Raw genomic sequence first — 72,089 nt, 5'->3', positions numbered from 1 at the left:
TACCGTCAAGTGGGACAGAACATGGTGAAATAAGCTGAAGGTCTGACAACATTTGCTACACGCCGTCACTTCTCTGGTAAGCTGTCGAAGAACATCGTTAGAGTGAGGCAGAACAGGTTAAGAAGGCGTGACTTTTGATGACATATCTGAGACGTTGTCAGAAGCCTGACGATCAACACCAATATGTCATCACCTAAATCTGAGCCCAGTTGTGATTTTGTTATTTTATTACCTTAATTAGGATTTAGTATAAATAGCAATTTTGAGGGTTTTAAAAAAAAAAGTTTTCACTACTCAGAACAAGAACTTTGGAGAGAGAAACACGTACATTGTTCTCTTTCGCCAATTATTCTTAGTTTTTTTTCTTATCAACTATTCTTGGGTTTCTAACTTGGGATTTAATTAAAGAAATTGCTTGTTGTTTTCCATCTATACGTAAGTTGATTATTATCATTATGAATTCAACTTGTGATTTCTTTCATCAAATCATGAGCGGCTAATTCCATTGGTCGGGGTTATGGGATCCAAGGATTAAGGTTTGATATGATACTAGGTGTTTAACGGATTCAAGGAGTAGTAGAACATCATGAAATTCTGTGGTTTTAACTGAAATATAGTGGTTGCAAACATTAGATTATGCCTTAGGTTTTATTTGCTTCTAAAGGAGAAATAGACTAGAGGACGGGAATTATCAACAGGGACTCGGAAGCTACCAACCTTCTGTTTAATGATTAATGTCATAACTGAATTAATCTACCTGAGATAACATCCGTTTGGATATAGATAAATTATCTAAGTTTGAGAGAATTAGATAGTAAATTGTCTGGTGAGGTCGAGCGATAAGTCAGATAGTATCATAGTCAGGGATATTCTATTGTTCTACTCATTCCGAGGGTCTCTACCATTACCTAGTATCTGTCCATACCCGAAACCTTTGGTTATCATAACTCTAGTTTCCCATTTATATTGATAACAACACTATAATTTAGAAAGTGAAGATTGATTCATTGTGAACTTTAAACCCCCATCTTTCGGAAATAATAAATTACTAGTAAATTATTTCGTAAACAAATTGACGTTCACACCCTATTCCCTGTGGGATTCGACCCTAACCTAGTTGAGTTTTATATTGATAACGGTCGCTTACACCCATTCAGGAGTGAAATTTGAGCGTTACCATGCACAACATTCATATAATAAAAGAAGATGCGGAAACATAATCTGCTACAGGAACATGGTCAACTCTGAATTCAACAGAAGTATGGAAACTGTAAATCAACTACCTCTAAATAACATCTGACTCAGTCTGTGAAATCTCTGCTAAATAAAAATCTTAATTGTCTGAAACTGGGACAAGGCCCCCAGTAGACCAAAATTGAAATAACTGACATAATGTGAAAAGACAGGCCTTCCGGAATAGAGAAGGCTCACCACTGCACAATCTGATCAGCTATCTGAATTATCTACTACTTATCTGGACCCCTAACTGAGTCTCAGAACCTAAGAGGTAGGGGAGGAAGGGTCAATACAGATGTACTGGTACGTAGAGCATATCCAAAATAATCATTTATTATTCAACATATATGAGAGCAATTTAAAACAGTTCATAAGTATATCATATAGTAAGAATTCACATGGGCATTTTAAAGACTCTGTAAAAATCATCTCAACTCTAAAAAATCTGTGTTACTTCTGCGCTAGGTGGTATACCCTACAACTCTGAAAAATTCCATGGGCTATTTGGAAACTGCCATTAAACCGGCAGCGAAGCCCCCAACCCAAGTGTGCCGCAAGGGTCGGAGTCTCTGAATCTACTACGCCACACGGCCGTCGCCAGCGTACAATAATAATCTACCTGTATCGGTGAATACGATTTCAGGATAAGAGTTGCTTGAACTCGCGCCTTCTTCGAGTAACCACCTAACCCTCTTTAAGCCCATTTTTAGGACTCTATCAAAACATACAGTCTTTGAAAACATGCTCTAAAAACATAATCTGTTATGGCGTAAATACATATGGTATCGTCATACCATAGACTTGCAAGTCACATCTCTGAGCCATTATTAGTCTATCGTAAATCTCTGTTTTCAAAACATAAGTTTTGGGACCACCATTTCAATAATTCAATTCAAAGAAACTCTTTCTCAAACCTCATGTAAACACATGCAAGGAACTTATCTTTGTCAAGCATTTCAGTAGTACAGTACAAAGTGGTCATGTCAAAGTTCTCAATTCACATGCAATTCTTTCTCTTAAACACAAGAACAAATTTATATCAAGAAATAGCCTCTCAACAATTTCAAATCATGCTCAAATGCTATAATATTGTGAAAACATCTTTCAAATCACAAAACCATAATCTTTAATTCAATACACGAGAGGGAGTTCATAATTTATGCTCTCAACGATCTTAAATCTCAAATTCCACACATATATATATATATGCATGTAAATCAATTTAAGGGATATGACCACAAGGTCAAAACAATAGTAACATTAAAACATTTGGAGTACATAATTTAGAACATAGATTCATAAATCCTTTTGAAATTCATGCATAAAAATCAAAAAATCATTCTCTAATGGTTTTAAACCCATGTAGTTTTTTTAGGATAAACCCCACGTACCTCTATCTAGAAATTTAAAGGATGCTTCTTGATGCCCACGGCTTGGGGATTCCAAATCGTCAATTTCTTTTGAAAACCCATGGTTGAATCTTATTTTATTTGGATTATCAATATGGAACCCTAGAGAGTGTTCTTGAATATTTATGGTCAATGTATGAGTAATATTCTCAATTGGGGTTGAAATCTCGTATTTGGACTGATAAGGGTGTGGGAAAATACCCAATATATCCTTAATGAGACCGGTTAAAATATAAATGGGATCCTGATTTCATGGGTCACCGCGATGCGCCATTATCGCGGTGGCTCACTAAAAATTGACGAATAGGAATTTGGCCCACTCTGTAACGCGCCACCATCGCGGAGTCCCACTAGAAATTGACCATTGTTATTTACACCCTCTATGCAACGCGCCAAGGATAGGAATGACGGTGTTTAACGACTAGGACTTAAATTAACCATAACTCCTTCACCGAGTGTCCATTTTGGACGCATCTTATGTGGACGGAAAACTTATTCAATCATCTACGAAATGAAAAATTAAAATCTAAGGGATTCTACCAGAAAAAAGTATAAATCATTCTAGAAGCCAATGCTTGATATTTTAGGAGCAAAATCTAGCTAAGAAAAACTTCGGGGCATCACAATATCTCCCCTTTGGAAACATTCGTCTCCGAATGTTGACGCGGGATACAGACAAGTATAATTTCAAGCATACTAAGGCATAGAATGAATAATTTAAGGATTGTACCTTCCATTTCATCATCGATTGGATCAAAAAGGTTTGGGTATCTAGCTCTCATGTCAACTTCTGATTCCCAAGTCGCTTCTTCAATTTTCTGGTTTCTCCACAACACTTTAACTGAGGCTATCTCTTTGTTCCTCAATATTTTAACTTGGCGATCCAAAATCTCTACAGGTTGTTCTTCATAGGATAAGGAGTCTGTCACTTTGATTTCTTCGACAGGAAATACTAAAAAATGGTCTCCAATACACTTCTTCAATATAGATATATGAAATACTGGATTAACCAAACCCAAACTAGCTGGCAATTCTAACTCATACGCAACTCCACATATCCTTCTCACAATCTGATATGGTACTATATAGCAAGGACTCAGTTTCTTCCTGAATCGCATGACTCTCTTCATGGGAGAAACCTTAAGAAATACCCAATCGCCAAACTCAAACTCTAGATCTCTTCTCCTAACATCGGCGTAGGACTTCTGATGACTCTGAACTGTCTTAAGTCGTTCTATAATGACCTTCACATCCTCTATTACCTAATGAATAAGATCAGGTCCAAATATCTGCATCTCACCTACTTCATACTATTGTATCGAGGACCTACATCTTCTCCCATACAATGCCTCAAAAGGTGTCTTCTTAATATTGGAATGGAAACTATTATTATATGTGAACTCTATCAATGGCAAATGCTCTACCCAACTACCTTTAAAATCAATCACGCAGGCCCTCAACATATCATCAAGGGTCTGGATAGTGCGCTCAGCTTGCCCATCTGTCTGAGGGTGGAAATCCGTGCTCAGATTCACTTAGGTACCAAACCCTTTTTAAACGATCTCTAAAACTATGAAGAAAACTGTGCACCTCTCTATCAGATATGATGGACACAGGTGCCCTATGCAAATGAACTATTTCTACAATGAACGGCTTGGCATAATTCTTTCCCCAATAATTTGTCCTGATAGGTAGAAAGTGAGCTGACTTGGTCAACCTATCTACAATCACCCAAATGGAATCATACTGGTTTCGGGACCTCGGAAGTCCGGTAATGAAGTCCATATTAATCATCTCCCACTTCCACAAAGGCAAATCTATCTCTTGAGAAGAACTACTTGGCCTCAAATGTTCCATTTTAAGTTATTGACAATTCAAACACTTGACAACATAGTTAGCCACATCACGCTTCATATTATTCCACTAATAAATGGTTTTCAAATCCTGATACATCTTAGTAGAGCCAGGGTGAACAACATACCTCGATGTGTGAGCTTCGTCAAGGATTCTCTTTCTTAGACCATCTATATTTAGCACACACAATCTACCCTAGTATCTCAAAACATCATCACCGCCAATTTTAAAAGACAATACATTTTGTTGACCCACATCGTTTTTTATCTGCATCAAGATGGGATCTTCAACCTGCTTCTCTTTAACTTCTGCACAAAGGGAAAATTTAGCTATCTCATGAACAACCACTCCTCCATCCTCAGAATCCAATAGTCGTATTCTAAGATTTGAAAGTTGGTGAATATCCTTCACCATCTCCCTCTTTTCTTTCCCCACATGAGAAAGACTGCCATAGATAACTTGCTAAGGGCATTGGCTACCACATTCACCTTGCCGAATAAGAGTGCAGGCTCATGTCATAATCTTTTAAAAGGTCTAACCACCGCCTCTGCCTGAGATTCAATTCTTTCTATGTGAAAACATACTGTAAACTCTTGTGGTCGGTAAATATATCAATGTGTACCCCATACAAATAGTACTGCCAGATCTTAAGTGCAAAAATCGCAGCTGCTAACTCCAAGTCATGAGTAGGGTAGTTCCGCTCATGCACCTTCAACTGCTTAGATGCACAAGCCACTACCTTATCGTGTTGCATAAGAACACACCCAAGTCCCACTCGAGATACATCACAGCATACAATAAAACCTTTTGTACTCTCCGAAAGAGTCAGAATAGGAGCAGTAGTCAACTTGTCTTTCAACTTCTCAAAACTTTTCTCACAAGAGTCAGACCATAAAAACTTCACCTTTTTCTGAGTCAACTTAGTAAGTGGTACAGCTATGGAAGAAAAACTCTCGATGAATCTTCTGTAATAACTCACCAAACCCAAGAAGCTTCAAATATTGGTTTGAGTCGTGGGTTTGGGCCATTTTCTCACTACCTCAATCTTTTGGGGATCAACCTTAATCCCCTCACTAGACACAATATGCCCCAAGAACGCAATAGCATTCAACCAAAATTCACACTTGAAAAATTTTGCATATAACCTATGATCTTTAAGGGTTTGAAGGATGATTCGAAGGTGATTGGCATGGTCCTCTTCGCTCTTAGAATATACCAAAATGTCATTAATGAATACAATGACAAACAGATCCAGAAACTAACGGAAAACCCAATTTATTAGATCCATGAAAGCTGCAGGGGCATTAGTCAACCCGAAGGACATGACTAAGAATTCATAATGGTCATATCGAGTTCAGAAAGTTGTTTCGGGAATATCAGACTCTCTAACTTTCAATTGTTGATATCCTGAACGAAGGTCTATCTTTGAAAAACATTTAGCACCCTGAAGTTGATCAAAAAGATCATCAATCCTAGGAAGGGTATATTTATTTTTAATTGTGACCTTATTCAACTGGCCGTAATCTATGCGCATATGAAGAAAACCATCTTTCTTTCACACGAAAAGTATAGGTGCACCCCAGGGAGACACACTGGGGCGGATAAAACCTTTATCTAAAAGATCTGCTAGCTGTTCTTTCAACTCTTTTAGATCTGCAAGAGCCATCCTATATGGTGGAATATGAATAGGACGGGTATTTGGCAATAAATCAATACCAAAATATATCTCCCTATCAGGTGGATTCCTGGGAGATCATCTGGAAAGACTTTTAGGAATTTGTTCATTATTAGGATAGACTGAAGAGGGAGACTTTTGGCACTAGAATCTTTAACCTAAATAAGATGATATGAGCAACCTTAGGAAATAAGTTTATGGGCCCTAAGATAAGATATGAAATGCCCTTTAGGTGCTAGAAAATGTCCCTCCCATTCTATCACAAACTTATTTGAAAAAGAAAAGATGACTCTTCGGGTTCTACAATTCAAGGTGGCATAGCAAGAATGGAGCCAGTGCATCCCTAAGATGGTATCAAAATCAACCATATCAAGTTCTATGAGATCTGCCTCAGTATCCCGATTGAAAATAGACACAACACAATTTCTATACACCTTCCTAGCCATAACAGAATCTCCCACCAGGGTGGAAACTAAAAAAGGTTCAGCAATCACATCGGGCTCAAACCTAAAACCAACAGCTATGTATAAGATCACATAAGACAAGGTAGACCCAGGATTAAGTAATACATACACATCATGAGAAAAGATTTGCAATATACCGGTGACTACATCTGGTGAGGCCTCTGCCTCTTGGTGGTTAGTCAAAGCATACAACTAGTTCCAACCGTTTTCGGCAGCTGAAGTGGCACCCTTCTGAGGTGGTGGTCCAGATGAATTCGCCTGTGACTTGGCTCCTCCAACATTACTCTTTGTTGCCAGACAGTCTCTCTAGATATAGTCTGGTTGGCCGCATGAATAACACACCAAAGCGCCAAATTGACATCTCCCTGGATGATTCCTCTCACATCTCCCACAGCGTGGATAGGACCAAGAGGTATGGGCTACACTTCCTTGCGACTGCGTACCCTGCATCCTCGACCCCTAACTAGACTAAAAATTTTGGGTGCGCTACTCAACTGTGGGTCTGGACACAAGAGCACTAGCCGCCGACTGTGCATTACCCCAATTCTTTTTCTTTTGCCATTTTCTGCCCCAATTACCGCTCTACTGTTGACTATGACTCTGGTCTGTCACTATGGCTCTCTTTGCCTGCCTGTCCTTTTCCCTAGATTTGGCTATCTTCTTCTTCTTCTCCTCAACTTGCTGTATATGGACGGACAGTCTAGCAAAGTCCATATCCCTGTTCAGCATAGCTCCCTGACACTCATGCACCAGATCATCTAAAAGGCCGAAAGCAAACTTCCTCATTTGGGCCCTCATACTACTCGTCATCTCAGAAGCATAACGGGCCAGCTGGTTAAACTTTACAGTATACTCCTGAACACACATCTTACCCAGCTTAAGGTTCATGAACTCCTCTACTTTAGCTTCCCTCGGCTCCAGATGAAAGAATCGGTCAAGAAAAGCTTCCACAAACTCATCCCAAACTGTGGGCTCAGCACTGTCACCCTTCGCATCTTCCCACTCGTTGTACCATTAGTTCGCTACATCCTTTAGCTAGTATGCTACTAGCTCAACACCCTCCACCTGATCAATATGTATTACTTTGAAATCTTCTCCATTTTGTCTACGAACTCCTGTGGGTCCTCTTCTACCTTAGACCAGAGAACTTGGGCGGGTTCATTCTCATGAACTAGCCCACTCTAGTAACTTCAGAAGTAACAGATACAGACCCAGTATCCTCCGACCTCTGAGTCTGTGTGGCTACCAGATGTACCATCATGTGAATAGACTATCTGAATTCAGAATTAGAAACCTCTCCTTCACGAGGCTGAGTACGATTGGACCCCGTTCGGGGAGCTCTGGGAGGACTGGTCGGTACAGAAGGTACTCCCGGAGTAAGAACAGGTTCTGGAGTATAAGCTCTATTACGGGTCTGCATCCCATTGGTGGGATAGACTTCATCATCCTGAGCATTAACGTTGGTGCGACGGGGAGGCATCGCTGGTTTTCTGAAAAGTAAGAGATCATTGATTAGGGTACAGATTAGACTCTGAAGCACTAACTAAATCACAAAGAAAAGAAACATTCTTAAATGTCTTGTAGCCTTCTTCTTATAAGTGTGGCGCGCTACACACCCATAAACAAGACTCTACCCAATGCAATTTTGCAGATACCCTGGGACCATGAGCCGTGCTCTGATACCAAATTTGTCACAACCCAAACGGGGGCCTGGTCGTGACGAACATCCCAAACCATAAAGGCCCAGAATACCCTTATGTATCTGGTAATTATGCATAACATTCATATAATAAAAGAAGATGAGGAAACATAATCTGCTACGGAAACATGGTTAATTCTGAATTCAACACAAGTATAGAAACTGTAAATCAACTATATCTAAATAACATCTGACTCAATCTGTGAAATCTCTACTACATAAAAATCTGATAACTGTCTAAAACTGGGACAAGACCCCCAGTAGACCAAAACTGAAATAAGTGACATAATCTGAAAAGACAGGCCTTCTGGAATAGAGAAGGCTCACCATTGTATAATCTGATCAGCTTTCTGAATTATCTACTACTTATTTGGACCCCTAGACTGAGTCTCAGAACTTGAGATGTAGGGGGAGAGGGGGTCAATATAGATGTACTGATATGCAGAGCATATCCAAAATAATCATTTATTATTCAACATATATGAGAGCAAATTAAAATAGTTCATAAGTATATCATATAGTAAGAATTCACATGGGCATTTTAAAGACTCTGTAAAAATCATCTCAACTCTGAGAAATCTGTGTTACTTCTGCGCTAGGTGGTATACCCTATAACTCTGAAAAATTCCATGGGCTATATGAAAACTACCATTAACTCGGCAGCGAAGCCCCCAACCCAAGTGTGCCACAAGGGTCAGAGTCTCTGAATCTACTAAACCACACGGCCATCTCCAGCGTACATTAATAATCTACCCGTATCGGTAAATACGGTTTCAGGCTAAAAGTTGCTTGAACTTGCGCCTTCTTCGGGTAACCACCTAACCCTTTTTAAGCCCCTTTTTAAAACTCTATCAAAACATACAGTCTTTGAAAACATGCTCTAAAAATATAATCTGTTATGGCATAAATACATATGGTATCGTCATACTATTGACTTGCAAGTCACATCTCTGAGTCATTATTAGTCTATCGTAAATCTCTGTTTTTAAAACACAAGTTTTGGGACAGCCATTTCAATAATTCAATTCAAAGAAACTCTTTCTCAAACCTCATGTAAATATATCCAAGGAACTCATCTTTGTCAAGCATTTCAGTAGTACTGTACAAAGTGGTCATGTCAAAGTTCTCAATTCACATGCAATTCTTTCTCTTAAATACAAGAACACATTTATATCAAGAAACACCCTCTCAATAATTTCAAATCATGCTCAAATGCTATAATATTGTAAAAACATCTTTCAAATCACAAAACCATAATCTTTAATTCAATACACGAGAGGGAGTTCATAATTTATGCTCTCAACGATCTTAAATCTCAAATTCCATACATATACATGTAAATCAATTTAGGGGATAGGACCACAAGGTCAAAACAATAGTCAATCGGAGTACGTAATTTAGAACATAGATTCTAAAACCCCTTTGAAATTCATGCATAAAATCTAAAAATCATGCTCTAATGGTTTTAAGCCTATGTAGGTTTTTAAGGATAAACCCCACGTACCTCTATCTAGAAATTTAAAGAATGTTTCTTAATTCCCACAGCTTGGGGATTCCAAATCTTTAATTTATTTTGAAAACCCACGATTGAATCTTGATTTATTTGGATTATCAATGTGGAACCCTAGAGAGTGTTCTTAAATATTTTTGGTGAATGTATGAGTAATATGCTCAATTAGGGTTGAAATCTCGTGTTTGCACTGATAAGGGTGTGGAAAAATACCCAATATACCCTTAATAAGACCGGTATAAAAATATAATTGGGATCCCGATTTCATGGGCCACCGCGATACACCACTATTGCGTTGGCTCACTGGAAATTAATGAATGGGAATTTGGACCACTTCGCGATGCGCCACCATCATGAAGTCTCACTGAAAATTAGCCATCGTTATTTACACCCTCTTAGTGATGCGCCAAGGACAGGAGTGACGGTATTTTACGACTAGGACTTAAATTAACCAATACTCCTTTACTGAGTGTCCGTTTTGGACACATCTTATGTTAACGAAAAACTTATTCAATCATCTATGAAATAAAAAGTTAAAATCTAAGGGATTCCACTGAAAAAAGTATAAATCATTCTAAAAGCCAATGTTTGATATTTTAGGGACAAAATTTAGCTAAGAAAAAGTTTGGGGCGTTACAACGACTCTCCTTACAAGTCGTAGCGGGTCTTATGGAACCAATCATAACCTGACCAGTGTATATAGATAAGTTATCTATCCTAAATACGAGTGGCTCCTAATAAGTTGTAAAGACTCAAAACGAGTCTCACGATGTCTTTCGTAGCCGAACTAGTGTGATGCCCAATTATTTTTGTTTTGACAATGACTGAACCATGTGAATCATAATGACTGAGTACGATTCGTATGGTACAACTTGTAGCTAAGCCAGTCTTAGTGATCTTGGACACTGTCTAGCCTACGACTAGATGATAAAAGTTGTGGGGTGTCCCTACGAGTCATAAGGGAACCCATAATGACTGGTAGTGATTTTTTAGTCTTTTTATTAAGGGCATTCTGGTCAATTTTCCTTTTTTCTACTTTGAACCCCACGACTATAAAGCACTCACAGGGGTTATTTCTCACTCATAACACAATCAAAACACACTTTCTTCTCTCTAAACTCTCCAAGGTCAAGCTACTAAAGGTATCCAAGAAGTTGGTCATGTAAGGGCTCAAGGGTTGATTTCTCTCTATAAATTTTGATATTTCAGGCATGTTACTCTTCCCCAACTTTTAATTTATAAAAATCATGTGTTCTACATGGCTTAAATTGTATTAATTTGAATATGGGTTTTGATATGGTTGAGGGTTTTGACATGATTGAATCCTAAATTATTTTTGCATGATTTATTATGCATTATTTATGCATTATTAATAGTTTTAAACTTGTGGGTGCATGGTTATGGTGAATAAACAAAAGGGCAATGGTTTTCCCCAAATTGGTGTTTTGAAATTGGAATTGGTTTTGAATAGTTGTGTTCCCTTAACCCACTTGTGTAATTGGATTTGAATTGTGAAATTGTCAATTGACTTGACTTACTCACCTATGTTATTGTATTGCAAAAATAATTAAACAATGAGTATAGATTTCGAAAGCCATGTTGGCTATGATTTGATTTAATGAATAAAAGGGGGTTGAGGTCCCCAAGTTAATGTGATTATTATGGCATAAAGATAAGCTTACAAGTGCAAGGATATGACTTAACGGTTGGTTCATTGGTTAATAAATGGGTTATGTGAAACTTGTTTTAAATTAGGTTTAATGGGAGTTATGTAGTGAATTCGTGAAGGTGTGGGTCTTGGATGACTTGCACTGGAAACTCGTGTTTGACGGCGTGAGGTTTGGTCTTGATGACATGTGTTCATGGTTCACACTATTGATATATTTGTATCTTGGACTGACGTGGGGTTGGGGCACTCCCTGGTCTTCCTTGATACCTCCAGTTCATGCGGCTAACACGCACTGGGGCCCTTTCAGCAAGAGGAGCTGAACCCAGAGGTGACCGTTTATGACAGTTGAGCTACATAGTCCAGGATAAAGTTTTACTTTATGCTAAGCCTTGCTCCTTTTTCTAGCATGACATACTTATATGTGTATATGATTATATGTATTGCCTTGAATGATGTTGAAAATGTGGATCATGGCATTATTTTATCTCCTACCCCTGAGTTACATGCTAGTGCTCAACCTACTAACCGTCTCCAAAATGTTCTATCCCCACGCAATGCAGGTAGCGGAGATACTTCTACTTTTTTTGTGTAGTGTTAAGTGGATCGACTCAGTTCGTCGGTCGTTGGTGGTGAAGTGGTGAGCTTCCCTTCTCTAGAAGACTTGGTCATTTCATCAATTTCCTTTCATAGACTAGAAATAAAGAGTTTACATTAGCATTGGCATTTTCTTTGTCAGAGTCGGGGGTATGTCCCAACACTTTATTGATTTCAGTTTGTTAAAAGGCTTTGTCGATTATTGTGGACTTGGGTGGTGGCGTTGGTTGGTTCTTTTTGGTAGGTGATCGGTTATAAATATATCTTAAATTCTTTAAGCTTATTTTATGCTATCTTGTTATATGTTCAAAATTCATCCGTTGTTAGGGGTATTGTGTTCTGTTTGGCTAGGTGCAGAGGGTGGTCTCCGATCCTTGTTGGATTTGAGATACCCGTCACGACCAAGCCCCAGTTCGAGTTGTGACAACTTAGTTGCTTAACATCTTTAGTATCATGACAAGACATGGATTAACTTGGGATCACTTATGACTCTAAGTACCATGTTACGACTAGAAGATAGTCTCGGATTGTGATATGGTCCCTCAAATGTAATATAAAAGAATACATTGTGTCTCAATTGTATCTCAAAACCTCTTAATCTTGACCTTGGGCCATCAGACAAGAATCATATGGTTTAACAAAAATATGCATATGACATCATATGAAATATAATAAAATGTCTCAGAGGCGGGAGAATAGATATCAGAATACCTAAATATATGAATGCATTACATGACATATGGAAATTATATGTCTTGCTATCAGGAGAATCATGTCATCAAACAACAAATAGCTTATTTATTTACCATGCTCCCAACATATATATTAGTCATAATCAATGAGACAATCAAAATAAATCATTCTTTTTTAACGAAGGAAGTAAATAGGAATATCTTGATTCAGTTTTTTGAACGAATTGCCCCTATTGCAGGATGATCTTTTTTCCTCCTTAAATTGGTGACCTTTAATTATTTCCCTACTCTTCATTTAATTAAATTTTTAGTAAAATTACCCTTAATGATGACCTAAATTTACAATGCAAAAAATAAGTTTAGAAAACTTTTGCCTTGTCCGATAAAAATTTTATAGAATTTTCTTTTTGCATTTGTGATTCTTGTTTTGTTTTCCTTTTTTCAATTACTTTGTTATTATTTAGATAGAAAAATTAGAAAAAGAAAATATTTATTGGGTTAAAATTCTTTAGCAAAAATAACTCAATTATCATTTTTACCAAATACAGCCATTTGACTTTTTTTTATTTCAAATGTAGCTTAATTGATCACATTTATTCTTCTTCTTCTTCTTCACGCTACCATACTTCTTCATCAAATTTTTATTGTTAGATGGCCTATAATTTTGTTTGTCAGACTTAGATTTTGGTACTCTCCACTTTCCTATACGAGTTGCATTTCTCCATGAAAAATTCTAAAAAATAATTTCAATGTGGAATTTGAGGTTGAGCTTGGATTGACAGAAACCATCATCATTGGGGCTAAAGATGGGTACATTTTGATTCAAACTGAAAAACTGATCGAACTAAAGTTTTTTAATTCGATTCTAGTTATTCGATTTTTTCGACCGATTTTCATTTTACTTTTCAAACTTTTGGCAATTCGATTAGGTTTTTATTTTTTTTAAATTACATTAATCAAAAAATTAAATTTTAATATACAATAATAAAATATACATTTATATTTAGTAATAATATACACCCAACCCACCAATTATCAAGTCCAATTGTATACACCCTTCCCATCAATTTTGTACCAAACCCAACAACCTTAGTCCCTAAATTTTCAAATTACGCAAATCGCAGTCTCACTCTGAAGCCTCATCACTCATCAGTTATGTCTCATCTCACACTTCTAAATAAGACGGTCAGTGCCATCATCACCAATGGGTGATTGTCAAAACCACAACTGAAAAAATCGAGTCAAAAAATATAGCGTCGCCACACAATTTGGTACTTTTTTCTTTTGTTGTTTAAATCAATGGGTTTGAGAATTTGAGATAATAAGACCATATGTATATGCACTTCAAATAGTTATCTCAATTCAAAATTCTGCTTTTGTTGTTAAAGTTTGATCATGCTGCTTAAATGTCGATCATCTATTTAGGATTTCTATAAAATGGTGGAGGAAATTGAAGGAGTGTGCATAATGAAATGTATTTATTGTGATTGAATTCATTATTGTCGGCTGAAGAAGAATGCAATTGAAAGTCTACAAAGACACTATTGAGAAGTGCCTTGATCAATGACAAATAAGGTCATTGATGTTACAACAAGGATTTTTCATAATTTTTACCTACTATTTTGAAGTTTAGATTAAAATTTAAAACACTTGGGTCTATATTATTGCATGCTGGATTGTTGCTAGTGTTTGTGTTAATGTTTTTTTCTTAAGTTATGTGAAATTTTTTGTTTTAGTGTTATAGACCCAGAACAAATGATATCTAGATCGAAAAAATTGAATCCAAAAAGTTGAATTTAAACTGAATTTATTCTAGTTCAGTTTCAACTACTATTTTTTCAAACTAAAATAGAAAAAATCGAATCAAATTTCTTAAATCAAATTGAATCGACCGAATGTCTAGCCTTAACTGGGGCTATCTTCTACTAGACAATTGATGGAACCAATATAATTGCAAAAGTTCTCTCTGATATGATAATTGTCCAATTTTCGTATAACATAAAAAGAAGAAAAATGAGTCTAGAATAGAGAAGACGCTAAGAGTTATTTTTGTCGAGCATGTGCAACATATAACTGGGGTGGGGGTTCAAATCTAACATTAAGAATCTTTCAAAGCTCAAATATAAATGTTCAACCTACTGCAAAAGTGAAATACTTAGAGTGAATAATGTATCAAAATATTCAAAACATGAAGAAGAATTCATATATAAAACTTGAAACTACTTAGAGTAGATTTTAGTTGATCGAAATTGAAAAAAAATCAGCTCGTTGAGAAAGATGAACTGCTAAAATATATACATATTGTATAAATAATATATGTGTATGTATATACATTTCTAATACACAATTATACATCATATGTACATAGTTGTATATTATTTATAGAATATACAACATAACTATTTATATAATATTGATACGTTATATATACGTGTGGCTCTTTTATTAAAAAGAATTATCACCTACCGAGTTATGTATGAAGCCTTTGAAATTACCGAAGAACAAAATTAAAGGGGAAATTTCAATTATATTCAAAAAAATAGATAATTTACAACAAAAATAGTCAAGTTTTTGTTTACAACAAAAATAGCTCTTAGGCCATTGTTTTCTTTTTCCTTTTCTTTTTGCAGCAGTTGTTTTTTTTTTTTAAATAAACTTCTTTTGTTGTTTTTTTGCTGGGTTTTATTTATTAAAAAAACTTTATTATTTTTTTCTTTCAAATTTTTCTTGTGCAACTTTTTCTCGTGTATCAATATTATATAAATGGTGTATAAACATGCTTATGTGATGTAGAAGTGGTTATGTAGTGTATATTTAATGTATCAATATTGTATAAATAGTTATATAATGTATATGTAATGTATCAATATTGTATAAATATATATAAACATGTATCGATATTATATAAAAAGTGTATAAACATGTATATATGATATACAAATAGTTATGTAGTGTATATGTAATGTATCAATATTGTATAAATATATATATAAATATGTATAGATATTGTATAAATAGCTATGTAATGTATCTGCATTGTATAAATGGTGTACAAGCGTATATCAATGTTGTATAAATAGTATATAGACGTGTATCGATATTGTATAAAAATAAATAGGTATGTAATGTATTGACATTGTATGAATAATGTATAATCATGTGTCAATATTATATAAAAAAATTGTGTAATCTATCGATATCGATATTTATTTGACTATCATGTGTTCCCACCTTAATAAATAAAAGTACAAATAAAAAATAATAAAATAATATAAATATTCATTTTTCCACAAAAAAGTGAAACAATTAGAAAAAAAAAAAGGGGTTTTAAAAAAGTGTAACAAAAAAGCAATTAAACAATGATTCTTTTTAAATTAGCAAAACAAAATTAAAAAAATAAAAATAAAAAGTTTTTTTCTAAAAAAAAATATTGGAAAGAAAATGGGCTAAATGGCCAAATGACGTAACAACGATGCAACAGTGAAGGAAACAATAAGGAATGCAACCTGCCATTTTTTATGTAAATTCTCTATATCCCAATGGCTACTTTTGGTAAGAAATAATAGCCGAAAGGCTACTATTGGTTAAAAAAAAAATATACAAAAATACAAATAATGTTTTCAATATTACAAAAATCTCAACTCCCTAAACATATTACAAAATTCTCAACATATACACAGAATGTCATGTATATATCGACTATGTTATTTATATTAATAAGGAGAGAGAGTAAAGTAATTAAAAAAGTGGGAGAGGGTGTAATTACTTTCAAAAGGATTGGTATTTATGTTATTTATACAAAAAAAAATTGTGTAAAAGTTTAGCCCAATAGACATTTTGCATTATTTCCCCAAAATTAAAACTACAAATTTAAGAGTCACAAATTAAAGACCTAAAATGAAGGCCCAGAAAAAGCATTGGGCTAGAAATTATCAACCCAAAGTAAAGGCAGCAAAACATACCTTTTACTGTTGGTCTCTTGCTCTACTTTTCACTCAGCTTCAGAAAGCTAGAAATTACATGTCATAGACTCAAATATGAATGGTTTTAGATGTTTGACCCCAAATATGGGTGGCTATAGATGTTTGACCCCAAATATGGGTGGCTTTGAATAATAGCCTTCCTTACTTTTTAATGTATTAAAAGTACTATTTTGTCCCTCTACACCTCAAATATATATTTTTAAACTTTCCATACTCATTTATCTCTCAAATTTTTTTTTTTTATTTTTTTTATTTTTTTAATTTTTCCTCTACTTTTATTATTTTACTGTTTTCACTTTTTATTTTTTCCTTTAAATTTATTATTCTATTTTTTATTATTTTCAGTTCTTATTTTTTCCTTTAACTTTATTTTCACGTTTTATTTATTTTCATATTCAGGTTGGCATTGTAGCATCAACTGTCATCGACTCTACTTCGTTCTGCATTTTCACTGTCGACAGCATACTTCTCCGTATTGAATTATTCAGAAAAGCTCCTTCTCCGGCACCAGGACCAGCTCCGGAGACATCTCCAGCACCCGCACCTGATGCATCTGCACCTACTGCGGATGTTAGATCCCCTACTCCAATGATGTCTCCTTCTACTCCACCGACTTCATCTCCGGCTGGTGATCCGGAGGACAGACCATCAGTTGATTCAGAGAACAGTACAGCGGGTAAGAAGAAGAACGTCGGTACCATATATGGAAAATTTTGATTTGGATGTTTCGCAATCCATTTTTTATCAGAAGTATCCTTTCATCTGTGATATTGAAGCATTTGATAATCTTTCGAGCTTGAACATTGATTTTTGGGCGTTTATCGAGTGTGGATTGAATAAGTCGCAATGGTAGGTTTACTATCTTTAAGCTTTTCATTTTGTCATGTTTGTACTTATGGTAACGCATATATTCTAATTGTATTCATTTTTCATGTATTTTAAGTGCCAAAAATATATACGTTAAAGAAAAAAATGTGTTGCCCGAATGTTTAGTGTTTGGCTCTTATGCTGTGGATTCGAAGGAGTGGTTTTATTCACTTGCAACTTGTGGCCGACCTTTGAATGACACGGTATTATCACTTGTTATCCTAATTTATCTTTATAATGTGCTTTTGACTTGCCTTTTGTTTTGTTCCTTCCTTTCTTCTAGTAGGTCAAGCATGCTGACAGTGTTTCTTGTTTGGTTGTTTGTAATGGTTATATTTATTCTGGTTCTTGGGATACAAACTTAAAAAATTGTTTTTATGTGTATGTTTTAGACGATGAACGTCTTGGTAAAGATCCAGCTTCTGCTGATGTTGATCAGTAGTTTTGTTTGGGTTTATTATGAAGTGCTAAAGTTTGTTGGTTTGGGTTCTTATTGTTTGTTTGCTTGTTTTTCATGGAAGTTTGATGTCTTATCCTTTATTCTTGCCATTTACTTCATTAGTAGAGGTAGGGGGCAGAGTTAACTAGAGGTTGTGCATTAATGAAAATTCATATATCATATTATAAGGTCAAAAACTGTTTTTATGTATATATTGTAGATGATGAACACCCTTGATAAAAATCTAACTTCCACTAATACTGGTCAGTAGTTTCGATTGGCTAATATCTACCTGCTATCTTTGTAACTTTGATATAAAGTTGTAACTTTTCTATTCACTAGTAGAGTCTGGTGTATAGTTAGAGAGGTGAAAGGGGGTCATTCGATTTTTAGTTTAATATTGATTTGTCTACTTGTTTTAACTTTATTTTCATTTCATTGTAGAAACAAAGCCAATGTTGTTAACAAGATCCCTCTTGTTCCGATTCATCGTCCGATCACAAGGTTTGGCTCATTTCTTGGTTGCATGATACTAAGTAGGCGTTTGGCCGTAGAATTTATAAAGTTGGAGTTAAAGATAAAGTAATGTTTAATTTGTATGTGGGGTTACTGATATTTCAGAAAGTTAGCTGCACAAATCGCGAACAAACAACAGAAACTAACAGTTGAGGTACAGTATCTATTCTCTCCTGGTTTATTTTATAACTGAGCTGCTGTTAACATTGTATTTCCACAGATAACAAAGCCACCAGTCCCAGCGGCACCAATTAGAAATAAAATAGAAGATTGCATTATTATCGATGCTGAAGATTACAAGGCCACTGGTTATTCTAACGAGCCAATATTTGTGCAGCATACTGGAGCAACAATGGAGGAAATTGATAGGATGGTAAGCTTATATAATCTATATATCTTGGTTATGAATATAATTCTTGTGGATTGCTATTAATGTGTTAAATCTTTGATTCAAGGTGAGGAAATTGAGATGAAGATGCAGAAGATTGGTCAGTTGTGGACATAGATAGTTCTGATAAAAAGAACAAACTCGCTGTGGTGGAATACATTGATGACATCTATGCTTACAATAAAAAGACTGAGGTAGAGATGTTAGCTCCACTCTCCCTATTTGTTTGTTAGAAGTTTTTTTTTATTTACAACTTGTACATGCTCATTATCCCACTGTGTAGGAATACACTGGGTTTGTTGTTGTTGTTGTACATGCTCATTAGGATTATGGCGTGTAGAGTTAGCAGAAGTCCCATATTTTTCAACTGATTATCTAATTCTTTTAGATAGGATCTTATTAAGCTTAATAGATTGTCAAATTACTCACAAAAGCTAGTCTAATTTCAACACAGACTGTAATTTTTAACCAGTCAAATAATAGGTGCAGAACATAGGATATATAGACATACGGAGGGTATACTTGGGTTGATTCTATTATGATGCTATTCTATCAAGGATGATTACTGTTTCAATTTTAATTGGAAATCTGGAAAGAAATGGAGGTGTATTTTTTATCCTTTTCTTTTAATGTCATTTTCAATTGCAGATTGCTGGCTACGTCCCTCCAAATTATATGGAAAATAATTTGATATCAATGAGAGAATAAGAGGCATCCTCATTGACTGGCTGATTGAGGCATATATTTTCTGCTATTGCATGTCATTTCTGAGTTTTATGAAGAAGAATGTGATAATTTTAGGTGTCATTTAACATCTAATACAATTTATAGGTTCACTACAAGTTTGAACTAATGGAGGAGACCTTTTATTTGACTATGAATCTCATCGATAGATTCCTGACTGTTCAGTGAGTGATTAGGAAAAAACTTCAGCTTGTTGGAATAACAGCTTTGCTTCTTACCTGCAAGTATGAAGAGGTTTCTGTACCTGTAGTGGATGATCTAATTTTGATCTCTGACAAGGCTTATGCCAGAAAAGAAGTGCTTGAAATAGTTAGTTTAAAGACGAAAATCTTACATTATCAGGACTTGTATCTCCATTTTGTTCTTCCTCGCTAAATGATTTCAATCGTTTTTTTATCTACAGGAGAAGTTGATGGTTAATGCCTTACAGTTCAACATGATAGTACCTACAACTTATGTGTTTATGCTGCGGTTCCTTAAAGTCTCTCAGTTTGATAAGAAGGTCGGTTAAACGTCTTTGCCATATGAAGAAGTAACACAATAATCTGAATCACTACTCATACAACTTTTTGTCATTGTTTAAATCAATTGGAGCTTGTGTCTTTCTTCTTGATCGAGCTATGTCTGGTTGAATACGAAATACTTAGATTCCCACCATCAATGCTTGCTGCTGCAGCTGTCTTTAATGCTCAGTGCACTCTTGGAGTATTCAGGGAGTGGAACGTAGCCTGCGAGAAGCACAGCAGCTACGGCAAGAATCAGATTTTGTAAGTATATTTTATTTTTAAAGATACTTGTAAATGTACATCCCTTTTATCGAATAGACAAAGATGTGTAATTATGTGCCTTATTTTCTACGACAGGGAATGCTCGAAATTGATGGTTTATTTCTATCAAAAGGCAGCAGTTGGGAAGATTACTAGCGTGCACCAAAAATACAGCATGTTTAAATATGGCAATGCTGTAAAATATGAACAAACTTCTTTTCTGTTAGAAGCCTGGTTCTAGGATAAGAAGAACACATGAGGGGGAACGACATGCTTTGCCAGTAGTTGTGTTGAATGAAATTGTTAATGTGTGCGCAACATATGTTTCCCCAGGCTCTGGGGAAAGAAGGAAGGGTGTTTTTGAGTTTTTTTGCTACTGAAAGAACCATGTGTTTATTTGTTTTTTTTATGTACATTGTTTAACATTGTTGGTGTTTTGTGAAATATCTTGCTTTCCATACTTTTTCTTGAATACAAACATTAGAAAGTTAAAATTTCTTCTTAACAGTATAAAGCTTTAGTGATTAGAAGCTTGGACACATAACACACTTAACAACTAATGTGACTAGAAGCTTGGTGGACACACTTAAAAAGCCTTCATATATATATATATATATCCTCTAAAACAATAACTTTATTAGTTGGTTTCGAGAATAAGGAGTGTCAATGTCAATAATACTAGTGCGAGAGAGGTAACAAATTTGCATATTGAACCAACGTATTTATTAACTAGGTCCCTATTTTAGCTCATCCAATTTGATTTGGGCTACACATGTAACTCAATGATTGAAGCGCCATAAGTAAAAATTGCATATTGAAACTTGTGTTGAGCAAAAGAAAATTAGTAACAATTTGTATTTGATGTTTATAATCACAGTACAATAATTTTCTAAACTAAGACTTGCCCATGAGACAAGAGTTGCATATATGTTAATAATCTAATCAGTACAATTAAAGAATAAACTTTTGACTCTTGGGAAAAAGTTTTCAATTTAAACAGTATAGCATTTGTACAACAATTTTCTAAACTAAGTCTTGCCCATGAGGCATGAGTTGCATATATGTTAATAATTTAATCAATGCAATTAAAGAATAAACTTTTACCTCTTGAGCAAAGGTTTTCAATTTTAAAAATTTTCTAAACTATGTCTTGCCCATTAGGCAAGAGTTGCATATATGTTAATAATCTAATCAGTGCAATTAAATAATAAATTGTTGCCTCTTGGGCAAAAGTTTTCAATTTGAACAATTTTCTAAAGTCTTGCCCATGAGTCAAGAGTTGCATATATGTTAATAATCTAATCAGTGCAATTAATGAATAAACTTTTACCTCTTGAAATCTAATCAGTGTAATTAAAGAATAAACTGTTGCCTCTTGGGCAAAATTTTTAGTTTCAACAATTTTCTAAACTAAGTTTTGTCGATGAGGCAAGAGTTGCATATATGTTAATAATCTAATCAGTGCAATTAAAGAATAAACTTTTGCCTCTTGGGCAACAGTTTTCAATTTCAACAATTTTATAAACTAAGTCTTGCCCATGAGGCAAGAGTTACATGTAAGTTAATAATCTGATCAGTGCAATTAAAGAATAAATTGTTACCTCTTGGGAAAAAGTTTTCAATTTCAAAAATTTTCTAAATTAAGTCTTGCCTATGAGGAAAGAGTTGCATATATGTTAATAATCTAATCAATGTAATTAAAGAATAAACTTTTGCCTCTTGGGCAAAAGTTTTCAATTTTAATAATTTTCTTAACTATGTCTTGTCCATGAGGCAAGAGTTGCATATATGTTAATAATCTAATCAGTGCAATTAAAGAATAAACTTTTGCCTATTGGGCAAAAGTTTTCAATTTCAATAATTTTCTAAAGTCTTGCCCATAAGGCAAGAGTTGCATAGATGTTAATAATCTAATCAGTGCAATTAAAGAATAAATTGTTGCCTCTTGGACAAAAGTTCTCAATTTCAATAATTTTCTAAAGTCTTACCCATGAGGCAAGAGTTGCATATATGTTAATAATCTAACCAGTGCAATTAAAGAATAGACTTTTGCCTCTTGAGCAAAAGTTTTCAATTTCAAGAAAAAGGAAAAGATCCTCAAGATAGAATCTATGTCATGGAGAGGGTTGTGATTGTTTCTATGTGGATTTGCAGGTATGAGAATATCTTTAAGAATTGCCTGATCTAGCTGCAGATCAATGCGTCTCTCTAGATCAGACCTGCAGGAAGTCGATGCTGATGTTGTTATTGCAGATTCTAACAAACTTGAAAGAAAAGCCATTAGCACTGTGCTTTTCCTGGATTGTGTTGGTAGTAATCCAGCTATTGTTTCGACGATGATTCTTTGTCTTTTCTGCAAATCCAAATCCAAGAAACTTTCTTTAACCAACTGAGGGTCTTTGATGAACAAGCCCTGAAGAGAATTTTGGGCATGATTTATTAAAATTCTGTTGATAATGTCTTGTTTAAGACCTTTTGTTTTTACTACTGATAGAACTCTCTGAAAGAAATCCAGATTTAGCACCGCGAGTGATTTTCTCCACCAGTCTGATGGTGTCTCAGAATAAACGCACTAAACAGGTTTGGGTGGAAAATTATACTCTAGCTTTGACAAACCAGATGTTAGCTGCTCTTTATAGGCATTGTTTGCAATTGTGTTTATTAATTGGCTAACAAGATTGACTTCTTCAGATACCGGTAATAATGTTTCACAGTGATGTAGAACAGATATCGAGTTGGATATGTTTGGAAATACCGTATCCTTAAGGAATACCTCAGTACGAATTTCCAGGTTTTTCTCAGAGACATTTTCCGTCATTTCCATGAACCTGGCTGCACATCTGAGTAACGTCACGATTGATATGGTAATCTCAACGTTCACTCCATAGCAGAACTTTGCAGCAAGTTCAAATGCATCAGATCCGCCAGGAAGACCAGTAAGATTAATTCTTGAAACCTTTGTATCATTCGCCTCTAGCAGCAGCTTTCTAATTCTTCCACTTCGCAAAACCAGAGGGAACTGCAAATAATGATAAATTAGCAATCACATTAGAAATTTATCCAAGGTATTCTTCTTTCATTTTTCTTAATTTTAACATGAAGCACATAACTTAAGTTCTGTAGTTCTGTTTTTGCATCTGGCTACTGACTTTTCTTTTCTCCTCAACACAGTTGTATTGATATCGGTAGCCTACTTATAACGGCTAAAACATCAATCTTTTTCAAGGTACTTTAGACTAGCCATTTCTTTTCACAACTTTTATTTTTCCATAGACTTGAGCATTGCAATGATGATGAAAAATGATAGATTAAATTACACGAGAGGAAGAAAGATTGCAAACTTCATTTTTGTACCTTGTGAAGAGCAAAACTAGCTGATCCGACTTCTATAGTAAGATCACTCGAAACATCATATATTGGCCTGCAATAGAAGATATAGTCAATGATCAAAAGTTGGAAACGTACATTTTTAAAAAAAAATTTAGCCTAAGGTTTCATGCACGCGCAACTTACATCTCAAGAATACAATGCTGGATGTATGGAGTCTTAAAGCTATCTAAATTCAAACGATGAAACCTTTACTCTTCGGAGAGCATAAATCAGCCCGATTTTTCGCTTGTACATATGACCGTAATTTAGGACCAAAAATAGCATAAAAACACAATCTTGAATGGATAAAAATTTTGAAACAAAGTTAACAATACTCTGTGTATGCTGTTTTTGGATTCAATCTAGCAAAGTGCTAGACATTTTCTGGTGTCTTTAAAATGTGGTGTGAAGTAATCTAACAGCTAATTGCAAAACTCATCTGTACTAACTAGAGGGACCTCACAAGATACACATGTTGGAAACTAGGAAAATAATTATTGATGTCTACACCATTCACACCATATCTTGAACAAGAAAATTGAACACATTGGACTTTAGAGGTTTAAAAGTTCAGCTATTTGATTTGTCATTTTCAATGATTTCAGCCTTAGAAACTGTTCATCTATAGTCATTATCTAGAGTATAAGATATTAACTTTATGAACTGATAGAAACTCTACAATCTTATGTTTTAAGGTAAGTTCCATCACAATCAGTTTTCAAAGCTAAAAGAATTGCCATTTTCACTTACCCAGCACTTGAATGCAGTCTGTCATTGGTGGAGAAGTCGGGACTTTCACTAAGGGAGTTCCGAATATAAATAGGTGAACGCACAAAATAAATCAAGGGATTCAGTATTTACTATATATACATAAAAATATACTTTTCCCCTTATATATATAGCGTAATTCTTTCACGAAGGCCCTTGTGATATACGACCCTGGCTCCACCCATCTTTCATAAATGCATTTATTATTCAGATATTTTGGTGGTTGTAGTTCTCTTCTAGTATTAATTATGATGTGATTCATTTAGTTTTTGCCATTAATCTTCTTCCTCTAAGTGGAAATTTTAGTCCTGGATTTGAGGAAAATCCCTTTTTATAATCTGACAGGAATAGTCTTTTGAGGGGAAAAAATGTTTGGTAGCTCAGAAAATTGCAAGTCCTCTAGATTTTGCAATGTCAAAAGAAAGATGTATATCCTTTATCTATAACTGAGCATAACTGACAATCACAGTTTACAAGTACCAAAACTCACCAAAAATTTATGTATAACTGAGCATAACTGCTACCATCTAAATTCTCCAGTTATAGGCCGACCCAGAAATTTTTAGTAACAAGATTCAAAATATAAGAAGTAAACACATGAATAAGGAGATTCAAAAGTACTACGTATACCTAAAAAAAAATTCAACCTTACATTTACAAAGTACTATTCCAATGAAGAGAGTTCAGATGAACCCATACGCCCCCTAACTCTGCCCATACCAATAAAGTAGACCTAATATGGACTTCTCAATGTGTTGATATTCTATGAAGAATTTAATATGGTGCTGAACTAAATGCCTATGATAAACATTATTGGTAATCAAACAACCTAACAACTAACATGTCAATACTACTACATTAACATAGTAATTTTTTTACGCTATCAGTGTATATAATCAAGTATAAGAGACATGAATATATACCAATCAGTAATATGTCTGGCACTAGAACTTGGATGAAAAGATCTCTTCCCAGATATGCTTGGCTTCAATTCAGCAACAGTGACAACTCCCATCTTCTTTACCTAAATTATTAATCCTATCTACCAAAAACCATTAACCAGCAGCTTTTCTTAATAGCAATTTTTAAAGGACACATTAAAGCTTAATTATACTAGTAAATTAAGCTGAAACTTTATTTCCTGGCATAGTCAACTATTGCCCATGTAGCATAATTCTCAAAGTCTTGCCTCTAGGGCAAGAGTTATAGGTCATCTATCAAATCATTACACACTATAACAGTGTCAACTCTTGCCTATGGGGCATAACTGTCTAAGTCTTGCCTTTGGGGCAAGAGTTATAGGTCATCTGCCAAATCATTACAGATTAAGGAAGTGATTCTTGCTCATGGGGCATAACTTGAAATGTATGGCAGAATCTGAAGATGCTAAAATTGCACTTGAAACTACTGAATAACACACACTATAGGGGTGATTCAGAGAGGGTTGTTTACTTCAGAGATAGGTTGCAAGTGTTACAACATAGTTTATCAACTCAATACTCTGATAGTGTGGTGTTGAAAGAGAATGATGTACTGACTATTAGTGAGAAGTGGAACAATATTGGAGAGAGCATGTTACATTAAAAATTCAGGGCTTTGTGTATAAGCTAGGTGATTCAAACCCCATGCATTTTAGTGCAGTATGAAAGAAAAAAAATAACAAGAATCTTATTTAGTTTTTAAACTAAGAATCTTATTATTTTAGTATTTGCTTTGCCTTTTAAGTTTTCAATTAATGCTTTGTTGAATATATTTTTTGCTTCACCAGATACAGTCAAAAAAATTTTTTTTGGCTTGTAAAATCTTGTAGATAACCATGGCTACCCCAAATGGGATTATTTATTATTCTGCCAAATCACCTCAACACCCAAAGGTTCACGTCCACAGTCAAGGGACTGAATATAGCAAACATAATGGATATTCTAATATGCCAAGACTGAAGTTTTCTACTAAGGGGTTCTCGGAGGTGTGTGGAAAACTAAGCAACCGTGTCATCTTTAGGGGCTCTCCTGTGTTGTGTCACTCAATAGAAACACGCGATACTGAGACAAAAGAAGTTGCCAGAAATACTGGTGATTATTCCAATATATCTAGGTAAGCATGGTTGAACAACAAATGGTCAATGAATATAAATATGATGTGTGTTCAATAATAAAGAATTTTTTTTAACACTGAAAAGTTGTATAATAGTAACCTTGTTACCTAAAGTACCAAATCCTACTACCATTAGAGAGTTTAAACCCATTGCTTGTTGCTCTATGTTATACAAGCTAATAGCTAAGGTGCTCTCTCTTAGAATCAACAAGTCAGTGCTTCTTTAATCTCTAAAACATAGGTTGGATTCATCCGAGATGGAAAACACAATCTTTTCCTCCAAGATCAAACCCTCGCAACTACTCAAACACAATTATAATCGCAATAACAAAGTCCTCACAATCTGTTCGACACAATTCCTCATTATCTTCTAATACTAATTATACCACTAGTTTGAAATACTTGGAACTAATTTCTTGTACCACCTTGACCTTATACGTTTGGCCTTCCCAAAATATGTTGCAATCAACATCAACTCCCGTATTAATGGCCTTTTCCTCCAAGACCAACCCCTACAACTACTCAAACCCAATTATAACTGCAATAACAAACTCCCCACAACCTGTTCGACGAAATTCCCCAATGGTAAATATGTTACTACAACAACAGCATATCCTAAGTTTAGCTTATGTTCACCTCCCAAAAATCAAATCAATATGCTTATTATATAACGAGCTAAAATTATCACAATGCATCAATAAGCTAAAATTACCACAATGAATTTTGATGATGAATTTCATACCTGAAGAACCCTTACAACTAAAGTTGATTCTGCAAATATTTGAAAGTCGATTCTGAAATTTAGAAGAAAGAGAGGTAGAAAAAGATTTAACGGTTGGGGCAACTTACCTTCAGACTTTAGAGACATGGGTTGATTTTGGAATTTGGAATTAAAAAAAAGGAAGAAAGAGATTGAACAACGAATATTTTGGAGGACGGTATTTTCGTCCAAAAAATATGACTTAACAAGTAAGGACTATTTTAACAAAATCATTTTATTTGGGGTTAAAATTTCAAAAAACCACCTAATTTGGATCTAATTTTTTTGTTTTAGAATAACCCTTCAGAAAGTATAATCATATTCTAGGGCTTCAACTTCACTTTGGAATTTCAGTTGAAAAATGGCAGACGAAGCAAATAGAACTGTAAATATCACCTCTTTTTCATTGTAGATTTTTTTTTTTTGTAAAGATTCTTACTTTATTATGGTGCTAATTATTTGCCTTGTTTTTTCGTTGAACAGGCTTTCGTTGAAATTCAGGGTCGAATGATTGAGACTACAGGCAAATTAAAGCAGGTTATTTCTTCTTTGTAGTTTCGTGTCCGTAGAATTGTGGAAGATATCAACTTGTATCTACGAGATCCACTTGAAATTTAAAAACAAACATTTTTTACTGTTCTTAAAGGCGAAACTAATTTATCTACTGATGTTCTGCTCCTTTGGATTTTGTAACCTAAAGAAAAACGAAATGGGAAAAGAGATGCTTAAGAGTTGAATAAAATCTGAAAGGAACTAAACTCAGGCGTGATTGAATTGCTTGATTGGCCCTTGTGGTCCGGCTCTTCCCAGACCCCGTGCCTAGCGGGAGCTTCAGTGCACCACACTGCCTTTTTTTTTGTTGAGAATTTCTTGGTTGGATATGAGTGTATTGTTGATCTAAGGTGAAATATTGTTTTGGGTTGTAGGTTCAAACCCAGATTCGAAACAAAGAAACAGAAAAGAAGCGTGCTTATTTGACAATGGAGGAACTGAAGCAGCTCTCTGACGATACTAATACATACAAAGCCATAGGTAAGCTCAAAAAAAAAAAAAAAAAAAAGAAAGTGTAAGTTGGTTTAAATTGTTTGTTCTATCTATTGTATTTTCTCAACGTGCATTAAGAAAATAACTGAATTTGTAGCTTCTCACGGAGTGGCAGGTCAAGCACTTTGATTAATCCAGTAGCAAACTATTAGTTATTATTTAAATAAAAGAATAATATTGAGCCGAGGGTCTATCAAAATAGCCGTTCTACCTCTGAGGTGGACGTTAGGTTTGCGTACAATCTACCCTCCCCAGACCCTATTTTGTGGGACTTCACTAGATATGTAGATGTATTTATATAAAATAATCTGAGGGTACATTAGTTCTTAGGGGAGCTGGTTCTCTTAGAATTCTCGTTGTTGTGGTTAATGGTTGTACACTGTTGTGGTTAATGGAGATTTGATAAAATAGACAAGTTGGAAAAAGTTCTATAAAACAGTTGTAAGACCAACAATGTTACATTAAAGTGGATATGAGTTCTCTAAAACCCAATATATGTTTGCACCCTAGGGTGTGTCCTAGTGGTGGTTCGTTGAAGTGGGTTGAGCACCATGAGGTCTCAGGTTCAATTACCAACTGAGACAAACAATATCTTTCCATCTGTTCTAGCCTTGTCCAAGCCTTGGGGGATAGAGTTACCTGGTACCTTATGCTGGTGGGAGGTAGCAGGTACACTTTGGAATTAGTCGAGGTGCGGGCAAGCTGGCCTAGACACCATAGTTATAAAAAAACCCTATATATCTGCACAACGGGTGCGGTAGAATTCGTCTATTAAGATGCGTGTATGATCATACAATATTGAACATAATTAGGCAATTATCAATCCAAGCATCTAGCACAGTTAAGATGAGAGGTTGGGTTGGCCATTGTCTTATGTAGACATCCAGATGCATTGGTCCATAGATGTGATACTATGATTGAAGGTGCTTAAAGAGGATGCGACATAAATTTCAAATGGAGGGGAAGTTGTTCCTAAGTACGTATAGTTTCTTGAAATCATTGAGGATTTAGTTAAGAGCTAAACAGAATGGAAGTAAAAGTCCATAAATATGCTACCAACTAGCAGGGAATAAGATTTATTTTGTCAAATTATATTAGGTTCAGTATTTGGCATGAGAATTTTTGGTTGGGTTAGATTTTTTTTAATCACTGAAGGGGAAGTGTGACATTTAGAAAACCTCTAGTTAAAAGGATAAAGTTGAAAGCCTCTAATATTGATGAATCCATATTTTCCTGAAAAATTTTGAATGAATGCCTTGAAAGAAAACCTTTTTAATGTTGGAATGATTTAGCCTCAAAGACAGTGGAGTAATTACAGAAGATATGAAATCTCATATAGTCAACCCCAACTAGTTTGGGAGTGAGATTTAGTTAATTGAATGATTTGTTAATCTTTTGATATCACTTCTTAAATTAAATTTGAACTGAGTCGTGTTCCGTTGTTTTCTTTTTTCTTTTCTTGCAGGAAGAACGTAAGTTTTGAACTGAAGTGTCTCGTGTTGCTGTTATCTGGAAAAAGGAAAAGGATATGTGGATCATATACATTGTTGTTGTTTTTTTGAGAAGGAATATACATTGTTGTTTTGGGATTCTCAAATTTCTCTTCTTTCATTCTTATCTCACTCTGAACAATCTTTTATGTTCAGGTTTGTCTTAGAGCCAAAGGCTGTGTTAATGAATGAGCAAGAGCAAAAATTCAAGGATGGTGAAACTGCAATTGCCTCTTTGCAGGTATATTCTCAAATTCCTTTCTCACTTCAGCCTTTCTTTTACTTACTTTCATACCAGGCCGTACTACTTCATAGTTATAAATTACTTCTGAATCACAAAATCGATATGGTAATTAAATATAGATGTCTCAAGTTGACAAAGTTTTCAAGTCTGCCTAAATTAATGTTTTCTTCTGATATTCTTAGTTAAATTAATTTTGATGTTTTGCTGTGAACTTGTCAAGTCAAGAAGTGTTCCTATGGTGAAAGAGCATTACTCATTTTTTTCCTCTTCGAGAATAAAGTCATTCACTTACTGTATCAAAGAGCACCCCCCTTAGAAAGCAGCTGTCAATAAAAAGTCTGAGCTTAATCATTTGGGTAAAGATGGATACAGATAAGGTCCACTCTATATCTTAAACCTCATTACTGGACATCAACTTCCTTCCTTTAGCTCTGCTGATAGGAACTTCCTTGAAGATCCTGCATCTTCTGTAGCTTACCTTTTCCTTACTTTTCATTTACCTACTATTCACACATTTCTAGTCTCAATATTTCGCTTATGGTCCCTTGTAGAAACTAAATGTCTCCATGCTGTTGAACAAACTGTAGTTGCCACCTTTACCTAACTATAGTTGGTACATCAACACGACAACACCAGAACAACAGCTACGCAAATTGTGAACGGGTTTGAGTTTTCCATATGAATCCCCATCTGGCAGTCTACTCTATTTAGTGTATAAAAGACACGAACGAAGAAATTAAAGGATGAAAATCCCCCAAGCCTGGTTGCTGAACTTAGTTCCAACAGCATTTTCTTGGCTTTTTGTTGGAACACCATAAATAGCACTGTTCACTCCTCTCCAACCTTCAGAATGCCTCATTGCTGCAAGTGCATCTTCTTCCCATAAGTTATCATTCCTCAAGTGAGTTGTGTTCATTTGCTACAAAGTCTGCAGCTACAAGGACTCTGGTGTCTACATGACTAAGAAAGAAGAATAGTTTCCTTTGACTTTGAATTTGCTGAAGATTAGTCTTTTCAGCAGCAAGGAAATTCCATGAAGTTAAAGTGTCTCATATCTTAGCAACTGTTGAGATCCTGTTATAAAGCAGACTAGGAGCAACTGCCTTCCTTGTGATGTAATTAAACAACTCTACGCTATCGGGTAGGTTATTTGATGATGGGCTTTTGGGATGATTCAAGGAAAAGGTGAATCGGATACATTGCAGAATGCGAAATCAAAGGAAAGAACAGGGGGAGGGAGGGAAGAGGAAGTAACAGGAAGGCAAGAGAAAGGATCAGCACTAGACTTGGAAGGGTTAGAAACTCACACATGCGTCAGTTCAATTCATGTATTTATATCGTATCATCTGACTTGGAGGTCTAAGAACTTACTGAGAACCAAATAGACCTAGGGATTATGTTTAACTTGACGGTAGACAATGTATTTGCTAGTACTGGTAGTTATGCTTAGATTCTAGTAGCATACCTACTTTTACTTTTTTGAAAAAAAAAAAAAAAAACTGGTAACTTCGCATACCTACTTTTACTTGTCCTAACCAAAAAATAAAAGGATTCTAGTAATATACTTAACCACTATCTGAGACTCTTTACTGCATGTTTCCAACAGGTAAATCACTTTAAATTTAATCTTTAATTTGTTTGGCTGGAATTAGAACTGTTTATTCTTGAAATCTAGAATGTTGCATTATTTTAGGATTTCCTTTACTGAGGAATTTGTTGTTTCAGTCTCAAACTCAAGGATGAGCTTACCGTATACTTTTATCCACTTACATACTAGACTTGATTCAACTACTAGGTTTCGAATTTGTGAGCTGCACCTACTATACATCCTGCGACACACTACTTTACTCTTCGAACCAAAGCTTTGGGGGCTATATGACTTCCAATAGTTTCTGCTACTAAAAGTGCTTGATCCTAAATATTAAACCCAAGAAAGTCATCCAATTTCTAGTGTCCTATAAATCTCTGTACTTCTTCTGGAAGAGAAGCTAGGTGTCTCTATCTATGGATAACGTATACCTTAAATCTAAGTTAGTTGGGTTTAGCTTTATGAAATCTTAATTAGTTGGGTTTAGCTTTATGAATTCCCCAACTTAATCCAGTGTATTCAGATTTCAGAGGAATTATTATGGTTACCCTATTCTATGCTAGCAGTCAACCTACTGCAGCTCTCCTCTATTTGTTCCTGGAAACCAACTATGCATCGTGAAGCTCACCATGGACCTTTTGCCTAGATATGTAGCCAATACTTGGTCTTACAGTGGGATTTTTGTCAGCTGATTGGGCAACAAAGTGCAATTGGAAGCTTGGTTTTATAAGGATAATTTTGTTGGAACAACTAATTATGCATTTTGAAAACATTGGTTTTAGGAGGAGGCTGAAATCAGATCTGAGGTGTGGTTGCATAGGAACTGTGAAACAGTAGACATATTTTGATAGGAAACATTTACTAAAGTAACAAGGAACATTTTTTAAATATTTGATTACTTTGAAGTATGAAAAACATTTGCTTCCAAAGTAGATAAAATGACTATCATCACTCGTGGACATAAGTAATTTTTCTTGACAAATATCTCAATTTTTATTTTGTCGTTTACCTCAATGAACATTATATTATTGTCAAAAAATCGTTAATCTTGCTTTTTTGTGAAATAAGTAATAGCATTATAGATCTGCAGCATAAAGGCTGTCCCGATAGCCATATTTACAGTTCAAAAACAACAGAAGTTCGTGGTCATCTTATCTTATAACCTATTGTATCTATCAGTGATTCAGATACGAGAACATCCTACCCATTCTATGATTTGTGACGTATTTGATTACTTTGAAGTATGAAAAATATTTTCTTCAAAGAAAATGTTTGCTACCAAAATGGATAAAATGACTATCATCACTCGTGGACAAAAGTGATTTTTCTTTACAAATATCTCAATTTTCATTTTGTCATTTACCTCAATGAACACTAGATTATTGTCAAAAAATTGTTATTCTTGCTTTTTTTGTGAATTAAGTAATAGTATTATAGCTCTGCAGCATAAAGGCTGTCTGATAGTCATATTTACAGTTCAAAAATAACAGAAGTTCATGGTTGGCTTGTCTTATAAGGAACCTATAGTATCTATCAGTGATTCAGAATACGAGAACATCCAACACATTTTATGATTCCCACATGAAGCAGGACATCTTTCATCAAAGGTTTTTTCGTGGAAAGCATTTTGCTTTGTACCAAATTATGGTCTCCATATATCTGTTCTTTTAGCTTAAGAGGGTAAATGCCTCTCTATTTTCTGACGTCTATCCGTTTTTTGTTTCTAGTAAATACCGCTATTTATTATAGTTCTCGATTTGCTTATTGTCTGGGAACATTAGATGAAGATATCAGTGAAAGGAATGTTAATGGAAATTGCTTGTTGGGCAGACTTCTAAAGAGTATTTGGAAAAGCACTTGGCAGAGGTGGAGAATAACCTTAGGGAGCTGTTGCAACAAGATCCTGGTCTTGCTCGTCAGATAATGACTATGTCTGTAGCATAGATTTTCTGCTTAAAGTTCCTTTTGTTAACTCTTTCCTTGGAAAAAGAAAAAAACATAGCTTCTCAAAGGTTTTCTGGGACATCAAATTCTAGGTAATGAGAAAACATTGTATACTGGCTGTATGCGGAACTTATCCACCCGATTTCTGCAACTTCAGTGGTTGATGCTACGTTGGTCGTAATGCTTGCTTCTATTGGACTTGGAGTTGGTCGAGGGACTACTACATGTCAAGTTGCAATTCATGAGAAATGTTGTGTACTGTCAATCTTAACAAGCACACCTGAATGTAAACTGGAATTGAGAAAGAAATGCCTAAATATTGATTGTAAGGAGAAAAACGACGCAGGTTGTGATTTCTTTTGAAGCTTTTGTGAATACTGACATCTTTTGTTACAGAATATTGGGATTATTTGCACTCATTGCCTTTTAAGATAATACCTGTCAGTCTGGTGGGTTAAATTTGGTATATAAAAGTTGTTGGATGCATCTTTCTGTTTGCAGACAAATTTTAGTCTAATGGACTAACGCGGAGCAAAGTTTTAATATTGACCTAAAGTTGGCAAGTTCTGCTAATGGTTCCCTAAACTAAAGTTTCCATTATCATTGAGGTACTGTACTGTCTTCAAAACTAGATGATTGAGTGATTCATACTTGGTTCTTATTGTCAGAGACTCTTTATTTTACATTACATTTAGGCCAGTGAGTGTTGAACCTTCATGCATCAATTGTTTTACTAGTCCCCATCGTAATGTGTTATGATCGTTGACCAAAGTTATGAAATCATTAGGATCTTTTTATTTTTCTTCTTGAATTGAAGCCACTGCTGTTTTGTTTTTGTTTCTTGTCCTGTTTTATTTCTTTTCGGTGATTTCCATAAAAGGATAATAACTAGTAAGTCCAATATTTAACTGTCATCCCATTAGCATTGAGAAATAACGTCTCATTTATACATCTTTTTATAAAGATTTATGATTTCACTTTGAATAGTCCAGTGATGGTTTTGGATTGGAGTTGGAAAGGCAAAACAAAAAGCTTAATAAATTAGTTGATTCAAAGTTGAGTTCATTGGCACAGTGCTTTTGTATATCAACATAAAAAATGATATTTTAAGCATAAAAATTGCAACATTTCATATACCTTCCACGACGTCAAGCTGAAACAATTACCAGGAGCCAAGCCAAAAAATAATAAAAGAGGAGTACATGGATATTTTGTGACTGCCTTAGTACACCATTTTGTTATAGCAAAGATGAAAATGCAGAAAGGCAAAAAACCGTTTTATGGTATACATATTTAATTACTAATGAAAATGAATGTGTGATTCTACATGAGTTTCATGAGAAAACGTTTGTGATATTGACCAAGAGCCCATATTGGGAAGATATTTCTGTATGATCCATAATTTAAGATGCAGTTCTTCATGAATGCCCCTGTTACTCCCTGCAATTCAATTAGAAAAAAGTGCATTAGTCATTTCAGTCTTTAAAATTGCCATGAACATGCACATCTAACATATTGGACTGAAAAATGAATACTTATCGTCACATTGCTGTGTGTGTACATACATACATATATATATAAATTCATCAAGTTTCTAGCCATCTAATGATTAAGCTAGTATTTGGTCATAGATTTAGTTGAACTTGAAAAAAATTTGAAGTTGTGTGTTGGACATGCATTTTATTTTTAAAAAATTGAAATTTTGAGTAGAAGTGAATTTCATTCAGAAACTAGTCTAGGCCAGATTTTTAGAACTTGAAATTTTGTTTGACGAACATTTTTTTAAGTATCGACCAAATTTTATGAACTAACAATATTTTTAACTTCTATGACCAAACGGAAGCTAACAAGTAACAAATTTTATGAACAAACAATATTTTTAACTTCTATGACCAAACGGAAGCTAACAAGTACTAGTTCGTTTTGAACAAGGCAACTTCTTGCCTGTTGTGGGTAGTTACCATCTTCCAATTGTGAATTTATTAAGAGTCTTATTCCACGATGTATAGGTGTTGGATCAATCTCCGCCTGACCAAAAGAATAGAAGTATTAAAGAGAGAATTGATTGACTCTATGACCAATTTCTAACTTAACTCAAATTTTAAAGAGATTAGTGAATAGCACCTTTTTATGTTATGGGCATCTTTTAACTATTTAATTTAAAAATCAAGCACGAAAAAAGTATACGAAGTAATTTTTTCCACATAAGTATAACTAAAAGTAAAAGTTTGTACATACAGACCTGTCCAGCGTTAATGAGAGATAACAATGCCCATGAAGTTTGTACCAAGTTTGACTGATCCCCTTCAATGTTGGTACAAACCTATTACAAGAGATTAAAATAATAATAAAATTAATTAAGAACGGTTGATTAAAAAAACAGATTATTAAATACAATACAATTTTAAATTTCCTTTTTTAAAATGTGTTCCTCAATTGCCTAATTAAGAAGCGTTTGTACCTTATTGAGGATATATACTAATATATTTGTTACCTTGCTTGAATTCGAAAGATAACTTTCACCCCATCCACCATCTGGCAATTGCTTTGACAGCAGAAACTGACAAGCTTTTTGAAGGGCATAACTAGTAGAATAGGTTCTTCCACAAGCTATTAATCCATCCACTGCAAACCATGTTCCATATGTATAACAAATTCCCCAACAACCCGTCCTGCATGCAATGACGAAGTCTCAAAATTTCACTAAAGATATTCAATTATATATATAGATATTAATGTTTGATTTACGTACGAAGTATAATTTCCCAAAGAATAATTAACTGACCACTCTTCGCTGACTATAAGTCGACCCTTACTTATATATATGTATGATTGTAAATATCATAAAGTAATTTTAATCGTTAATGTTTCAACCTTTAAAAAACCTAAGGAGATATTAACCAGTGATAAATTCTTATCTACTTCTTTTACATTCTTAAATAGGTCAAATATTTCTTTTAAAATATCATATATATATATATATATATCAGAGAGAAAAAAAGAGAGAAGCAGTTGGATTGGGATTATTACCAAGAGCCATCAGGATTTTGTGTATTTTCAATGTATTGTAAACCTTTAGTAATTGCAACATCAATCTCCTTCCTTCGATGTCCAGGGTGTAACTTTTTAAACAATGCTAATGCTTGGATAGCTGATGAAGTGCATTCCACATACCTTCATATTCAATAACATCTCTTATAATAAAAATGTTGTTCCAAAAATAGAAGACATATTTGAATATTTTGAATAAATTATATTTTATCAAAAGTTAGGACACAAAGCTTACTCTCGTTCAATTAGAGTGTCCTCAAAAAATTCCGTTGGATTAAATTTCTGACGCATAAAAAAAAAAAGTCAATAGAAAATCAAACATTAGCACATGCAGCAATGTAGTTTGGGAATTCAAATAAGATTTAAAATATACACCGAAATTATAACGACATTTATTATTCATATAATTTACCATGTGCAAGTAGGTTGATTGCTATTTGTTGTAGTACATAAACTCAAAAGAAACCCACTTATTCTTGTACTTATTAATTGAGCACATTATTTATTTTGTAATTTCGGATATAAAAGTCCATAGGACTTTCTAGAAGCTTAAATTTTGGTATTTGTGCACTTCAGATATTTCCTGATTAGACATTGAACAACTTCTTCTCTCTTCCTCTTTTTCTTTCAATAATTCGGATTAAGGGGGTGATTAATCTTTGATTTTGTTGGATTTTGACATGGTATCAGAGAAGAGATCCTGATTCTCCGTCGTTTTCTCTCTCCGACGAAGTTAGTCGTTCAATTTTTGGTCGGAATTTTTTAGCTCCGAGCAGTCCGATCGGGTTTTCTTTGTTGTTTGCAGTTCCGACGATTTAGTTTTTTCTTTTGTTGTGGTTTCGGCGACTTGGTTTTGATTGTTGCTCTCAGCTTCCGACGGCGATCTTTTCCCAAATTTTTCGATCGAGTTTGTTGGTGGTTGTTCAGGTTTTTCTTCAGCGGTTTCCTTCAAAGTCTTTCGGCTGTATTAGTTGCTCACTTACAAGTTGTTCTCATTCTTCTATTGCAGTGAAAGAGGGTAATTTCATTCCTTAGCTTTTCTCTATATCATCGATTGCTATCTTTATCATGATATTATGGAAACGGGTTCTCCGACTACGTCTACTACAACTCTCGATTATTCTAATCCTCTCTATTTGTCTTCGTCTGATGTTCCTGGTATTTCCCGGGTCACTGTGCCTTTTTCAGCACTGAATTTGGAGGTTGAAAGCGTAACATTGTAGTTTCTTTGACTGCTAAAAATAAAATAGGGTTTGTTGATGGGTCTTACCCAAGATCTGCTGAAGGAAATCCTCAACTTAGGCAGTGGGATAGGTGTAACAACATGGTCATCTCTTGATTGACCAACTCATTGTCCCCTGATATTGCTGAGAGTGTCCAATACTCAGCCCAGCTGAAAGTATCTGAAATCAGTTGTGTAAAAGATATGGGACTGTTAGTGGGACTAAAATTTTTGAACTGAAAAAGGAATTGGCTTCTACTTCCCAGGGTTTTCTAGACATTGCCTCCTATTTCAACAAACTCAAAAAATTATGGGAAGAGCTTAGGTTTCTATGTCCAAATCACATTAATATCTGTACTTGTGCTGCTAAAGCTAGTCTTCAAAAGGAGGATGAGGAGAATAAGGTATATCAGTTTCTTATGAGACTCAATGAAACATATATTGGGGTTAGGAGCAATCTTCTGATGGCACAACCTTTCCCATCACTTGACTCTACATATAACATCCTTCTTCAGGATGAGAGACAAAGGCAAGTGATGCTACCTACCCACTTCAGTAATGATTCAGCCTCTTTCCATGTTAATGTGCAAAAGAAATTTCCTGTTTCAAATTCTTACTCTAACAGACCTTCTTCCTCAAATACATATCCCACCAAACCATCTAATGCTTATCCTGTAAAACCATACAATCAGAAGGTGGTCTTTGAGCAAGACAAGTCATCTTTGTTTTTAAGTATTGCAGAAGGTCTGGTCATCTGATTGACAAATGTCACTTGTTGCATGGTTCCCTGCTGGATTTAAATTTTCTAAGGGTAAAAAAGTTGTTGCCAATGCTGAACTTCAAAATTCTGGTGATGAACCTGAATGCTCCAAGTCTCCAAATTCTAGATTCCGTGATATTACCTCTCTGATTGTTGATTTGAGTCCAGAAGAATCAACAAAATTCATGGCCACACTTTATTACCAATAATTATCTACTCCCTATTCCAGTCTTATGGCTGCTACTAACTTTGCTGGTAAAATCACTTTTCCCAACCGCATAGATAATGTGTCTTATGGTGCTTGCATGATTAGTAAAATAGACAATTGCATTTGGATTATAGATTCTGGTGCCACTGACCATATTACCTCTAACAAAGTTTTGCTTTTCAATATTAAGTCCTTACCTATTCCTTATTTGGTTAGCATTCTAAATGGATACAAAGTTAAAGTATCTTGCACTGGTTCACTCCATTTCTTATCTTTTACACTTCATCATGTCTTATATATACCTAGCTTTCACTATAACCTCATTTCTATTTCTAAGTTTGTTTGCCAACTTGATTGCTCTGTTTTGTTTACCAAACTCAATTGCCTCATACAGGCCCCTTCACTGAAAAGGCCAGTGGTGGCTGGTAAACTCCAAAATGGGCTTTACAAGCTACTTCATTCCAGCTCCACTATACCAGATTCTCCTCACAGTCATTCTCCGTCATCAGTAACTCCAATAGTTGATGTTGCAGATAGTTCTATGACTACTTTTCGTATTCCTGCAAATACAACTGCATGTGTCAGTTCTTCTACAAATGTTCTATCTTGTCTTGATAATCAGTCTATACTTGTTATTTCTCCCTCCGCATGGACTGCTTTTGTTTTGGTACCTTCAATTCCTACTTGTACTATTTCTCATGATATAAATAAAATGGATATTTTGTGGCACAATAAATTGGGCACATGCCTTTTATCAGAATGAAAGAAATAGTTACCTTGCTGTGCAAATTTTCTTCCAAACAACCTTTTGTTTGTCCTATTTGTCCTTTAGCAAGACAATCTAGACTTTCTTTCCCAGATAGTTCCATCAAATCAACTCATCCTTTTCAACTAATTTATGTAGATACTTGGGGTCCTTACAATTGTCTCACCTATAATGGTTGTAAATATTTCTTAACCATCCTAGATGATTTCACTAGGGCTACTTGGACTCATCATCCAAGAGCAATGCCTTCCCTTTGATTAAGGCTTTCATTACCATGGTGAAGACTCAATTTCAAGCCTCTGTAAAAACTATTCGCACTGATAATGCCCTTGAGCTTGGATACAGTGTCACAACCAGTCAATTCTTTCTTGATCATGGTATCATCCATCATACCTCATGCTCTCATACCCCCAAACAAAATGGGGTAGTAGAGAGGAAACATAAACATTTGTTAGAAACTTCTCGAGCTTTGCTATTTCAATCTAAATTGCCTATAAAATTTTGGGGAGACCGTGTTTTTAATGCCACATACCTCATAAATAGATTCCCTTCCAAGGTTCTTCATAATAAAACTCCTTTTGAATTACTCCATGTTACTACTCCCAAGTACTCACACCTCAAAATTTTTGGTTGTTTATACTTTAGTATTATTCCCAAGTATCATAGAGACAAATTTCAGCCATGGGTTGATCCTTGTGTTTTCAATGGTTACCCTTTAACTTAAAAAGTTACAAACTTTACAATTTATCCACTAAACTCACCTTTTTTCTCAAGATGTAATCTTCCATGAGGATTTCTTTCCTTTTGCCTCTATTTCCACCCCTTCTTCTTTTATTTTCCCTCCTCCCTTAGTTTTTCCATCAGATTTCTCTTCTGATCCTCCCATTACTCTCACAGCACCTTCTTCTATTCATTCAGTTTGTCCTCCCAAAAGATCTGGGAGATCTCATGACCTCCTGCTTATCTCTAACAATTTATTTGTGACTTACCTCCTTCCCTTTATGGTGCTAGTTCTGCTTCCATTTGCATTGATCATTTTGCTAGTACTGTAGCCTTGGAACCACATTCTTACCAGCAAGCAGCTTCTATTCAGGCCTGGCAAGAGGCTATGTCTAAGGAATTTGATGCTTTACATACTAAGCCATTGGTTGCAAATGGGTTTACAAAATTAAATACAAAGCTGATGGGTCCATTGAAAGATACAAAGCTCGTTTAGTAGTTAGAAGAGATACACAGGTAGAGGGTATTGACTTTGATAAAAAAATTTCTCCGGTTATTAAATTTTCCATTATCAAATGTTTGATTGTTGTGGCTGTTAAGAAAAATTGATCTCTCTTTCAACTTGATGTTAATAATGCCTTTTTGCATGGTGATTTAGATGAAGAGATTTATATGAAAGTTCCCCCTGATTTAGTTGTTGATGGTTCATCTAGTTCTTCTTCTCCTCTTGTGTGTCGGTTAAACAAATCACTTTATGATTTAAGGCAGGCCCCTCGACAATGGTATGCCAAGCTTTCCCAAGCTTTGTGTACTAGGGTCATTCTCATTCCCCTAATGATCACTCTTTGTTTATCAAAGGTGTTCCACTTCTATTGTGCTTCTTGCGGTGTATTTCGATGATATTATATTGACAGGTGATAACCTGGGAGAAATCAGTTCTCTCAAATGTTTTTTGGATTCTTAATTCAAAATAAAGGACCTGGGTATCCTTCATTATTTTCTTGGCATTGAAGTTTCTTATTTCTCTGATGGATTATTGTTATACCAACACAAGTTTATTAAGGATCTATTAAAGGAGTATAGTTGTGATGTTGTTACTCCAGTTGCTTGCCCTCTTGATTTCTCCATTAAATTGAAGGCTGATATGGGTGTTCCATTGCCTTTTCCTGAGGTTTATCGCAGTCTAGTGAGAAAACTCAATTTTCTCACACACACTCGTCCGTACCTATCATTTGCCGTGGACATTTAAGTCAGTACCTTCAACATCCTACTGGCTGTCACATGAATGCAGCATTGCATTTGCTTCGTTTATTGAGAGGGACTTCTACTCTGAGGGTTTTTTATTCTAACTCTCCTTATTTTACTCTTTCATCTTTCTGTGACAGTGATTGGGCTGCTTGCTCATACACTCATCGGTTACTTATTTTGTGTTTTGTTAGGAAATTCCTTGCTTACCTGGAAAGCCAAGAAACAACCAGTTGTTTCTTTGTCGTCTGCTGAAGCAGAGTATCGCTCTTGTAGTAAGGTTATTGCTAAATTGACGTGGGTTGTGCATCTACTTTCTGATTTTAGCGTCACACTTTATCTGCCTGTACCTGTTTATTGCGACAATCGGGCTGCTATTCATATTGCCAAAAATTCGGTCTTCCATGAGTGAACGATACATACCGAAGTGGATAGCCACTTCATTCGCACTAAGCTTGCTGAAGGTTTCGTCGATTTGCTTCCTGTTTCTACGACACGTCAGCTTGCGGACATCTTTACTAAGCCTTTGATTGGCATTATCCATCATTCTGTTTTGCTCAAGCTGGGAGTGCAATCCCCCTCCAACTTGCGGGGGGTGGAGTACATAAACTCACTTAGTGAAAGAAATCCATTAAGTCTTGTACATATTAATTGAGTCCACATTATTTATTTTATAATTTCAGGTAAAAGCCCATAAGACTTTCTAGAAGCCTAATTTTTGGCATTTGTGCACTTCAGATATTTCCTGGTTAGACATTGAACAACTTCTTCTCTTGTGTTTTTTTTAATAATCCGAATTAAGGGTGATTAATCTTTGATTTCGTTGGATTTTTACTTATAATTTATCTTACAAATGATTTAATTACATAAATAATTATTACACCATCATTCTATAGAATTTAAATTTGGAGGACTGCAATTTAGAAATAAAAAGAAGAAGGGATTTAGTTTATTACCTCCAACCAGTGATAGGCACGTTGAGGCTCCCAAGCTGGAAAACCCCCATTTTCACTCTACAAATAATTAACAAAAATAAAGGTTAATTAAAACATTAAATCATTTAATTTGATCATTAACTATATTTAAACTCTGGATCTCATGCTTGCAAATTAAACTATATGTTGAAATAATTTAATTATCTGTGCGTACTAAAAATCATATCAATAAATCAACTATTTTTACCTGCAGAGACAAAATAATATTTACTGCATCACATAAATGCTCATTCTCTAATTTTTTCCCAACAAGTCCTGAAGGCATTTGTGAAAATAAAAGTGCGCACTGCAAACACAAGCAAACAACGTCAGGTACTAACATTGGCAAGAGAATTTAAAAAAAAAAAAACGAGGAGAAATTGGAAAAATGAGAGTATTGACAAAAGATTTGATTTATGCAAATAAGAAGAAAATATCAACTTTTCACTGTTTTAATTTATGCGGTATAATTTTGAATCAACAAGAAATAAATATATTGTGATTTTATACATATCATAAGATTTGGTGTAATTATTAAAAAAAAACCATCAAGGATAACATAGAAAGTATAGAGTATTAAAAGGTGTCATTCTTTTATATGAACTAAAAAAGAAAATAATTAACTTGAACCTTAGCTAATATTTCGTGATTTTTATCCTACATTGATGACTAGGTCATGCCTTTGAATTAAAATAACGTATGTATACTATAAATAGTTGGGAATTAGAAACTACCTTTAATCCTTCAGAAGTGCAATCAGAGACTTGCCAACCATGATCTTGCATCGAAAATGTCCAACCACCTTTAGATATGTGCCTATACATTTTCCTAAAGTCCCCAGAAGGATTCTCCCTCACCTAAAATAATAGTGTCAAGATTAATTTATGTCAGATAATTGTGTTTTATTTTATCCTAATTTGTAAAAATATAATGTTGAGTCCGTTATGAAGAAAAAAATTAACCTGTGATGCTTTTAGAAAGTCATTTGCTTTCTTAAGGGTGGGCCCAAATTCTTCAGCTACATCACTTGATAAGATTGCTTGGATTGAAAAAACTGCATCCCATGTTTGACAACCAAAGGACTGCATCCAACCATATTTTACTAATCTTTATTAGCAAATTAATAAATTTTGGCCAACTTCTATCAAAGTTGTTGATAAAATGTTATGGTTAAAAATTATAAAAAAAAAATGAGAAAGGGTATATATCAAAAGACCTGAAATTTTAAACCATCTTCAGATATCCAATAATAATCTGGTAAGCGAGCAAGGTGGCGTTTGTATGCTTCTGAATTTGAATCTTCCACCCAACAAGCCATAAGACATAAAACCTACCAAATCAAACAATAATTTCAATTGCCATCTCTTCGTGTTTTTACTTTTATTTTTCTTTAAAATTTGACCAGAAACATTAGGAAATTTCTATCATATCCTAGAATCGCAATATAGAAAACTGCACTAGGCACAAAAAAATAAATATATATACCAAAAATAGCAGAAGTGGCATTTGAAAGCACCAGATTGATGTGCCGGACATTTGACGGCATATTCTACGCTTTTAATCAAGAATATATGCGAGTTTTTAAGCAACCGTTATTAAATTTGATGGTTTGTGTTGTTAAATTACAGGAAATTGATGCAAGGGAAATAAAAAAAGAAATTGTACTTAAGAATCGTGTGACAGCTCACTAGACGGACCATCAAGAGGGTGTCGAGCAGTCACAGCTACCGTCAAGTTAATACAAAAACATCAGTTGAAGACGGCTCAGCTGACGAACCGTCAAGCTGCTAATGAGCCGTCAGAGCTTAACAGAATAACAGTCGACCCAGAGTCAAGTGACGACTCCATATGAAGAACTGTCGCACGCCTGACAAATCGTCAAATGAGCCGCCATAGGCAAGGCGGTCAGTTCCGATTTAAGTAGATTCAAAATTTCCTGGAGCCTATCGTCTAGGATTTAGACTAGACATCTTTCATTACTTAGAATATTTTTACGTTACTTTCGTCGAGATTGAACGTTTTGTTAGGATTTTGAAACTACTATTTTGATTTTGTTAGGGAATCAAGGCTTGATTTTCATCTTTGTAAGAATTAATCTTTTGATTATGAAATCTATTGTTTTCTTCTTCTCAATAATCATGTATGGCTAAAAATCTTGCAACTAATGTTGTGGGATCCACAGCTAAAAAGTGACTCAAGAATTAATTTTGGTGTGAATTTGAATTATACTTATGAATATGATTTTTAATGGTAGCAAACCTTTCTAATAGTTGCAAATATTAGAACAAGGCATAGGTTTAACTTGTTTGAACTAAGAGGTTAAAATGGGAAAATAATTTAGCAATGAGGACTCGGAGTTTGTAACCTCCATCTAATGAGTAATGCTCTAGCGAGATTAATCAAATTGAGGCTAAAATTGAGTTTATTATTTTCATCACTTTAAGTTCGAAAGAATTGAAGGGATAATTGTCTAATTAGGTTAAGAAACGTTTAGGCGTACTTGTAGTATTATCGATATTAACCCGAAAGTGTAGAGTTGTCAAAATAGGCTGGCCTAACCCAACCCAGCCCAAGCCTCACGGGCCAAAGAATTTGATGTGCTAGGACGGGTGGACCCTTCACTTTAAAGGGCCTTAAAATGTATGGCCCAACCCAGCCCTAATAGGATCGTGGGTTGGGGCGGGCTAGCAATTTATTTTTATCGATTTTTTTGTTAGATTTTCTTTTTCAATCTATATTTGAACTAATAGATATGACAATCCATTTGCATTCTAACATATTATATAAAATATATAATTGTATAATGATTTATAATATTTTCAACACCAATACATTATCAAGCACATTTGAATTCATTAATTACATTATCTTAATTAACATCAACATTCATCTAAATTCATATGCAAATTTAATAAGTTGAACAATATCAACAAGTTAAATATCAAAAATTAATAATATTTAAAATTCACTTAAAAATATTATTGCTTTGAGTTTAGGTAATATTGTGCAATTGATTTCGAGTAGCTGCAATAAGTGTTTGAACATTTCATGATGGATGCAATTTTTATATTTATGATTAGAAATTTTAATATTTGTCATTTAATGCTAAATGAATAAAATATTATATAAGATACTAGGTACAATTTATTGAATAATTACTATTTATATTTTTAATTCTTTTTGCTTACAATTTTCTTTAATTTTGAGTTTAAATTGAATAATAATAACAAATGAAACATCGATACTTGATGATTAAAGTTTTTAACACTTAATAAGTTAAATAGTATATAGGATATTAAACTTATTCAATAACTACTATTCTTAGTTATTACTTTTTCTTTTACAATATTCATATATTTTTAATTTAAATTAACTAGTATTTTGACCCATAAGCCGATCCAACCCAGCCTCAGTGTCAAGCCCCAAGGGCCAGCAGGCTGACTTGGGCTGAGCTTATAAGCCCTAGTTTTAAATGGGCTCAAAAATGACAACCCAACTCAACTCTTATAGCGGACTGGGTTGGGCCGACCTCAAGGGCCAAGCCCATTTTAACGGCTCTACGAAAGTGACAAAGTGTCATTGTGAACACAATTCTAGTTTATTTTCTTTACTAATTCATATCTCTTAAATTTAATGCCCATTACTTAAAACAAGTTAGACATCGAGTTGAAATCACTTATCATAAAAACCCTCCATTTCATGGAAATCACAAACTAATAGTCACTTAAATCGCAAACGACTTAGTGTTCACCATATTTCTTGTGGGATTCAATCCCAACTTTTATTGGATTATATATTTGATAACGTCCGCTTATACTTTTTAAGGGAGGTGTAATTAGGACGTATCACAGACTTCAAAAATATATACATAAAAGATATTGGAGAAACTGCAAAACTGCACCTCCAATTGTAATTTTTTTCGCTAATTTTTTTTTTCACAATTTTCATCAAATCTAATAGATATAAATTTACTTGACATTTGATAGAGATTAAATGCGCTTACTTTTGGAGAACTTGTCATACCAAATTGCTCAAGAATATCTAAGGGACTATTTTGATCTACCTTGAAACCTATCAAACCAATGATAATTTCATTACTATGTCTTAGTGTTTTTTCTTTTAACTTTTCTAAAAAAAAAAAATTAACCAGAAAGATTGGAAATTTCCGTCAAATCCTAGGAACCGTAACACAAAAATTGCACTAGGTACAAAGATATATATCAAAAATAGTAAAAGTTGCATTTCAAAATATCAGATTTTAGAAATAAATAAATAATAGCTGAAGTTGCATTTTAAAGTATCAGATTCTAAAAATAAATAAATAATAGTAGAAACTGCAAAACACACTACTTCAAATGTAATTTTTCGCAATTTTTTTCCCCACATTTCCCATTAGATCTAACATATACGAATTTACATAATATTTTATAGAGATCAAACGTGCTCACATTTAGAGAACTTGATGATCAAAATGATCAAGAGAATATCAAAGGGACTACTTTGAGCCTACCCAAAACCATATGGAACCATTTTTGTTACTTTTATTGGGAAAAATAGACTATTTTTTCCGCCCCTTCTGGACCGCTTTCAAGCAGAAAATAACAGAAAAATTAAAGAGAAGAACAACACAAAGATTTAACGTGAAAAACTCCCCAATTGGAGAAAAACCACGAACCTCCCAGAAAAATATTCACTATATAAAAATTATTACACCATACAATACACCATTTTTCTTACACACCCTCACTTCCTAAAATACTATTCTCAAATAGATCTCCAAGAGAATTATCTCTAAAACTCTTTAATAGTAAACAAGGAAAAAAATATTTTTGTGTGTGTTAAACAATGGAAGTGGAGTTTATTTATAACTCTCAAACTCCTCCCAACCAAAGTAAATTTTCGATGTGGATTTTTTCTTTCTTCAAAACAAACTTCAACAAATCTCCACCTTTTGAAGAGAAGAAAATGCAATCCGTTGGCCCTTTATAGTTGTCCAGCTACACATAACAAAATCAGTTCTCCACCTGACTCTAAACTCGGCCAATCATATGTAACTGCAACTTTCACATTGTCTGCTACTGACAATCATAATTCTAAATTCAAGAATATCATACCCCCACCGTAAAGAGTACATCCACTCAGATTGAAAAACCAATCCAAGAATTTTTACTTGAAATCACTTCCTAATTTCAAGAATTTCATTTTCGGCACATGTCGAAAAAAACTGCTAATAACTTAGGGTGCAACTTTCTTGTTGATTTCTTGAGAGTTCATTAGCCATCGACATCCTTTCCACCACATACCTTGCATCACCTATCAACCAATGCCCATGTGCAAACTTGTGGATCAGCTACCAATTAAACACCCTCTTCCATGGCAATTCTAAAGGTAGCATTCATGCCATGAGGATTTTCATCTTTCTTACAAAGAAATATCATCCCACTGTTCTAGGGAGACAACATTGGCAGCATTTTCTTTGGAGCTTCCAGCCGAACTAGCCCCATTATTTGAACAATTATTTTTAACATGTCCTGATTGTTTACAATTCCAGCAGATCACCTTCTTCTTGGAGCTTTGCTTCCATATTCCTTTAACAACAAGAGCTGAATTTTCTAGAGATTTTTCATCTCCATTCTTCAATCTTTTTTCCTCATAAATCAATTTGCTTGTCACTTCTGAAAAAATCACAATTTCCTTCCCATACATTATAATGGGTTGCATGTGCTTGTAGGAAGATGGAAGAGACTAGATGAGTCAGAGTGCCTTGTCTTCATCATCAATTTTCACTCCAATAGATTCCAATTCAGAAATAATCTCATTCAAGACACTCAGATGATCAGAAATAGTTGTACCTTCAGCCATTTGCAATTTATGAAATTGCTCCTTCAAATATAACCTATTTGAAATACTTTTGGTTTGATACAATTCTTCAAGTTTCTCCCACAACTCCGTTATTGTAGATAATCCAATCACATTAGCAAGAACATTTTTAGCTAAACACAAACAAATTTGACTTGCCGCTTTCATGTCTAGCTCTTCCCATTCTTCATCACTAATTCTGGATTTTTCTGAGTCTTTACTGCTTTCAGATTTTTCCTTATCACCTTTTCCGCTAGTTGGTCTCTCTTTCAATGCCTTGTGCAATCCAAATTGGATTAACACATCCTTGACTTGCACTTGCCACACGCCAAAATTAATTCTCCCATCAAATTTCTCAATCTCAAATTTTGTCCCCACTTGTTTATCAGTACTAATAAATGGACAATAGTAATGTAAAGTACTCACTAAATTAAATCCCAGGAAAGAGAAGTGGATCACAAGGGATACACTTAAGTACCAAGTCTTTCCTTAGCCAGAACCTCTTTAGATTGTATTTATTCTCACTATTACCAAATATACAAGTACTCCAAAGTAACTCCACCAGAATAGCAAATTCCACCGGAATCAGACTCCACTTGCTACTCCACCGGGACGAAACTTCTGCTTGAAAGCAATAATTTTAATTCAGAATTTTTTCTGATGTGGAAGATCAGACAAATCTGCAACCACAGAGCATACTAAAATTTTAAAAGAATTATTCCACACCAAAGGCTCTGATACCACTTGTTGGAAAAATGGACTATTAAAAATGGACTATTTTTCCCGTCCCTTCCAAACCGCTTTTAAGCAGAAAATAACAGAAAAATTAAAGAGAATAACAACACAAAAATTTAACGTGAAAAACTCTCCAATTGGAGAGAAATCACGGACCTCCCAGAAAAATATTTACTATATAGAAATACTATTCTTAAAGAGATCTCCAAGAAAATTATCTCTAAATCTCTTTAATAGTAAACAAGAAAAAGAATATTTTTGTGTGTGTTAAAAAATGAAGAAGGTGAAGTTTATTTATTATTCTCAACCTCCTCCCAACCAAAGTAAATTTTCAATGTGGGACTTTCTTTCTTCAAAACAAACTTAACAACTTTATCTTATGTTATCACTTAATAAATTTGTTAGTTACATACCTTTTCGACACATCCAATGCAAATGTATCTACTATTTTGGTCCTCGTAGTGAATATGTTCCATGGCCATATTCAATGCCTTTTCTCTCAATTTGTTAAATGGCCATCTCTTTAAAACTGGCTCAGCAAAGTGATGAAGGAACCCCCAAAGTGTATCTTGTATAAATGGATGCGGATAGTATAGATCCACCTATCATCATAATAAGAAAAGATATTTTTTAGTGTTTATAGAATTAATTATGCTCGTTTATTTTTTTGGATAGCAATAATGTTTAGACCAATTTGCACAACTATGATCTTGTATGTAACTTTCAATACTCGATTCACTTCTCCTTCTTTCAAACATGAAAATTAATTGCAAACGATGAAATTATAGTTATTTTTGGGATAATTATCTTCTTAGGCCGCTCTAAAAATAGTAGCCTACAAATGTAGATATATGTTTTGTATCTTTAATATATATTATATACATAATTGTATATGCATAAACATACAAAAATATTCATATAATATACATACTGTATACATTGTTAATGTTTATACTTCGTACAATTTTGGCCTGCGCCCCTAATTAATTTTGACTGATGGGCCAAAAATAATACTCCCTCCGTTTGAAAAAGAATGACCTACTTTGACTAAACACAAAGTTTAAGAAAATAAAGAAACTTTTGAATCTTGTGACCTTAAATTGAAGTAGTGTTAAATGTATCAAAATGTCCTTTAATCTTGTGGTCATAAACATGCCATGTATAAAGTTGAAATTAAAGTATTGTCAAAAAAGAAAAGGTCATCCTTTTTAAAACGGACTAAAAAGAAAAGTAGATCATTCCTTTTTAAACGAAGGGAGTAATAAAATACACTCATTATTTGGCTTATTGCTCCCTTATTTGATGAATTTAGATTCGCGTTGCGTAAGGTCTAGGGGGAATACTCCAATTAATTTTTTTTAATTTTTTTTTCAAGACTCGAACTCGAGACCAAATTTTTGTACTATTTACTATGACAAAATTTCAAAAAGTAAAAGTAAAAGTTTAATAATCTTAAAAGATAAAAGAGAATAACCCACAAACCTTAGCACATGTATTTCTTGCTGTATTCCAGTCAATTTGATGGTAAGGTTGAGTGTGAATCTCATCTCTTATAGATAGCACCAAACTAGTTATGGTTCCCACGAACCTCCTTCCATATAAGTATGACATGGGCATGTACACCAAACGAGCGTAGCACAACATTTTTCCTGCATTACAGATTCATTTTTATCTTCATTACATTTATGTTCAATTTTCCTCTGTAAAATCTATGTATATATATTTAGAAACCTGGATGAAAAGGAAATAATGTAGGTATAATCCAAAATTCTGGTGGCATTGGGTTGCAGCCATCCCACTCATATACTCCAAGCACCTGAAATTTAGTAAGATACAAATTGATAAATTCTTTTCCAAAGCAAACTTCTTCAAATTTCAGAGTTTTAATTAGGTGAAAATCCTCGTCTCTAAAATTAACCTATTTAAAATATATATGTTTCTTTCAAAATGTATGGTGTCCGGCCAACTTGTGTTCAGATATAGTAGCGTACACCTAATCCTTGTAGGCAGTGTCGGCACTTAGAGAAAGCAAATAAATGAACAAAGCAAAGATTAAATTAAATTCCGAAATTGTTATATAAAACACAATTCAAGTATATTTCTACAACACTTTTGAATGAGTTTTTTCATTTTAAATTAAAATTATTCATGGTAACATTATTAAAAATATAATGCCAAGAATTTGTTTTGCTTATTAACATATAGGATACTATTTGCTATCTTTCATCAGCATAGATATCAATTAGAGAGTAAATAACACACCGCGAGCCACAACTTCCCCCAAGAAGGAGTAGCAACAGCACCAGCATGATCAAGGATCCATTTACGTCCTTTAGCCAATGCATTGCCTTCTTGCACTTCCTCTCCTAGCAACCTCAGTGCTATGTAATTAAGTACTGTCCCAAACATTGTGCTGTGTCCTTCTATGTGAAATCCCCATCCCCCATCTTCGTTCTGTCCACATAAAAACCATTAACTACAAATATTTACAAACATGCATGATAGTTTGAGGTGACAAAATTAGTCCAGCAAAATGTCACCGGATCAATTCGCTCAAGTTTTGGCTAGTTATTGACGCTCATTTGCTAGCTCAACACAACCCTTTTGAGCCAATTTAAAAATGGGTTAATATGTGGCCTAAATTAACCCACGCTAATCTTGTCAAAGTACTTTAAAAAAAAGATATTTTTTTTTTTGTATGCTACATATAGCTACAATAAAGAAAAAAAAGTTTTATTAGATACTACAAATTTTATAAAAGGATAAATAAAATTATTAAAACTAAGTAAAAATTGAACGGATTGGGTTATGACCAACGTTTTAACCTATTTTTGCCTAATTTTTTTTTCTGAACGAGTAGATAACCCACTCATTTATTAACTCAAATTATTTAATTAGGTCGTCCGAATTCAGGCCTAAAGATAGAACATAACATGGGAAAATTAAATAAATAAACTTATTAGATTGTTTATTGCAAGTTATAGCAACTCTTTTTAGTTTTCAAGTTATAACAACTTTCATTTAAAAATAAAATAAAAAAATTATTTTATATATTTTTCGTTTAAAAAAAAAAAACATATCAAAATCATTACAAAAAAAGGAAAATACAAATTTAATATAATTAAAATGCAATATTCCTTCCTTAAATATAGATAAACTTAAATAACAATATTCCTTCCTTAAATATAGTTAATAGTAACTAATAGATACAAATCACATCACTATTCTCTCTTTAACCATTTTTTCTTCATTTTTAAACAATCCAAATTTTTTTTCACCTTTATATACATTCGTTTTTTTTTTTCTATCAGAAATTATTATTTCAATAAAAAGTTTCCACAAGTTTTTGTTGTTTCATACAACGTTTGAATATTTTTATTGAGAAAAAAACGTTCAATAGTCTGTAAAAAATAAAAAAACGAGACACACAAATATGAATTGTGTTAATTTGCACTCAATCATGATATATCATGGAGGAAGATGGAATGCATCAGGTATATCTTGGTTATTAACTTTGATATTTTGCATTAATTCTTTTTCTTTTCTTTCTGAAATATATATTGTCTAATTATTGGTTAAAAAAAAGATATTCAGAGAAAAAGTTAATTTTATTTTTTATATTTGTTTTTAATTATGTGATGTTGATATGTTGATTATTCACGAGAACGTGGTGGAAAGACAAAAAAATGTTGTTCAATCAATTTATAGATGTATGATTATTGGTTGTCAAATGTTTTCATTCGATTATATTACATTCAGTGACCTATTATGATATTATATTTATTGTTTTAGTAATTTTTTTTATTTTTTAATTTTATTGATGTGTGTGTTTTGACAGTATTAAAATATGTTGAAATTATCAAATTTCATATGTTTATTTTTTTTTTATTTTTTTGATGTGTATGTTTTGTGAATTTTAAAATATGAACGTTACTGATTATTGAGTATTAGTTACTTAACATATCTGTATTATATTTGCAGGTAGACCTAAAGATTTTTCTATAGATGAAATTATGTATGACGCAAATACCAAGTGTAAAGAATTGCTAAATGCAATAGCAAAACAACCCAAGATCGACATCAACCCAATTCAAATTGGAGATTAAGTTCTTGATTGATAGATTCTCACCAATGACCATACACAATAATACAGGAGTCATGATGTATCTAGATCGAAAAAAGACTTGTTATCAATAATCATACATAATGATAAAGTCATGTTAAACTTTTGTTATGTTTCTGCATGATGTTTTCATATATTAAAATATGTTTTTGTTGATTTTATAAAAACGATATCGTCTTTAGATTCAATAACATAAATTTTTGTTTCTGAAATTGTAGACTCAATATGTTATATATATATTGAAAAATATAAGTAGATAACTGATAATAAAATATTAAAATACATAATTTCAAACATCTGATATCAATTTTAAGATTTAAAGAAAAACTTATATCAATTTTAAATCAAAAAATACTTGATATAAGTAAAATATAGCGGAATACAAGTAATAATGCAAAGTATAAGTTCGCAAAAGCAACAATTTTAAGTTATTTTATATCAACTTTAATACAAAAGATCATTCCCATTAAGTAAGAAAAAACAAATATCATTGTATGCAATTTGCAAGATAAATCATATATTATGCTTTAATGAAATTTGAATAAAAAAATTAATCAGTAAATTTATAAATTTGGCAAAATGAATATACAATGATAACAAAATCAAGATAATAATTAACAACATAAATAGATGTTTTGGATATAAAATATCCAGTGATAAAATATCCTATTTAGAGTAGGATCAAATTTTTATTTTTCAGACATGACTAAAGAAAAAAAAAAAGAAAAAAAATACACTAAATTGAAGAAACTTTAAATCCGAATGAAGAAATGAATGTTGGAAAATCCAACTTCGTACACATGAATATGAAAAGAATAGAAAAAAAAAAAAAGAAAGAAAAATAATTTATGAAAATGAAGATAAATGAGTGGTTTAAAAAAACTTTTATCAATAAAGTTGATTTGAAAATCCGGTAAACATTGGACTACTAAGTTAATTAATAAAATTAAAAAAGAAGAAGTCAAATATCATTTATAAATGTAAAAAAAATATCTTTACTATATTTGATTTTTTAATTTGAGAACAAATTATGAAACTTAATTAATAAAAAAATAAAAAACGAGATATAATGATTGATACCAACAATAACACTTGCCATAATTATCAAAAGATTTAATGAAGAGTGATAACTATTAAATGCTATAAATAAGGATATATTTGAATATTAAATATGAAAAAAAAATTATTTCATATTTAAAAAAATAGTTTAAAGAAGATAAATTAGTGGTTGAAAATAACTTTTATCGGTAAAGTTGATTTGGAAATCCTATAAACATTGGCCGACCAAGTTAATTAATAAAGTTAACAAAAAATCAAATACCATGTATAAATGTAAAAAAAATATGTTTACCATATTTGATTCCTTAATTTGAGAATAAATTATGAAACTTAATTTGAGAACAAATTATGAAACTTAATTAACAAAATAACAAAAAGATATAATTGTTGATACCAATAATAACACTTGCCATAATTATCAAAAGATTTAATGAAGAGTGATAACTATTAAAGTCTATAAATAAGGATATATTTGAATATTAAATATGAAAAAAATATTTTTTTAATATTTTAAAAAATAATTTTTTATAAGTAAAAGATCTTGTGTAAATAATAATGAGTTTTAAAAGTTTTATTGGAAGTTGATAAAAGGTAAAAGAGTTTGCGTCTGATTTTAGCTAAAAATACCCCATAAAACGTAAAAAAATAATCAGTTCTTTTTTAAATTTATAAGATGTTAAAAAAAGGTAAAAATATAAGAATTCTATTGATAATTAAAGACATTAAAACATGAAAAAGTCTAGAAACAAGTTAATTATTCAAGTTATTAAAAAGTAAAAAATCAGGTCTTAACTTTAAAAAATATATTTATCATATATGACTCCTTAAATTGTGAACAAACTTTAATAATTAATTATTAAAAAAAATAACATTGATACTTTTACTTGCCATAATTATCCAAAGCTTTAATTAAGAGAGATAAATGTTAAATGCTAAGTATAAGGAAAGAATATAAATAATAAATATTAAAAAACTGAATTTCGAACAATTAATCAAAATATATTTTGTCCAAAAATTGTTATAGCTTATAATTATTTCCTTAATCTGATAATTATTAAAAAGTTATGCTATAACTTGCAATAAACAATCTAATAAGTTTATTTAGAATAATTTTCACACCTCATAAAAAGAGCTTTTAGCCTAATTAAGTCGCTCCCCCTAGTATTTTTTTAAAAATCACTGGGGTAGTTCTTTGTATTACTATTTAAAGTTTAGCAAAACATTATTTAATACAAGTAATAAAAAGATATAATTAATATGGAATCAGAATATATAGGATAAGACCTGATGATTGTAAGCGTAGCGTTTAATCTCCATTTGATGGGCTGGTGATAAAACCGTATTCATGTCTCCAGTCACATACAATGCCATGACCTGCACTAATACTGCATTACTTTCCACTATTTGACGCATGCACAATACAAAAGTTTAATAATAAATAGAAGAAAGAACTACCTTGTTAATAAAATTAGATTCAGATTTCATTCTTTATCCGAATTGATCTCGCCCTTTCTCTTATTCTTTTCTTTTCTTGAATACATTTTTTCTTATCTCATTTGTTTCCTGTTCCTTTTTGTTTTCCTGTTATCTACGTTAAAATCTTTTCTTTTCCATTTTCAAGTCGTCTTTTTCCTATCTCAAATATGTTCTTCTCATTTTGAATTAGATTTAAATTAATTTTAGATTTGGATTTTTCAATTTTTTCAATGATTTAGATTGAATGTTGTTTCAATTGATTCTATACATTAAAAGGAGTTCAAAACTTAAATTTGAAGTGACTTGGAGTATATTTGAGTTGAATTTCAAAAGAGGCGCAAGAAAATTAAAGATAAAGTCAGTTATTTAGAGTAGATTTGAGTTAAATTTCAAAAGAGGTGCAGCAAAATTAAAGCTGAAGTCGTAATAGTGTATAGTATTGTATAACAATGTATATATATATATATATATGAGTATATAAATACCTCTCATAATTTTGTATTATGTTATTATATACTGTGTTTGACATAGTAGTATATTGAGTTTTTAACCTTCTTGTAAAAAAAAAATAAAAATTTTGGAAGTTTTTTTTTTGGTCTCCTATCCGGTGTTTGATGTCCGCATTGGAACCCCAACTAATTTGAATCGCGCATTGCAGAGGTCATTAAGGTGGCAACGCTCCCAATAGAGCTTTCTCCATACCCAGGGTCGAACCTCGACCTCTGATTAAGGACAGAGCAGCCCCATCTACTGCATTACAACCCATGTTGGTAATTTGAAAGTTTTGTGTAATATTGTATATCAAGTATCAAATTTTTTAAACACTAACGTAAGAAAATAGTGGATGTGTAATTGTAAACATAAAACATTTTAAATTAGTCTTAGTATGAGAAAATAATACTCCTTCCGTTTCATTTTATGTGTCGTCATTTTTCTTTTTGATCTATCCCAAAAAGAATGTCACATTTCCTTATTTAGTAACTATTTAGTGACATTATTTCCATTTTATCCTTAGTAAATCCCACTTATTTAGAAAAGACAACTAAAAATTAAATTAACTTTAAAAGGAGCAATTTTGTAAACTTTACAAAGATGGTTGAAAGAGTTTAAAAGTTGATCAACATGGCTTTTAAGTCATTTTTTATTTTTTGGAGTGTTTGACAATTTTAAAATTTTCTTAAAAAGGGCCAAAATTTGCTTTAAAAAAAGCCAAAAGCTATAAGTAACCCATTCCCTATTTTGTTTTTGGCTTATAAACCGTTATAAGTTGACCAATAAGAAGGTATTTTTATCCCTAGAACATCATTCTTTTTCACTACAACTCATTACACCGTTCTAATTTATGAAATATGATTTTTATGTATTATTCTCCTTATTTAATAAATTTTCTTAAATTTGAACAATTATTATTATACAACATATGAATTTTTTTAAGGAAAAAAAAAACTCATCAGTCAAGATATATGGAGAATACTCACCAAAGATATACAATTTCATATACGATTAATGAATGATCCATCTATATTTCACAATGCAATATTTGTATTCGACAATATTTTAATAGTGATATAGTCATTACTCAATCACGGGTAATATATTTTTCAATTAAGAGTCATTTTATCAAATAAATAGTATCATTTGTGATCAACTATTTATCTATTAATGTAACTATAATGATTAGTAACATATATATTTTGCTTGATGATTTAAATTTTTTTAATCCAAAAAAAAGTTTTTTTTAGCGCATAAATTTAATAGTCATTCATTAAAATATTATATATATAGGGAGGGAGAGTAGCTTAAATTGAAACTAAATTAAAATATATATTAATTCTAATTTGAATCATTTTAGAAATAAAAATTAATAATAATTAACTCTATATATTGTTAACAGCTTTAAGGATATTTCAGACATTTTCACAAAAATAAAGTGCTGTATTTTGACAAAAATAAAGTGTTTAACAACACTTGTTTACCAAACACATCAATAATTTTTTTTTTTCAGTTTCAACACTTTTATCCAAACACGTAACTGCTTATCTTTAAAATAAGTTTCAACACTTTTAAAAATACTTTTAAAAAACTTTTTAAGAGCCATTTTTTCCAGCTTATCCAAACGGGCTTAAAATCATCACTTATTTCTTAAATATCGTACTCGATCAAATGGCACACATAAATTGAAACACATATAGCAGTACATAGTAAGGGCCCGTTTGGCCATGGAAATTTTTCTCTTTTTTTCGGAAAATTTTTTCGGAGTTGAAAATTGTGGTGTTTGGCCATGAAAATTCGAAAAATAATTCTGGAAAATTTTTCTGAAAAGGAAAAACAGGTTTTTGTTGTTTTCACAATTTTTCAACTTTTATTATGATTACATATAACCTCAATCTTTACATAAAACTCTCCTTATAACATTATTTTTTCAATATTATGTATATAGCAGTTTTAAAGAATAAGATAATTATAATTTCAAACTTAATGCTATCCTAATTAATATATATCTCTTTTTTCTCTCTTATCGTTATTTTTATCCCTTATTTAAGTTTCTCCCTTATTGAAGACATTATTTTACCGCTAATTTATATTTATACCCATAAATATATCAAGTATTATATTTATAATAGAAATATACAAAGTATGTTATATATAAAGTTTATACAATGTATATATCATATACACACAAATATAAATATACAAAGTATTAAGAAACATACTAAGCATATTTATAATATAAATATACAAAGTATGTTATATATGAAGTTTATAGTCTAGAGCTGTCAATACGGGTTGGCCCAGCCCATCTGGGCTAGCCCATACGGGCTTTGAGTTTGACGGGTCAGGCCGGACTGGGCCATTTAAATGACGGGCCAAAAAATACCAAGCCCATGCTATTACCCTATGAGCTGCGGGCCTCACAGGTCAGCCCACTTTTAAAAAAATAATATTTTATAATTTAATTTTACACTGTTAATAAACATAAATATTTATCACACAATAACACATAATATTAATGTTTGTTAATCAAAAGGGAGCCAGAGCTCGAATCACCCAAAGTAGGAAGAAAACGAAGAGGTGACACTACTCAATCAGAACCATCACGGTTGAAAGCCGATGACGCGTTGAGGGAGATACAGTGAAGAGGCGGCGGCTAGCTGAACTAAGGAAATTAGGAAAGTGAAGAGTACAATGTATTCTTTATGTTTTAGTGGTAGATATGTAATTATTTTATTATGTATTAGATAGGAAAGTAGGAAACTTTCCAGTTTCCATTTTCTTTGTTAATGGAATTGATCAATGGTCATCATTGAATTTGAATGTTTTTTAACTCTTATTATTTTTCAGTATTTTATTTTATTTTAAATTATTTATAATTTATCTGACTGACCGGCCCACGAGCTAGCCCAATCCACATTCCTCAAGCCCTACGGGCCATGAGCTTATCCGAACCAGGCTAAAAAGTCCTGTTCTTAAATGAGCTGCAAAAATTGAAGCCCACCCCATCAAATTACAGGCCGGACCGGGCTGACCCACCGGACCTTGACCTATATTGACGGCTCTAGTTTATACCATATATATACCATATACACACATATATAAAAATACAAAGTATAAAGAAACATACTAAGCATATTTATATATTTGTGGTATATGATATAATATACTATAAATATGCAAAGTATATTTTACATAGAAATAATTTATTTATACACAGTACAATCTTTCATGTATAAAAAAATTAAAAAAATAAATTAGCTGCACCCTAAAATTTAATAACAACTCATCATTTCTTATTTTTTAGAAACGAAAAATGAAGAAAATAAATTAAATAAATTTCTAAAAAAATAAATTTGTTTGAAAGATAACATGTGTTACCTATAAAACAGGAAGCAGTGATCTGTTAATATAACATCCATATTTAAAATTTTCAAATATGAAAAAACAGCTATTAATATAAATACCATATATGTCATAATTGAAATTCATTAAATATGACCATGTATATGTAATTATTTTTATAATAGTGCCTAATTGTGTTCTTTTCTCATTAGTAGGTAAATTTTAGTTAGGTGATTTTGATAATTTATAAAAGTTAGGGCATAAAATTATATTTTAAATTACTTTTTTCAAAAGTAAAAAAAAAAAATTCAAAAAAGACATGTCAAACAAAACTTCAACTCCAATTTCAACTCCACCTCCAACTCCAATTTTGAAAATTTTTGTAGTTTTTACTAAAGTGTGGTAGTTGTGTTTTCCGAAGATTAAAGAATTGAGGGACAATGACTTTGATAGGGAAAAGTTGTTACCAGAGGGGGTAGGAAGAATAAAGGGCCGGCAGATTCCGCCGGCCAATGGCCATCATGTGCTTGAACTGTTGCGTAGTAGCTTATCCCCCTTGTCAATGTACGTTTCACTGCTTCTTCTGTTACATTTTCTGATTCTTCTAACTTCACTCTTGCTGGAATTGCTCCACATCCGTTCTCTTCTCTTAGCTGCCAAAAAACAACAAAATTCATTATGAACTTAGTAACTAGAGTGATGGATGAAAGACACCCCTGAACTATTCTTTTTTTTTTTTCTTTTAAGTTACATGTCTGAATTATCATGTAAAATTTTTGAGGCTCTTAGTACTTGAACTATCACAAAATAAACACATCTAAACTATTAATTATTTACTTTTTCTATCTGAAAATTCCAGTATGAACTCAAATAATTAATAGCTGATCTAGGTATTTTTTGATAAATAGTTAGTGATAATTAAGATAAGAAAAGGTTAAAAATCCTGATAGTACCTTTACAGTAGATCAAGAAATTTTAAGGATATATTTTTCCAGTAGGTGCAGATTTGGGAGAGGGGGGATTAGAAATTGCAGTGGGGGTGTCAATTTATTTTATTTTTGACTAAGGAATTGTTGCAGTGTTAGAGAAAAAAGAAGAAGATAGATGATCAAGTATATATGGAACTCAGAAAAAGTGTCTTTGACCATTTTGTCTAATACTTAACCACTCATCGGTACAGTACTCGACTATACTTCTCTTCATGATTTCTATACGAACTTAAAAAAAAAGACATGTAAACACCGTTATTTAATGTTGCAAAACTAGTGTGTGTATAGGATAGGATAATCACTAAAAGAAAAAGGGACTTTTGTTAAGACGTACCTGCATACGCATGAGTAAGTCGGCACTTTGTTTGTGAAGGAATCTGTTTTTGGTGAAATTTTGGCGCATTTCATCAACGACATCTCTTTCTTGAGGAGTTCCACTCTCTTCATCAAATTCCCAATGTTGTCTTCCAATGTAATTATTGCTGCTTGTCAGCCATGCCCCTTCCCCTTGTGCTATTCTTAGCTTCCACATTTTCTTTCAACTCCAAAAATTAATTGAGTTAATTTGTTCTTTTTTTTTTTGTGGGTGTGGGGGGGGGGGGGGGGGGGGGGGGAGGGGGTAGAAAGTTAATTTGGTGGAAGCTAGCTAGTTGAGAATGGATAAGAATATATATGCGAGTTTCATTAGTTCATCCCAAATCTCTAATCTTTATATAGAGAAGACGTACGGGAACAACTGTATTTTACAAGTAAAACTGTCCAAAAGTTCTTCTAACTTTTAGGGGTAGTTTGGTTTGAGGTATAAAAGATTCAAAGAATAAGTTATCTTGAAATAAAATAAAAAATTACTTAATTTCTTGTTTGATTGAAGGAATTAATCTAATTTGAAATAATTTATCCCATTATTTTTTTCTTAGTAATAGAAATAACTTATTCCATATATATATATATATATATATATATATATAATGAAATAAGTTATTCTAAATAATTTCAAAATAACTAATTCTGATATTAATTATTTCGGGATAATAATTTCTCAACCAAAGACCCTTACTGCTTTGGTCATGACATGAGCAATTTCAGTGTGTAGAACTGGACGCTTGCAGTCTATATGACACGTATTCAAAATTGAAAATAGCGACTTTTGAAACTTTCTTCACTTAAGTTATTTTCCGCTCTTTCCATATTGCTTTTCACTGTTTTTTCTTGACTGAAAGTCTATCGAAATCACCTCATTATCAAGTCTATCGAAAACAACTTCATTATCAATACCTCAAAGGTGGTAATATGAGTGTATATTCTATCCCCTCAAACCTCATTATATGGAATTACATTGAATATATTATTAAGATTATTGTTTGAAGCTTTGTGGTTTAAAATTATTATAGATATTAATGTGACTATAAGTTTTTGAATTAATTAAGAGTAAAAAAAATTAAAATTAAATTATTTCTAAATATAAAAAGATACTCCAATACTTTTTTTTTTTAACGGACTAAAATGAAAAGTACATATTGGATTTTTTTAATTTCATCTTAAGTTTAATTAGCGTGCAGGCTAACATAACCAAAACTGCAATATTATTTACTCCTTGTCTTTCTCTATACACTTTTGACTATGAGTTCATCAGTTTCTGCCGATCAATTGCTTGACGGAACTAACTAGTACAACAGCAAAATATACACTAGAATGAGACAATTAATTAATTAACTAATTTTCTGTCTGATATAACAATTGACTCTGTAAAACTTTCTATTAAACCAACAAAATATATTTTGTGTAATTTCACACGTGAGATCTGATAGAGTGTTTACGGACTTTATTCCTATCTCGTGAAAGTAGAGATATTATTTTTAAAACAAAGACTCTCACCTCAAATAATACGCCCATCAAAACGATTTGATTAAATAGTAGAATAAGATATAATTTGTCTACCTCAAATATATATCCCACACGCTAGTGCTTCATGAGGAAGTATTTATGCTGCAAACATATGCTAGAGTCCGTGTCCATCACAAACCCTTTAATCTCCCCTTAATTCGTGAGAAATTAAGGTCATGCTGAAATGCACGTAATACGTACCTCCTTGATCATGATATGAGAGGGAGATCGCAAGATTTAAGACACTACACACGCAAAAAAAAGCTTTTCAATATTGATATACTCCCTGTATATTACTCTCTATATCCACTTTCACTTGTCCCGTTTAAAAAATAAAGATCAACTTTCTCTAGTTTATCACCTACTTCATCTATTCACCTTTATTTGTCTAATATACTGAATATAGTTGTCTTACTTGTCCAGTTTAAGATATCAACAGCTAATTACTTCCCCGTCCCATTTTATCCGTCCTAAATTTCCTAATTTAATATCTCATTTTACTTGTTTTTTTTTACTTATCAAGACAAGACAAAATTTTTTTCCCATTATACCCTTAGTGTAATTGATTACTCCTTGTTATTAATCATTCATCAATATTGAAACTAATAACAAGACACAATTAAGAAAAGCAAAATGGTAAAGTTACATTATCAATCATTATTTTCTTAATAGCCGTGTCATCTGAATTTGGAAAAGTAAAATGAGACGGAGGGAGTAATTATTTATGTTTATTATAGCCTTGTTATTAAATATTGTTCATTTACTAACTTTTAGATGACTTATAATTAATAAGGGTGATATAGTGAAGAGATATGTCAAGTCAAATATAGACAAGTAAAAATAGACGAAGATAGTAGTTTCTAATTTACCTTATCATCAACTATAATTATTTTTCAAGAAATTAAATTTATTGTGTTTAAAAGGTGATATAGTAAAATTATGAAATAGTATGTCAAATCAGTACTGAAAAAATAAAAAATACATTAGTTTCAACCTAACTTGCTTTTTGGTTTAAATCACCCGGTGTCCGATACCCTTTTTTTAGGAGTTTGACTATATCTGAATTCGCCCCACGTCGAGCCCCATTTGGGGGGAGAGCTCCCAACAGAGTGTTTGTCCATACTCAGGATCGAACCCTCGACCTTTGGGTAGGTTGGGGCAGCCCCTTTCCGCTGCGCCACCACTGCTGTTGGTTCAACCTAACTTGCCACTATTACTTCACATTAAATGCATGACAAGGCCCTACAATTTTTTTCCCCTCCTGTGAAAACAATTTCTATTAGATCTTTATTTCTTCCAAGGAAAATCACACCCTTTCTCTCCTCTTTCTCAACATATTAATTGCGCATGCACGCAACATTATGTTAGAATTTGGTAACAAGACTAATAATTAAAACCAAAAATTGAAATAATATTACTGTACTCATAAAACTCTAATTTTATCTCAATTACAAATAATTTTACCTATTTGGATCGAGTGCACAACAATTGCTTTCTTCTTTATATTGATAAATGATCACAAGAAACACACATCCGGATTCCGGTCCAATGTCTATTAAGTTACATTTAGTAGCACTTTATTTCCCGTTAAATTATGTAACTTGTGTATTCTAGTTCTAGTTACTACCTTGATGATGACTAGTAGTGCGGTGCCTTTGTTAATTGCCCCATCCCAACAACAGGAGTCCTTTGGAAGATTTATTGAATTTTATCACATGTAATAAACTAGAAATTACTCCTATGATGACGGTTGTAAAATCGTTGTAATAAATAGAAAAATCATTGTCATAGCTCTACCGCAGCAGTTCAGCAAGCGTCCTATAGGTGGGCGTTGCGATAGGTCTATGACAACGGTTTATGTGACGGTTGTTTGAATTGTCGTCATAGGTCAAGCTATGGCAACGGTTTCAAACAACCGTCGCCATAGCTTGACCTATGGCAACGATTATTTTTTGACTTATTGTGATGCCTATTTTCATCTATTGCAACGGTTACTAACCGTCGCATAGAAGCTATTGCAACGACATTAAACCGTTGCAATAGCATCTATTGCGACGTTTTTGTTATTCTGTTGCAACGCTTTTTGACTACCTATTGCAATGGTTTATTGATCTATTGCAACGATTGTTGCCACATGTTATTAAATTTAAATGATTTATATAAAATAGTCACTTGTATTAATGTAAATTTTTATTTACATACATAATAAATTATAACCCAATATGTACACATCACAAATTAGAAAGTATACATGAGTATAATACTATCTGCATACAAAACAACGTTTGGGGTCCAAACACTCCTTATGGACAACAAAGAGCACTACTCATAAGCATAATGAAGTAAACTTCCTACCTACTGCTTTAACACATTCTGAACAACAGATGTGGTCAACCTAGAATAACTGATGCTTCAAAGGAGCTTTACCAGACTATTACACTACAAGGCCTTTGAAGATCCACGACTTAGTCATCTTTGCAATCTTTTGCAAATGTTATTGAACCTCCATTTTGTTCACCATTGACATTTAAAGCTCTCTTTAACTGTGGAAACACAACATCATTAGCTAAAAGTCATACTTCATTCTGGGAAAGAAGTACGGATTCAAAAATAAACATTAACTAATAGCACGCTGTAGAAAAACAAAAATAAACATAATAGCACACTTAAAGAAACTGAGCAAATACACGTCAAATCATTACTATTTATTAAGGGTAGCAATCCCAATCTTACAAATATGTAGTAGAAGTTTGTAAAGAAAATATTTAAGCAGTGAGCGTATTAATAATAGCCTTTTCAGCTATAGGCAAAGACGCCAAAATGCTAAAATGCTTATGCACAAGAAATCTTACCAGATAATCCCTTTTCTTCATCACTATCTCCATAGTCGTGGTGGTCGCTCTTATAAAGCATTGTCTGTTGTTAAAGGGGGAAAAAAGTTTTTAATGGTTGCCAAACTTAGAAAATCTTAATCACTAAATTTCATTTAAAAAAGATTGGCATAGGATGGTTTATTGAATCTTTACTTGTTTTCCATCTCTAGGTAATATTTAAGAAACTGAAAAAGAATATAAAAAAGTTACAGGTAAAGATAGAAGTATGAACACTGTAGGGGCAACATTAATATGTGCATTAGTGCTAGTATATGATCAGATGCAGCAACATTAATATGTCCAAGTATGTGATTTGATGCATCAGATAAAACTACTTCACTTTAAGAAATAGCTCAGGAGCACCTATTTGCTGTTGGAAATGAAGAAAAAGAGCATTGGGAGGAAAAGACAGAAGGCCATGAAAGAAGAAACAACTTTACTTACAGAACTAGAGAACGCAGACTAATCATAATTTATCAATGGAAAAGATAATGTACCTTTATAGAACTTTCGTAACTTAGATTATAAGCCTTAGGAAGCTTCTCATGCCAATTACTTCTAACCGATAAGGGATGACCCTCAGTTATAAATATATAACTTTGATTTAGGAGAAACGATTCATCAAAAAATAGATACAAATACTTGCACCTGCAGAAATTAGACAAAAAATCATATTGCTATAAGTGCATGGATGATCAGTAATATTACGAGGGACACTTTACCAAACATCAGTCAGCTTCCATACTATACGATTTGCACTATAAGATGAAGATACAAAAAGACTTACGTTTAAGAAAGAAAGAAACTATGTTGATGGTCTTCTAATTGCATTGTAGTCACATCCTCAACATTGGCAAAGCCACTTTAACTCTTGTATGTGTATTAAGAGAATTCATCATTGATTCACCTACTTCTATATACCATGGATCTGTTAACGAGAAAACTACTATATTATTCATGTTTTGAGAAAAGGATGTTTTTCAAAAAAAGAGTTACAAGCTTAACATGGCTATTTTGAAGACTCCAAAATTATGACTAGGCAAAATTTAAAAAGAAAAGTGGCACACCTTTGGTTGCTTGGTATAGGTAAAATGTGGACTTTTTCAACTCAGGACGTAAATGATAGTATTTTTTAGTAGGATGAAACATCTGATGGTCCAGCGGATACCTAAATTATTAAAAAAGGCCCTATAAGAAAAAGTGAAAAACAACCATCACAGTAAAACCAATTATGCTAAAGCTAGCTTATTGCATGGAAAGCAGAGGCTGAAGCAGGAAAAAAGACACGGAGAATAAAGAAAAAAATGAAGGAGAAACATCTTTACCTCTTTGGAAGAACTTTATATTTCTTCCAAACCTTGAAAAATTCACGATATGATGAATTAGCTGCCTCGATATCCCCAACAAAAACCTAAAACTGAAAGAACCATGTTAGTTTATTGGTTACCACTTTACGATTTTCCTTAGGGTAGGAAAATAGTAGTAGCATATAAAGAAAACAGAGGTGGCAAAAACCAGTCACACGAGGACAGAACATTATGTTAGGAAGTTAAAGAAAAAAACACAAGCATAGAAGTGAAACTTTTAAATCCCTTTGACTTGTTTGGTCTTTAAACAGACAGAAAGAAATTGAAAAAACAATAAGATTAAACTAGTACATTCTTTCCTCTTCATCATTTATTAATGAAATAACAAGGACACATGATGCATAAAAGCTAAGCTAGAAATTACTTGGTCATTTCGACTTCTTAATTTCCTCATTGCATTGAGTTTATCTACCTTTCAATTTACTCATATATCCAAGCAAAGATATAAAATGATGAAATAAGGAGGTTAAATGAACAACTACTCTCCATTCCATAAATAACAAGAAAAAGAATATGAAGAGCTATTGAAAACTAAAGCAAGATGTTTTGCTTTGGTTAAAGTGGCACTGAAATACTGTTACTTGAGGCCTCTAACAAGAAATCTTAAGGCTAGATATGGCAGTAAACCAGCTAAGCATTTAAACACTAGTCTATATATCAAAACCTTAACGACAGGCTAATATTGAAGTTCCAAATCTATTTTTAAATTATTGCGCAAAGCAATGACTGCGGGGACTACCATAGTCATGTCTACTTATCACTACGGTACGGGAAGCTGTAGGCTTAATTGACATACCATATCAAGTAATGCAATTTTCAACCCATACTTCTTCTCTCAGAAATCACCAATATTGTTAACATTTCACTTAGTCATAACAAGAAATATCTCATACCAATATGGGTAACTGAACCAGAAGAGTAGAGAAGCTAATCAGCAATTCTCATAAATCCAATGTTCCTCAATCAAGATGCTTCTGTATTCTATGTTGCTCGATCTCTTCAAAAATATTGTCACACCCATGTCAGATTTTCTAAAAATGTAATACTTTTGGAGTATCCGGCTCGCACCTGAAGAAATTTTTGAAGAGTCTGAACAACATAGTATATGTCTACAAATCACAAAGCAAAATAACAAAAATGAGGTAACTCCGTCAAAATCAAAATTTTCCAGTGATATAAAAACTCACATACTACATTGTTGTCCTTGTTAAGCTTACCTCAGAATTGAGAGTAGATGAAGCAGTTTCACGTTTGTGAGGATCTATTGAAAGAAGTGTTTCAAAAAAAATTACAACACTTTTAAGTAATTTTTTACATCTATCTCGAAGTGTACTGTCATATGGTTGCTGGGCTTAAACATGGTTGCAAGTGGAAGTTTATACCTTTTCCAGTAATCACCGGGAGGGGAACCACAAAGTTTGAAAATTTTATGCAGTTGCTCAACCTGCAGGATGGACAAAATGAGAATCTTTTCATAATTAACAAGAAACAGTGAATTACTAGGCATTCGATAGAGGAGAATGATTTTGGAAGGCTTCAGAGTCATCTTAATTTTGCATTATTATCACCCATGGCCCATTTCTGCAACATACTCAAAGAGATGTGGGATAAATACAAAAATTTCGATTGAAGTTATTTGGAAACTACTAACCTCGGTCCTCCCTTTCAGGAAGAGCCTTCCAAAAAAAGAGTTCTGCAACAACGCAACTAACACTCCACAAGTCTACAATGACCCCATAACTTGTTGATCCTAATAGAAGTTTAGGAGTTCGAGCCATAATGTAACCACACAACGGTCAGTGGTTGGCTGTTCCTTGAACTTAGGAAATTTGCAAGACCAAAATCTGCTATTTTCAGTATTCCTTCATTGTTAATCAAAATGTTGGAGACTTTAATATCCCGATGCATTATCCCTTGTGAATGGCAATGCTCTAATCCACTCTGTAGTTGCTGCATGTAGCATTTTATCTACTTCCATGCAAAAAGTAAGTTCAATAAACAAACATAATCTTCTTTCATTTTTATTTGCAAGACATGATACACTCAAACAGTGATCTAACACAAATTTTAGTGCTAAGAGACATTCTCAAAGATGCACCAACCTGCACTAAATTTTATGTCAGGACATGATAATAATTCAGATAGGCCATGTTTCGTATACTCAAAAACAAGTAAATGCTACATGATAACCGAGAAGTGATTATCCCTTCCAGCTTCATGATGTTTGGATGGTCAAGTTTGCAGAGAATTGCAATTTCTCGTGCCATAAATCTTACACTATCTGGTTGAAAATTGTCAAATCGCACCTTCTTTAGGGCAACCATTTTACTATTTTCAATGTCACGTGCTCGGTAAACACTGCTATATGTAACTTGTCCAATCTATAGATGTTGAAAGCAGAAAGAACCTTCGTAAGAAGAAAATAATTTACATTAATAGGCCAATAATATACAACTATAATTACCAGACAAAACAAATATTAAACTAAGCAACCAAGGCCAAAATATAAGGTTAAATTCCTCAATATAAAGTCATAAACCATATCAACTAAATTGCAGCTCAGATCTGAATCTCTCTCTCATTAGCTTCCTTACATGATTGATTGCAGTAAAATACGAGACCACGACTTGAAGTAATACCTAATTTATAAAACTTTTTATACTACATATACACATGAACACAAATTTGTAAAATGATAAGTTATCAAAAGCTATTCTTTTTAAATAGTATTATCAGAAACTATTTGCACTTGTCATGACTAAAACAGTCTTTGCTCAGGATTTGAAGTTATTTCATTATTTTTGGAGTTCTATAGCTCAATTTTAGGTGATCTCTAAGGCTTAGAAAACCATTATTGGTGAATAATTTATGTATATGAGGAAAAAGAATCATTTTTTTTCTTCCACAATATTCCGATTCCCGCTGAAACAATAAACTTTCATAGCTAAAAATTGATTGCCTTTTTAAATTTCTGGAACATGTTTGATTTAAGAGGTATCCATTCATCAATGACTTCACGGGCAATGGCAGTCAACCAAACAGGCCATCCAGCAGTCAAATGTTCACCTTTAGTTAACCTTCCAAATTTGATGCTAAAAGGAGCATTTTTTAATTAGAATTTCCCTTCTTTGAAGCTCTCAATTTTTTCAAAAATATTTGCATCGAATCCTCTCCCCCTTTCTCAATAATTGGAGCTACAAATTCACCCCCAAAAGAAATTTCGATTGATGAGAAATGAATTACAACTCCATCACCTCATTTCTGCCTCCTTTACTCTTTTACAACAACAATGGAAATTACAATCAGACCCTAGTTTAAAAAAATTAAAATGATTGTACTCACACCAATTCAACCTCAAAAGAAATGGGTATTCGATTGGTGAGAAATGGGTAATTGATTGATTAAGAAACGAGTTTTTGTTGATGAGAAAGGGATAGAGTGAAAACGTTTTTGATGAGAAAGAAAGAGGGTTTTGATATTTTTTATTGAGAAAAAAAAATTATTTTGGCGGACTTCTGTGAAATATTTTGGGGGAATTAATAAGTGATGCAATAGATTTTTTTTCCTATTAAATGTTTCCATAGATGCTTCTATGGCAACGATTTTAAAAAGAGTTGCTATACATATATCTATCGCAATAATTTATTTTCAATAGCAATGATTATAATGCTAATAGAACAATTATTTGTGGCAACGGTTCAAAGCGTTGCTATAGGTATTCTATGGAAACGAATTTGCAAGCGTTGCTAAAAAGTCTGTTGCCATAGGTCCAATTTCTGATAGTGATAGTATTATACTCTCTCCATTTTATGTGATGTAGTTTGATTTGACACGAAATTTAAGAAAGACATGAGATTTTTGAAACTTATGGTCTAAAATAAGTCATAAATATTTGTGTGGTTGTAAATTAGTTCATTAAGGATAAAGTAGGTATTTTAAAGTTAAATTGTTACTAAATATAGAAATGCGTCATTCTTTTCAAGATTGACTAAAAAAATTGTCATATGAATTGTAGGGGAGCGTATCGGTCCGTTTGGTTCGATTTTATGCAATATCGGTTCGATTTATCGATTTTTGCTTTTTAAATATGCTAAATCAATAACTAATCAATAAGATTTTTTTATTGATTTTTTATTTAACCGATAAGAAAATGTTCATAAAACAAATATCAATTTGACGTAAAGATTTTTAGTATTGTACAGTAGCAACTAACATGACATTAATAAGAATGTTCACAAAATAAAAACAATAGAAACTAACATATCATATGTCTTGTAGTGCTAAATTCCACAAAATAAGAAGTTCACCATCCTGTCCACAAACTATGTAGCTGTTGTCATCTCCAACTCTCGCCGCCGGTCTACTAGAGAGGAAATTAAAAAGGTTTAACGTTATCAGATTATAGGTTTTTAGAAAATTATATATATATGATATATTTTATTAAATTATCGGTTTACCCAATAACCCAATAAGAAAAAATCAAACTGAACTAATAACTCGATGAAAATTTATAAAACCACTAAAAAAACGTTAACCCAATAATAATAAACGAATAACATTTTATCGATTCAATTTATTGATTGATTCAATTTTTACACACCTTAATAAATTGGGAGAGAGGAAATAATTATTTAACTTGTGATTGAATTGCTACCCCTTAAGAAATTATTTAATAAAGACTTATTTTACTAAAATAACCCTATTAATTATGCATTGAAAATATGAATTTGAGTAAATACACTTTGTTTAGTTATTTAATATTGAGGGTAATATTGGAAGAACATAATAAAATCTTCTTGATTTCATCAAAGGGACAACTAAATTGAAACAAATATTTCTAAAAAAAGGGTCAGCTAAAATGAAGTAGAGGCAGTAGTAATTACTCTCTCCGTTTTAAAATAATTGTTTATTGTTGGTTTGACACTCCACTTAAAAAAAAATTATTAGAAATTTTGTTTTATCAATTTAGTTTTATTAATTATACTTTAAAAATATAAATTTGAGTATATATGCTATTTAGTAATTTAATGATAGATGAGTATTGGAAGAACATACTCCCTCTAATTTAAAATAAGTTAATTTTTGTCTCAACGTACACCTATTAAGAAAAAGTAACTAAGATATTAATTGTACT

The 72,089-nt window shown here is 32.9% G+C and overlaps 2 protein-coding genes and 3 pseudogenes across 9 annotated transcripts; 2 read left to right on the top strand and 3 right to left on the bottom strand.

Moving 5' to 3' along the window:
* Positions 1-12,070: 12,070 nt before the first annotated feature.
* Positions 12,071-20,747, top strand: LOC107852577 (annotated as a pseudogene).
* Positions 20,748-20,912: 165 nt separating this feature from the next.
* On the bottom strand, positions 20,913-25,773 carry LOC124885748 (annotated as a pseudogene).
* A 1,970-nt stretch (positions 25,774-27,743) lies between these two features.
* Positions 27,744-34,222, top strand: LOC107877839 (prefoldin subunit 1). 6 transcript variants are annotated; one of them, XM_047393627.1, is made up of 7 exons: positions 27,744-27,882; positions 27,981-28,034; positions 28,424-28,529; positions 30,007-30,013; positions 30,188-30,272; positions 33,391-33,543; positions 33,645-33,852. In XM_047393627.1, exons 1-6 carry the CDS (start codon positions 27,859-27,861, stop codon positions 33,532-33,534), a joined length of 420 nt encoding a protein of 139 aa, XP_047249583.1. In that variant the 5' UTR covers positions 27,744-27,858; the 3' UTR covers positions 33,535-33,543; positions 33,645-33,852. The 6 variants fall into 6 exon arrangements, 4 of the variants coding, with proteins under 4 accessions (XP_047249583.1, XP_016580084.1, XP_016580083.1 ...); XR_001676553.2 differs by lacking the exon at positions 33,391-33,543 and adding an exon at positions 33,900-34,222 and having other exon boundaries at positions 27,749-27,882; positions 33,645-33,794; XR_007042830.1 differs by having other exon boundaries at positions 27,749-27,882; positions 33,381-33,543.
* A 733-nt stretch (positions 34,223-34,955) lies between these two features.
* Positions 34,956-61,512, bottom strand: LOC107877838 (lupeol synthase). 3 transcript variants are annotated; one of them, XM_047393625.1, is made up of 18 exons: positions 61,166-61,512; positions 60,310-60,495; positions 55,814-55,903; positions 51,610-51,801; positions 51,079-51,163; positions 50,830-50,996; positions 49,761-49,949; positions 43,970-44,083; positions 43,716-43,835; positions 43,488-43,610; positions 42,962-43,060; positions 42,736-42,792; positions 37,094-37,140; positions 36,838-36,981; positions 36,302-36,479; positions 36,050-36,130; positions 35,752-35,835; positions 34,956-35,247 (listed from the first exon to the last, which is right to left on the bottom strand). In XM_047393625.1, exons 1-18 carry the CDS (start codon positions 61,361-61,363, stop codon positions 35,131-35,133), a joined length of 2,271 nt encoding a protein of 756 aa, XP_047249581.1. In that variant the 5' UTR covers positions 61,364-61,512; the 3' UTR covers positions 34,956-35,130. The 3 variants fall into 3 exon arrangements, with proteins under 3 accessions (XP_047249581.1, XP_047249580.1, XP_047249582.1); XM_047393624.1 differs by having other exon boundaries at positions 35,769-35,835; XM_047393626.1 differs by lacking the exon at positions 35,752-35,835.
* A 3,668-nt stretch (positions 61,513-65,180) lies between these two features.
* Positions 65,181-70,214, bottom strand: LOC124885747 (annotated as a pseudogene).
* Between the last annotated feature and the right edge of the window lie 1,875 nt (positions 70,215-72,089).

The sequence above is a fragment of the Capsicum annuum genome, chromosome 7 (genome assembly GCF_002878395.1).
Source record: "Capsicum annuum cultivar UCD-10X-F1 chromosome 7, UCD10Xv1.1, whole genome shotgun sequence".
Lineage (NCBI taxonomy): Eukaryota > Viridiplantae > Streptophyta > Magnoliopsida > Solanales > Solanaceae > Capsicum > Capsicum annuum.
This window is presented reverse-complemented; position numbering and strand designations above follow the sequence as displayed.

What these genes read in the sequence shown, in the direction of transcription:
- LOC107877838 (XM_047393624.1), bottom strand. Translation starts at nt 61,363, where the DNA reads ATGTGGAAGCTAAGAATAGCACAAGGGGAAGGGGCATGGCTGACAAGC. An exon ending in TATTCTTCCTACCCCCTCTG is followed by an intron (nt 55,904 to 60,309) that starts GTAACAACTTTT and finishes GTATTAGTGCAG; the next exon opens with GTCATGGCATTGTATGTGAC. An exon ending in ATCTTTCGAATTCAAGCAAG is followed by an intron (nt 36,131 to 36,301) that starts GTAACAAATATA and finishes CTCTTGTAATAG; the next exon opens with GTTTGTACCAACATTGAAGG.
- LOC107877839 (XM_047393627.1), top strand. Translation starts at nt 27,859, where the DNA reads ATGGCAGACGAAGCAAATAGAACT. An exon ending in CAGACGAAGCAAATAGAACT is followed by an intron (nt 27,883 to 27,980) that starts GTAAATATCACC and finishes TTCGTTGAACAG; the next exon opens with GCTTTCGTTGAAATTCAGGG. An exon ending in CTGCAATTGCCTCTTTGCAG is followed by an intron (nt 30,273 to 33,390) that starts GTATATTCTCAA and finishes AGGAACCTATAG; the next exon opens with TATCTATCAGTGATTCAGAA.